The sequence below is a fragment of the Fringilla coelebs genome (genome assembly GCF_963513975.1).
Source record: "Fringilla coelebs genome assembly, chromosome: 11".
Classification (NCBI taxonomy): Eukaryota; Metazoa; Chordata; class Aves; order Passeriformes; family Fringillidae; genus Fringilla; species Fringilla coelebs.
Genome location: NC_140037.1, coordinates 12,004,058 through 12,076,146, shown reverse-complemented (window position 1 = coordinate 12,076,146; position 72,089 = coordinate 12,004,058). Strand labels below are relative to the sequence as shown.

At 44.2% G+C, this 72,089-nt stretch overlaps 1 protein-coding gene across 1 annotated transcript; it reads right to left on the bottom strand.

Annotated features, from left to right (window-relative positions):
• Positions 1 to 39,387: 39,387 nt before the first annotated feature.
• Positions 39,388 to 44,680, bottom strand: VMA21 (vacuolar ATPase assembly factor VMA21). Its single transcript, XM_084213073.1, has 3 exons — positions 44,599 to 44,680; positions 42,847 to 42,956; positions 39,388 to 41,363 (listed from the first exon to the last, which is right to left on the bottom strand). Exons 1-3 carry the CDS (start codon positions 44,652 to 44,654, stop codon positions 41,221 to 41,223), a joined length of 309 nt encoding a protein of 102 aa, XP_084069199.1. The 5' UTR covers positions 44,655 to 44,680; the 3' UTR covers positions 39,388 to 41,220.
• Positions 44,681 to 72,089: the final 27,409 nt, after the last annotated feature.

Genomic DNA, 72,089 nt, shown 5'->3' with positions numbered 1-72,089 from the left:
GTACAGAGGACAGCTCTGGTTAGTGAGAGCCAAAACCCTTCTGCATCTGGCCCAGCATGATGGTGTTCTCTGCTCAAACAGAATGGAAAATTAATCAGATGTTAAAAATTACTATTCAAAAGATATTCTGTGACATAAATACCCAGACTGACGGCAGAGCATTCAGCAACATGTCCGAATCATTTTCCTCTTCAGGAGAGGAACAGAAACCACTTCTCAAACAAATGAGAAAAGGACTTTTGTTTTGCTTTGTTGCAAAGGAGAATCAACTGATGATAGCAGACATTTAAAAAACAACCCCATGCTTAATTATAATCTTTCTGGAGCAACCAGGATGGCTTCAGATTATTTTACATAACTGTGTTAAATCCCCCCTGAGAATTATTCGCCTCCTACACTCCAGGGTGCCTGAGCTTAAAAGATGGCCAGTTATTTAACAGGCTTGTCAGTAGCTTAAAAAATGTACCAGCACTTGCTGCAAAACAACAATTGCAAGTGGGTTTATTTCATTATCTTCACAGACCCTCCACAATGGGCAGGAAATTGTTCTTTGACGGTGGATTTTATTTTGAAATGCGTATTGCACTTGTGTGTTTAAATGGTAATTAACATAAAACATATATATAAAATATATATGTGTGTGTGTATATATATATACACACACATACACACATATATATTATACATCTATATATATATTATATACATATCAAGGGTACTCCCAAAGCTGGGAGTACCCTTTTTGAGCAGTAGCAGCCTTGCAAAACTTTATACAAGCTGACTAGTAAAGACAGCATGTTTTTTTTCTGTAATTTGGAAAAGGAAGAAACATCTTATTTTCCTGCATTGCCTTCCTAGAAAAAGAGAAGCCACCTGACTAATGAATAGCCTAGTATTTTGTTGGTGACTTAAAAATGCACCTGGGAAAGGGAAAGGGGACATGATTCAGCCCCAGCTGAATGCTGTGATCTTTCCTTCTTGGGTTACATTTATTTGATTTTTGGTTTTTAAGATATGTTCTTAACCACAATTCTCTATGTTCACATAACACAAATTATCAAGTGAGGAAAAGAGAGCATAAATAACAAAGTGAGGAAAGAACTGAATTCCTGTTCATGAACTTTTAAGCCCAGTAATTTCAAAGGAGTCTGCATGCAGACCTTTGTACCTCTCAAACGTACAAAGAGGACAAGACTGTTGCTTGGCTTCAGTGGCAGAAGGACAATTTGTGTCCCTCTTCTGGGCTGTCTTTTCAGAGTGGAGACAGGTCTTCAGGCAGGCAGGAAAAGAATTAAGCAGTGTGTGGGCTTCAGCATAGCCCAGGTACTCACTGTCATAGAGACAAGAAATGAGTACCCTGGTAATATCTTAATTCTTCCCTCTAATAGTCTGGCAGCAAAGTATGTCTTCCCTTAATCAAATCCTCAGTGAGACTCTCAGGGACAAAAGTGCATATTAGCTGCAACTATGAAGATGAAAGAAGTCTCAAGTGAGATTCACCAGATTTTTCTCAGTTGGTAATAACCAACCCAAATGTCTCATGGAGTTGTAAATGGGAGCAGAATCCATTCCTGAGCATCCCTGTGCCCATCCAGCACCCTTGGAACTGCACCTGTGAAGGCTCTAGAACCTTTGCCATTATTATTTTTGGTGGTTAATCCATCTGAGGGCTGGAGGAGTGGCATCATGCTGACAGCAGGCAGCCAGCCCCGAGAGCAGCCTTTGGAGGGACACCTGAACTCCGCCAGCATTGACTCCAAGGTCAGGAGCCTTTTAGTGATAACCATAACTCTGCCTTCTTCTGGCAATGGGAGAGCTGTAAGGACTGGAGTTTTATCACTGCTGGGCTCAGGGTTAAATCTCATGCTGGGAAACTCAGTGAATGTCCCCCCGTGCCTCACGGATCTGCCAGCCCCTTGCACCCAGTAAATCCTGCTCTGCTCTTGCACAGAGTAGCTGGGACAGGTCAGGGAATGGGAGGAGGATGCACTTTGTGGATTCAGTGTTCTCTGTGCCCTGGCAGTGCATTTTCTGTGCTCATGGCAGGGCAGAAGGGAAAATAGAGCCCTGAGCCTGTTTACTCTCATCCTTATAACCAGGGAGCGCTGTGAAACCTCCAGCACTGAAACCAAAACCAAACAACAAGCTGGTCACTGAGTGAAAAAAACAACCTCCTGCAAACTGCCAGAAGGGAGTGCAGATCTCAGTGACCAGTTACAAACCAACTAAGAAGGGCAGAAGTTCATCATGTCCCAGGCCAGCCTGTGCTACATGCAGCCAGCACCCCCAGCAGCAGATGGACTCCAGTGCTTGGCAGAAGGGGTTTTGAGCAGCTGATGCAAACCCAGCTGTGTGGGGACCTGCAGGGTCAGAGCTGCTGCCACCAGTCCCTTGGCACTGCAGCCCTGCAGAGCAGCACCATGCCTCCCTTATGCTCGGTCAAAGCTGTTCAAGAGGACGTGCCAAAGCATGGATCTCTGAGCTCAGAAGGGAAAGGGTACAAGCAGAGTTCCTGCTGACTGAGATGAGCACCAGGATGAATGGAAGGTGGGATGGAGGCAGAGCAGCCCTGCAGTGGCCAGAGGAGCAGGCAGTGGCTAAACCAGAGCTGGTTTCTCATGAAACCTCTCTGCAGAGCTGGAGATGGCAGCAGTGGGCAGGACACTGTGCTGGCTTAGACGGATGGATGAGCAGCACAGAGGGACTGATCAAGGCAGCACTGGGACCTCCACTGGCACCTTGGGCCGTGCCCAGTCCCCAAATCTCTCTGCATGCTGCCCCATCCCATGCACTGTGGGCTCTGTCCAACCCTGGGTCCCCACTTGCTCAGTCTCTTGGGGTTATGAGGTAGGAAAGAGGAACTCTCCTTCCCTCTCTCTCTTTTTCTGTATTGGTAAAAAATTTCTTCTGAAACAATGTAAATAACCTCATCTAGAAACAAGAAACTCAAGTTTTCCGAGAACACTTAGGAGAGACTGCTTTTGTGTTTCTGAGGGTGTAAATTTGGGCTTTGTGACTTCAGCAGAACTATTTTGAATTTTTCCCATATAATGAAGCTGGCCATTTTGAATACAAATAGAAAATACAACACTTGATATTAAATGCCTTCATTCCATTTAAATGAGCTCTGTATTTCAGAGCTGGGATAAGTGCCCTGACTCTCTGCAGTTAGTATAAAAGCTACATGACTACCCACTATTATTATATGTCAAAACTGACACAAAAGTACAAAACTTCATCATAATTGGTGTAAAGAAAGTTACAAGTACATAGCTGATGAACTTATCTTATTCAACCTCCGGGTTTGCCACTTATTCTATTCAGGGGAATAAACATACACCATTTACACTTGTGAGTACATTATGTCCTTCCCCATAAGTCAGCCCCAGTAGGGAGCACTGCAATTGAGCTGCCAAAAAGAAAACTTTGGAAAAAGTCAAAACAGACGATTTCAAAGCTTGAGCATATTAAAAATTGACATTGTCAGCGTGACAGATTTGTGTTTTATAAATCAGGCCTCTAACCAGCTTTTTAAAATATAATGGAGCATTCCCAATTGCCAGTGGCAGCACAGTGAGCAGGGCTGGGGGGTACCACACCAGAGCACTGCAAAGAACGGCCCTGAGCAGCTGCCCCCTGCAAGAACATCACTGCCTCACACACCACAGGGAGAAACCTGCAGTGATAAAGTGATAAAGTGCCTGAGGAAATTTAAACTCTGTTCTCTAAGTTCTCACAAGGAGTTCCAGCAGCATTCCCAAACCTGGGTCTGTCTCTGAGACTGTCCCAGCTGGCGAGCAGCATGTGGCCAGGCCGTGTCTTGGGTCTGAAATGGAGGAGACAATCCATCCCTCAGTGGGAAGGTATGGGTGGATGGGTTGTCTCCTCTCTTGTCTGTGGTCACCTGGCAGGGATGACCCAGGGAAGCCTGCAAAGGGATCCTCCCTGGGGCACTGGCCCAGATCCAGAGTGTGGAGAGGCTTTGGGCATCTGCTGTGCCAAGCCTGAGAGGATCATCAGCCCAGGGCTGCATCCTCTTACCTCCCTGCTCAGTAACAAAGACACAAAATCCCCTCAAAGCACATAGTCTGGATGCTAATTTAGGTGTTCACCTATAGATCAGGGGTACCCAAAGTGTCTCCATTGACTGGACACTAAAAGACTGAAACACAAAGTCTGTAGCAGATGCTGAAGTTCATCTCTGGTGGCATGAAAGCTGTTTAAACAAGTGCCAAGGAAAAAGGACTTTCAAAGGATCTCCTAAAATTACCCCCAGGAGAACCAACTGAGGTGAACCAAGCAGCCTGAGGTGGTTTCCATAGCAGAGAAGGAGCCCCATCCCTTCCTCAGCACAACCAACTGCCCACCTTAGGACCCATATTTGGGAGCAGGTGCACAGGAGGCACTGTGGGGCTGCAGGATGCTCAGAGCAGCCCTCACCAGCCTGGAGCAGGAGGGTCCATGTGAATCTCACCCTCTGCAGAGCTGTTTCTCCCTGCATCATCCATGCATTTCTCCCTGTATTAACCATCCAAGGCAAGCCTCTTTATCCACCCTTGAAGAACCTCTCCTTATTCATGGGGCAAATAACAAAAGAACATTTTACTTGAAACTTCAGGTTGAACTCTATGAAACCTTTAGGTTGCATTTCTCACTGAAAAGTAATGAGTCCATTTGCAAATGGCACTGCTGCTCAGTTTAATTTGTCCCCTTTCCCAGGGGAGCTCTGACCTCAAAAATCCCAGAGGCTTTTGGAATCGATCAGGATCTGTATTTTACAGGAGAATGCCTTATTTAAAACACATCTGAAAGGCTGACTCTCAGCTAATTCCTTCACAACAAAAAGGCACCTTCTTTCCACCTTTTCATCTCTCTGCTGTTTTTCTATCTCCCTACCATTTCCTACACTTTTCCTCTCTGTCCCCTTCTCTGTGGTCAGCTCTTAGTTAAAGGATAAGTAAAAGACATGTATTTTTATACTCCTTGGGAAAGGAAGAACTGGGTGAGTGAGCCATGTACCCTCTCTCCATGACCAAGCATCTGAACAGGATGGCACCTCTGATCTCAGAGTACAGAAATACCCTGTCTGGAAAAAGGGAATTTTCCTAAATGCCTGGGCAAACCAAAGGTTTGGAGCTGTTATTAATAGACTGGGATAGCAGGAAGAAAGCTCCCTGTATACACTAATGAAAATGTGTCTAAGTACTGCAGGGCTGTGAATTTCTATTTTGAGAGGATGTGGGTAGTTAAGGAACCCCTGCCTGCCTGTGTCAGAGCACAAGTGGCAAGTGCCCTGCCTGCAAAAAGCCCTAAGCCACAGAGGAATGAAATAAAGTCCTAAAATTCTGAAGCAGAGCCTTTCATCCGAGGGAGACCCAGAGGGCAATGAAAAATCCGGATGGATGGAGAACCACACATCCCTAGGGTAAGCCCAGCCAAGCCTGGGGCAAAAGGCAGCAGGGAAGTAGCAGGACATACTGACCTAGGGCAGGAGGTGCAGGAGAGCCCACCAAAATCACAGGGGGCTCTACAGGTGGGCATTGAGCAATTATTCCTCTTGGGATTCAGATGTGGAGCTGGAATGAGTGCCCCTTCCTCAGCCATCAAAGCCCAAGGCAGTCAGAGAGCCCTGAGCTGCTGCACCCAGAGCTGGGCAGCCCCCCTTGGATGTACCCCCTGCCATGCCAGCCCCATCTCAAACCTTATTATCAGGTAACACAAAGCTGAAAGGCATGAGAACAAGGAGTAGAAATGAAAACAATTTCTGTAATTTCAGGGGAAAAATACATAAAACCGATTTTTTTCTTGCCACACAGCCCAGGGAAGAGGCTGTTCAGGGCTCACCGTGTTCACTTGTCCACTGCTCCTTCACTGTGGTCTTTGGCAAATCCTGGGGCAAAGTGACTAAATGCTGCAACCATGCTCAAACTCTCCCTGAAAATGGCTGATCTTCCCAATTTCCAGTCAACCTACCTAACGTGGTGCTTCATGGGGGACAATTAAATAGCCAGAAGCAACAGGCATGAAGATAGCCTGCTGTGAGCTCTTAAGACTTTTCTGTGAGTCTAGTATTTACAAGGTTAATTACACCCTGTGGTGGCCAAAAAAAAAAAAAATGCAAAAAAGCCTACTCTAGCATTAATTTGCCTTGATCAGTTCCTGTTCATAACAAAAAACAAAAACACAAACCCACCATATTTTGCTGCAATTAAGAAAACGTGGCTAATGCTCAAGCTTGATTATGCCCACTTAATTCACCTGGAGTAGCAGCACTGAGCATCTGGGAAGCCGCTGAGAAGTGAGCATGTCAGGAGCTGATCTGAGGATTTGATCTGTATCACAGCCTTCTCTGACCTTCAGAAGAGCTGAACATTTTATTAAGGGTGTTCAGGAGGATGCTTGTGATCCTGCTGTGTACAGTACATGTGCTTATCTTAATGGCATCTCTGTCCATCATCAGCTCAGACTGCTCAACACAAAAAGGGAAAAACACAAGAACAGTCTAAGAAGAGTATGGATCCATCTGTATGGATGGGTGGATAGCAAACCCACAAAGGAAGAAAATTCAAATCTCGAGTTCATTCAAGTGGAGATTCTCCTTTTCCTCACCTTTGGCAAGTTCCAAAATCTGAAACAAAAACAGTCAATGAGGAATTCCTCCTGAAGATACACTAACCATATCCATAAATTCTGCAAACCACCTCCCACGTCACAGACAGGTATTCCAGGTGTTAGCTGACTTGCATTTCAGACACCAGAGAGGGAATGGACATAGTGGGACTACTGACACCCTTGGGCTCTGAGTCAGGAGCTCCATCAGCACCATTCCTGTCTCCAGGAGCATCACTCAGCCTCCCCCCAGGTCTGGGATTAGCCATGCCATGGTGATGGAGGCAACAGAACCGGGGTCTGCCTGGGATATCTGCATCAGGTTCAACTCAGCTTCTTCAAAGAGTTTGGCTACACCAAATGCAGAGTCCTGGGGAACAGACAGAGAGGGGGAACAGGACCAGTGAGTGGGTGCAGTGCAGAGTGAGGGAGGCACTGGGCACAGAAGCAGCACAGATTTGGTGTGGCCACCATTGAGCTTGATAAGCAAGGCTGGATCCAACCTTGATTTCTGCAAAAGTTTCCAAGTGAGTCCAGGATTCCTTCTGGGAGCCTAATGTAGGGCAGGGTTTCTTCACGTGAGAGCAGCTGACACAGCTCCAGCAGCCCCTGTGCTCTGCACATGAGCTAATCTTTCCACCTGGATCCGGGAGCTCAGGCAGGTGCACCAGGTCAGAACTTACATAAAGAGATGACCTGAAGGAATTTGTTACAAACTTCCTTCTACAAGCTTAGGGAGATTGTACTGCCAACCTTCTCTTGGTATAACAGGGGTCCTCCTTACCAAAACAGAAAGAAAACACTTGCCTATTTTTGGAACATCACAATGTATTATAAATGTGATGGGAATGTATGGGAATGGGAGAAATCCCCAGTTCTGCTTCTGTTTTCATGAAACTAAAGGTTCTGGGCCAAAATTTTAGATCCTGGGATAACTAAAAGGTAACACCTAAACAATTGTGGAGCTTTCTGGACCACTGCAGGGACTGCTGTGCCATGATTTCAACTGGTGTGAAGCACCAGCAGCAGACCAACAGCAAGGCACATCAGCTCCCTGAGTCTGCATTTGCCTCCCATGAGATAAAGGCTGGGCTGATGGATATGGCAGTGGCTGTCCAAGAAGGGTAAACTCTGAGGAAAGAATTCAAAGCTCTCAGAGACACTGAGAAAAGGGAAGTGGGAGATCCCTACCCCTGCAGTTCTGGCATGCCATTTGGCAAGTGTCCCTTAGGACCTACATTTGGGAGTAGGAGCCCTTTTCAGATCAGAGGAAAGAGGAGCAATGTCCCATCACTGCAATATTTCCCATTAGAGGGAATCTTCCAGGGCTCAGATCTCCACCAAGACATGGCTCAAGAGCAGCTTGGAAGTGGCAGTCTGCTAAAATATTCCAGTCAATTCGGGTTCAGTTGTGTCCTCTCCTCTGCTTTCCATTTTCCTCCAAAAGTGGTGATGCTTCACAAGAGTCTGAAGGTGGGGGGGACCATGGCAGAGGCTGGTGTGGTCTGGGGAGGTCAGTGCCAGGCTCTGAGTCCTGCAGGGAAGGGCAGCCAAGGATCCTCCCTGGTGCTCCCAGCAGGGTGAAGGAGGTGCCAGAGGAACCAGCCAGTGTCACACAGGGGCACCACGGTGGGGCTGCCCAGCCCCTGAGAAGCCCCAGCTCCCATCACTTGGAGGGCACTGCTCAAACCCCAGCTGGAAATCACAGACCTGGCTTCAGCTCACAGAGAGTTTGAATTCTGTGCTTGGCCAGCCATTGTAACAATGGTCCCTCCTGCTATAAAACTCTCTCAAACACAAACACCTGGGTATGAACATTAGCATGGCCTTGTTTCGAGGACAGAAAAAGAAAATATCTCCTTTCCCACAACACTTGTTACTATGAATGGTAACTATGGAATCTTTCATGCTTATTGTTGGTTTTCAGATGGAAAAATAAATCTTAGCAGGTATACATAAATGGGAAAGATATAAATATGTAATATAAAGTCTCACCATAAATTAATGGAATACAAGCATGTCTGTGTCTGAATCAAAATGCAGCAATAAGTAAATGTTTTCATCTTTCTTTTCCATTTTTCAAATACTCTTGAAAATAAATATTTGGTGTATTTTTCATATAGACAGAAAGAGAGGAAACCCATTAATCTTACTTTATGAGCTATTATTTTTATATGTCTAAATAGCTGCTGCATTAAGATGTCAAGAAAAAGCAGCTGTGTGTTTAGTCCCAAAACAAACTCAGTATGAGTAGAGCCAGTGCTGGCTGCTTTCCCAAGGGTCTTGGTCTAACATACTTCAGCTTTGGTTTGGAAAACTATCTTTAGGGAGGGAAAACACCACAGCCCCATGTCTGCCTGGCTCCTGTCCTGCCTACAAACAGCTGGTCATGGTGCTAAAGAAGGCAGGGATGGGATTGAAAAAGACAATTTTTTTCCTCCTTCAAAAGAAAAAAAGAAAAGAGAGAAAAAACTCCAGCAATCTAAAACCTGAAGAGTTTATGCACTGACTGCTGAGCTGAGGCTCCTTTTGCACAGGGCACTGGACAGATATCAGATGGTAAGACCTTTTAATTGCTAATGGACTGGTCTGGATTTCAGCACATGAATCAGAGATAAAGGACTCTGTATCCTATTATCAGTCTCCTGAGCAACTGTTACATCTCATTAAGTGTAACTATATATTCACAGATCAGAACCCTGTTCAAGGAGGGTATCATGGTACCATGGAACAGTTTGGGTTGGAAGGAACCTTAGAGATCATCTAGCTCCATCAGATCTTTGACTGGAAGCAGAGTGTTACTGGGGCATTCCTTTGCTGTAGTAATGGTTTGTGAGATCCAAAGCAGAAGCCCAATGTCAGGCTTTATTTTTGCTTTAATGCTTCAGCTGTTGAGTGACAAAGCTGGGCTGGAAAGCTATTTGTGTAGCAGGGAATGAAGAGCAGACACAGATTTCAGGTCTTTTGTGTCACTTTACACCAAAACAAATGAAAAGGGATAGGTAAAAGCCTTCCCATAGCACTGTGGTCATTGTTTTTCAGAGAGAGAAATCAAGGCCAGGCACAGCTGCAGGCTTTGCATCAGATCACACCCCAAAGCAGGGCAAGGGCAGAAGCAGAAGTGAGCACATGTGATGTGGCAGCTCTCTCTAACCAAGAGACCATCACTTCCTCTGCTAACCAGGGAGGGAAAGGCAGGATGGAGCAGTGCAGTGCCTGCAAACCCACCAAGGATGGCACCCCAGGGAAAGATGTGGATTTTCATACAGGTCAGCTTCCAGGACAATTTAATACCCACACAATCCCCTAAGAAACAAGGCCAGCAAGGACTTAATTTGTGTTTTAAATGTGCACCTCTCCTTAAATCTGTAGCTTCTAAACAGACACCTGGCCAAATTCTGCACCAGCACACATCAGCACAGCCCCACTGAGGGCAAACAAAGCCATATTTACTTTTATCAGCTGAGTCTGATCCAGCCTTCTAAGAAGAGGGGGCACACAGAGGGGGAGATGTTCATCTCCTTCCTGCCTCTTGTGATGCTGCTTCCCACACCAAACACTTGGCACCTCGCAGGACTGGGGTCTTTGGGGCGAGGCTGAACATCTATTCTCTGCCAGTGGCTGAACTGATTGCCAGCAGAGAGGGAACTGTAAGTCAGCAGTGATAACCAGGGTCCTGCTGAGCCATCACCAGTGGGGAACCTTTGCTGCTTTGAGAGGTTGATAGTCTCATAAATAACAGGTCTTCTGTGAGATACTGCAGTCTGAGTGCATTTCATTAAAAACTAAGGAGATGGGCTGATCCTTGCTTTAAAATATGGAGGTTTGTGTGTTTATTGGCAGCATTGCCCACCTCACCCACATTTGAGCAACAGTTTTCCTCCAGTAGCAGATATTTTCAAGTCAAAGACAAGGAACATTAAGGGGTATGAGCAAACCAGAGCGCTGAGGGTGGCCTTTGCAGGCTGCATGGGCCATTTTCTGGGAGAGCTGCTGATGCATAGTGATTAGATGCCATTTTAACTCAGCAATGAGCATTAATCGATGCTGTTCTCTGTTTCTCTGTCCTGCTACATCTGGTCTAGCAGCAGAAACCTCTCTGTGATTTAAGGCAGAGATTTTGTGAGGTGCAATCTCTCTTTGAATTCCTGCTTTTTTTCTTTTTTCCCCTTAACTTTAATTCCTTCTAGAAGAGTTTTCAGAAGCATTGAAAGCTTGACAAATCACTTGACTGAATGGCCCACATAGTTTCCTCTTAAGTCAGCTTTGGTAATGAGCCACTAAACACATCTTGTGGCTTTGCTTTGAGTAATGTTTTAATTGGTGAGATTATTCAAATATTTGAAGCCAGGCCACCCATTTCTTGTGTACCCTACTCTTTGCACTTAACCATGGGGAGGAGAGCTGGAGTATCATGCTCTAGAAATCTGGGCACAAAGGCACTGAGCAAGAGGAAAGTCTGTCTCCAACCCAAAGGAATTTCCCTTGGGATATAACATTGTAGTCCAGCTGCAAGGCTGGGGCAGTGCAGCTGTGTGCAGCTGGAGTGAATGGCAGCTGGGTGTGACCAGGACCAGAAAGGGCTTGTGCCAGCCCTGCAAAGGAAGGAACCACTGCTGCTGCCTTCATGCTCCACTCGTGGAGTGATGGAGCTTATGGCAGCAGTGGGATGAGCGATCTGCCCCAGGCTGCCATCACCCAGCACAGGAGGGGCCCTGGGGTCCAATGCCTGGGACAGGCACACACCCCCATGCAGCCTGAGTCAGCTTCCCCTTGGCAATCAGAGAAATACAAAATCATAGCAGTGCTTGGGATGCTGCTCTAGATCACTGAGTGCCACCGTGATCCTCCTGCCCCTGTGCTCTGTCTGGGGAGGAGGTGAATTCTCTGCCAGGTTTCCCACCCTCAGCCTGGCAGCAGCTGCCCTCTGTCCCCATGGCCTGCAGCAGGTCTTGAGCTCTGGCTTTGTGGAAGCTCAAAAGGACAGAGCAGGGAGTGGGGGTGGAGGTGGAGAGGGGCAGGGTGAGTGTCTGGGTCGGCTGTTGTCTGTCTCTGCCCGGACACGCGTGAGATGGGTTCGTTCTGACTGGGCTCCAAAAGACGAGACTGGAGACTCTGATTTTCGGTCTTCAAGGTTGTTTATTATTTCTCATCTACAAAGTTTTCTCTCTGCCCAGCCAGGATCTGACCAGCTAGGCAGCCAAAGGCACTCTGACCACCCATGGGGTGGTCGTGTCTTTTTATAGTAAAACCTACGTAAATCATATTTACCTTTTATCCCCAATACCTTTCACCCTTGTTAACAAGTGCACCTTCACCAAGAACCAATCCACAAGTGCCTACATCACACAGAAAATGGATGACAAGAAGAAGAAAGAAGAACCATGAGACAGGCCCTGATTCCTCCATCTTGTCTCCACAACCCCCCAGTACCAAAACCTTAAAACCTGTGTTTCACCTTGCAAATATACTGTTTTTACACCATTTAAACCCCAGTGATTCTCATATCTTCATATGCAGGTGGCACATCCCTAGAGGGATCAAAGTCAAGCCACCAAGTGCTTTTGGCAACATTCCAAGACCTCTGAGCCCCCCAAGGGTTCTCTCGGTAGCTCTGGACATCCGGAGCGATGTGCTGAATTCCCACAGGTGAGGGAGGGAGTAACCAGATTTGGACAAAGCAGCACAAACAGCCAGAGGTATTTCAAACTGATCACATCTGGAATCAAAACTCAGTTATCCCAAGATTCACTTTTGTGAGCTAGATTCATATTTTCCAGATGTCCCAAGGGATCTTCTCTAACATAATCCTGGATTTAGGAGTAAATTCTCAAGTACTGAATTTATGAGCCTGCATCTCTTCACTCTTCAATGAGTTTTGAAATTTTTTTGGCTTCAAGCTAATAATTTAAAAATGACTGTCTTTTTTCCTAGCCACTGGATTCCAATTAGCTTTACTTTTCCCTTCAAAAAGGGAGCCCCCATACAGCAAGCATCCTGCAGACTGATAATGGGATGCAGGTACAGGAGTACGAGTTCAATCAAGCCCATCTCGCCGCTCTGGAGCGCTGCTCCTGCTCATTTTAGACTCATTTCAGCGTGGCAGGTCACAGCAGTATAAACATCACAGGAAAAAAAAAAAGGGCCGAGCTGGCAAACAGTCAGAACTTGCTGTTCCTGACCCAGTAACCTACTTTTGAGCACCACGTAACACCAAAGCCATCCCTGGCTCAGACTGCGACGTCACCTCTTACTTAACTTCTGAGAGGCAAACAGTGGGTCTGGTTGGAAAGAGTGAGACGAGATGTGGTCATCATTTACTTCATGCTGACCACAAAGATCTGTTTAGTTTAGACAGGAAGGCACAGAGTGAGTGGTTTCCAACCTCAAGTGATTCACAGCCACCACCTGAGCGCACAAGTTCCGTGCAGCAGTTTGGACATTGGAGTCCATCATGCTGACACACAGAGCAACCCTGAATTTTGTCTACAGCACTGGTGCCACCATCAGCTGCACAGGCAAAGAAACTGTGCACGGGAACCCTTCATGAAGGACCCCTGTTTTACCTCTGCAGTGCTGCTTTGGCTGTTTTCATTCCAGCTCCCCCAGTCTGACTGATGAGAGCACAGACAGCACACAGCTTGGTTTTTAAATGCAGAAAAGACTTAAGGACCACTGTGAATAGCCAAAACTGCTCTCTATACCTGTTCTCCCTTCTACAGGGCAACAACAGCAGCAATCAAAACCCACCACCTGTGGAATGGCATCTGTCTTCCCCTTCCCAGATTTCTCCCCCACCACAGTCTTCTCTTCAATCAGCAAAGCTGACCCCATGCTCGCATATTTTTTTACCTCTGATGAGGTTAGCAAAGGATTTTGGGAATACTGAATATGGCAGAAAAAGATATGTTCTCAAGGATGTGCAGCATCCCTTTTCTCCAGGACAACTCATGGGCTACTGGGGATTTTCTCCTGCAACTTATACACAGTTCATCTTCTTTCTTTTTAGTGACAGGAGTGGCATCACTGGTTGAAATGCACCTGGACAGCACTGCCAGCCTGTAGAGAAGAAACCTGAGGCGCTTGTCATCCTCAGACAGTCCCTGCTTAAGAAATGGTTAAGCTTAAGAGTTAAGCTTAACGTTGCTTAAGTTCAGCAAAACATCTTCATCTTCAAAGCATTTTGTTTTCCTAAAGCCATCAGGAGTTTTCATCAAAACACAAATGGAGATAGACTAGGAATAAAGTTTTCAGGCAGTTTTCTACTACAAAGAAAAACTGAAATCATGCTTATCTAGTGTTCTTTTCAACTCTAGCTGCCACTGTGAACATCCTTAGAAATCAGTATTTAATACTTGCCACTAAGAAGTAAAACATAAACCAAGACTAAACTCAGGCTTAACACTTGAAAGGATTAATGCTTAACTGCACATCAGGGAAAAGAAATAAATGTGTTAAGACAGAGTGAGAGACATTACAAAGGGAGCTCTTTAGGGAAATGATGGGAAATGATTCTTTACCAAAATATGCCCATTTTTGCAGGCAATTGCTTCCACTGCATCTCTCAGCGGAAACACACAGACAAAAAATAGGAAGGGGTAGAAATGAAATTACTTTTGGTTGAATATTCCAGCTGCATGCAAAGAGAAGTGGTTGAAGTAATCAGAACAAAGTGTCTTGAAGTTATTCCACCTTCCAGCTGCTCAAAATGACTATGCTTTTATTTCTGTTGACACTTGGACTTCCCATTGCAGAGCCAGAGGGGACAGGGCGCTGCAGTATCTTAAAAATTCTAGCTACATTTCCTTGCATCATCACAATCCATTTTCCCACCATCTCTTCTACCAGCAGTTTTATCTTAAACTAAGATTAAAAACATGGAACTATTTTACTCTGGCTGGCATAAGCACAACACAAACGTAAATGTTCTAATAGACATAAGAAGTAATTTTTCTTTACTACAATGCCTAATTTAGATCTCTGAAATTGTAAAATTAAAATCTATTCTAACCCATACTTACACAAAAAAGGCATTTCTAGCAAATTATAGTATCTAACTGCTTATTACACAAAAATCTCAGAATGACTGTATTGTAAAAAAAATAATTGCTTAATTATGAAATCCTGATGATAAAGACACCATTGTCATGAAAACATCTGGACTGCCAGCCTCCCAGAATACATGAAATTTCAATAGACAGAGCAAAATCAGGAAGCAAATGAAAGAAGAGTTTTAAAGAGGTCCAGGGAAAAAACTATCACCCACTGCAATTTCTCTGTCAAAGTGCAGGGGATGGCTACAAACAAACCAACCAGTAACAGCCTAGTCACAGCAGCAGAGCAAAAAAGACATATGGGGAGATGAGAGACAATTAACAAACACTGTGCCTATTCTTGCACAACCTTGGAAAAAATATACTTCTACTCTTCTACAATGTCAACCTGGAAAAATAGCCATTGCCTCAGGGTGCTGTAAACTTGTTTATCAATCTGATGCCTTAGAATAGCAGAGTGGACAAATCCAAAGAGAAGAGCAGCCAGTCACATTTCTGTAGAATTTAACTTGCATCAAACATCATTTAAATGATATTTGAAGAACAAAACAGGAAGAGGAATAGGAATGAAGCAGGGGGAAAGGTCAGTGACACACTAAGAGAAGCACTGAGAAAAGTAAGAGAAGTTTGCTTTAATAGAAGCATTGAGAAAAGTAAGAGAAGTTTGACTGCTGTGCTCAGTTCAGCCAAACAGGGCTGACCATGAACAAGAAATCTGTTCCTTGTCAAGCCTGTTGTAAATGCTATGTTAATGGTGAAGTTAGTGCCTATGCACATTTTAGCTGCTTATGAAATGATGAAAGTTGTCTTGGAAAAACGGAAGTTCAAAGACATCATCATCCCAGAGGTGAGATGTGACATCAAAAGGACCAGAAGAAGCATGAGAATATTTCCAGTGGACTGGGGGATGCAGTCTCGTAAGAAGAGACCTTGTCTGTGAGCCCAGGATGTGATCATCTTGGAGAGAACTCTCCAGGACAGGACTTTTCTCCTTCCCAGCTGAGCCCAAGTCCTGAAGACAAGCACACCTATAACTGGCCCTGAGCATGCAGGCAGTTCCAGGGAATCTCATGAGGGTTCCTTGGTCAGACAGCTAGAAGTTCACAGAGCAGGGTTCACAGGGCTGACAGTTACAGTGAGGTGTGATTTCTTACCTCTAACCAGAGCTCCCAGTGCTGGCAGTGACTTTTCACCACTGATCAGCCTGCACCTTGGAATCCCCAATGGAAACCTCACAAATAATCTGCAAGGCCCTGGAACCAGGCAATGGGTGAGACATCAGAGAATGATGATATAGGATAGGACACATCAGTTATGGGGGTGATTGCAGGGCAGGCAGCATCACAAGCACAGTAACTTCCTCACATGGTTGCCATCTGTGGTTCTCTGCTAAAGGTTACATCAGGACTCTATTGTAAAATGTTGCTGGCTGGGATTCGTAATTCAGTGGACAGCCAAGTTCTCAGCCAAGAATCCTTCCAAATGAAAACAGCTCAGTTGTGGGGATTCTGCTTATGTTGGATATTTCTGATCACCAACATGATAAAATCTGCAAAGTAGCATCAGCCTGTGTATCTGATATGTTTTCCATTAACAGATCTGCACAACAGGCATACTGGTGGAGTTGACCATCTTCTTCAGTCTCAGGTCTCACTGCTTGCTTGCATGGTGCTCAGATAGTGGGACAAAACTCATTCCCTGTGCAAAGGCTCCCTGTGAGAACTGTACAGCCCTTTAGTCTCCCCTAAGCCTGATACACAGGGGATTTAAGAAGTGTGTGCCCTGAGGAATGGCCTGCACGGTACCAGTGAACAGAGTTGCACGCACTAGGAAAAGCTTTCATAACTTTCTCTAAAGAAGCATTACTCTTCTGCCAAGTAAATGTGCCTGTTATTTACTTTCCAGCACATATTGCAAAGCCCATGTTAATTAAACCTCTAAAACACACAACAGAATAAATCTTTATTGACGTAATGGCAACAAATTGTATACGAACACTCCCCCGCTGTTTACTCAGTAAATATTTGCTTGGAAAGAATAATTTGCACTATCCTAGACAAAGGACAAGCCAGTTAGGGCACTGGAGCCAAGAGCATCCTTTCTGCTCTCCTGGACTCCAGAGCTGAAACTCCAGGATCCTCTGAGTCAACTTACACGGAGTTCAAACATCAGGCAAACACACCAGGAAGGAAAGAGCTGGGGTAAAACCCACAGGTCTGATGCCAGGCTCTGTGGCAGCAGAGCTCTATGGCACAGAGAACTTTGGTACAACATCAAAGACCTCATGCTTTTCCCTGGGTGATTTAGCACAGGGCTATGTCAGTGGTTGAAAGGATGGTCCAAATACAAAACCATCTCCAAAGCTCAATGTACATCACAGCAATGATTCTTCTCTTTGCAGACTCCAACCCCTTAACAGACTGCAGCTCTCAAAATCCAGGCACTGGAAATCAAGGAATACCAGGTCTGTTAGTCATTTATCTTTAGGTGAATTTCTTAGGTATTCCACACATGGATAGATTTCTAAAAACTAGTTTCTAAACCCTAATAACTCACAAAATAAAGCACAAGGAACCCTCAGTCAAACACTGTATGACATTTACAGGATGCCTTTGGATAACTCTAGTCTATAAAGGCAACTGCACAGTTAGTCTAGGCAGCAACCAAACACTTGTTAATGGAAAAGTTGCCTTTGACTTTAGCAGACAGAGGTTCATCCCTAAAATCCCATGAAATGTCAATCTGTTAAGACCCCTCTCATTATTAATATATATTTATCTTTAGAGCAGATGGATTGCACAAGGCTGAAAGTTGTCCAAAAGAGAAGTGTCTTCTACTGGGGAACAGCCTATGAAGTACAAACACTCCCAAAAGACATGACTCATGCTGGCAGGCTGTCACAGCACTTTTCTGAATTTGAATCAACATAATCTGAAATCCTTTTCTCAATGGCCAGTTTAGACACATTTCAAGAAAATTGCAACTATACTAGCAAAGCCTCTTAACCTTCACATCAACTTCCTACTAAACCACATGCAGAATGTACCAGTAAAAAAAAAAAAAAAAAAGGAAGATCATGTTAAACTGACAGGTTATTCACACTCTCATAGCTGTCTTTCAAATACAGACTTGATAGCATTACCATCCTGGATTAGAGGGTCTGGGACTCTGTTCAAGTTTCCAAGTAATGGCCATGGGGAATTGCTTTTAGTTGGTTTCTTTTCTTCTGTGATCCACGGGGATAATGGACATATAATGCTACTTATCTATACTCCATACCTCCCTCTGAAAGACAGAGGCATCACCATCGCTTCCTCTATAAGAATGAATTTATAAGAAGGCATATTTACATAAGTTTTGATTACTCATGCAACACATAAAGAAGACTTAATGCCCATTTTTCTTCTCCTACACACTGCTGTGTGCTCAGTGCTTTGTCTGAAGCTATTTCACAGAAGAATATCTCAATAGCATATTTCTCCCTTCCATACAAGAGCTGTTTCCAAACACCAATGGTAGCTTCTGTTCCAAAGCACTGCCACCCAGTGCATTGTTACTGCAAAGCAGATCCATCACAACCACCAAATTTCAGCTTTGGTGAATGCAAACTGAATTTTTCCTCTTGGCATTGCAGTGCAATGCGCTTGTGTGTTTGAAAAATATAGCCTTGAATTTCCTGCATAGCTGAAGGCAGTTCTGGCACCAGCTATTACTTGATTTTATTAACTTAGGCCTTATTCAGGAAGTGCTGAAGTAGTGAAACTAAACTCATGCTTAGGTTCATCCCTGTTCAACAAAGTGCTGCTGCACAACTGAGAAATTCAATCACAGGTTTTGTGTTCCAGTACTTACCCCTCACCAGAAGCAAGACTGCAAATGGTACCTGTGTTATTTCTAACATGGCTCAGTTTCCTTGGTTAGCACCTTTGGAAGAAGCCTTAGCCCCAGTGTCCAGCTCAAAAAGATCAAGCCCACCCCAGATCTCCTCCCCAAAACCACCCAAACAAAACCAGCACAAATAAATTTAACAGCTTTAGCCTGACATGGAGGATGTCAGAGTGTCAGAACTGCAGAAACGCCCTCTGGTAGAGCCCAGTGAGAACTCACAGGTAAGAGAGCAGGATGGAGCCAGGCTGCAGAGGTGTCCCCAAAACGTGCCTGGGGGAGCAATGCCATTCTTTCCACCTTCCAGGAAAAAATCCTGACTTGTGTAAAACAGCCATGCCTGTGAGAGCCAGCAGTAACACACATGCAGAGTGAGATACCTTCTAACAATGATACAGATCTAGACTGGGGAAATGTTATTTAAAACTAAATTCCTCAAAAAACCCAACACCAGATGAACTTGAGATGAATGCTAATAAACTTCTGACAAGTGGCTCAGGACATCCAAACTGAAATGCCTGAAAAGGATCCAGTCTCCAAGATATCACCTGTTTGGGGGGCTCTCCAGCACTTTCCATGGGTCCCCAACAATGCCTTCAAGGTGGAACCCCTGTCTGGTAGGTGAGCTAATTTCAGGAGGGTTTTTTCAGGCATAAATGCTTCATTTTATCTTTCCATATCAGTGCAGCATTCTCATCCTCATAGACCTCATACCAAAGTATCATCTAAAGATTGTTCAAAACCTTAGACTTTCCATGACCTCCTAAGTAATTGTTAAAACCATCTGAAACCCCTATCCCAATTCTGTGGTGGTGAAGACTGCAGAGAACACACACACCAAATGTATAACCCTACCAGAAAATATTTCTCTATCCTCAAAAAAAAAGTTACATGTACTGATAGATACCATTCCAGCTAGAAACATCTTCATCTTTGGGAAATAAAGCTTAATTTCAACAAATACTTCCTCCTGAATGTAAAATTAAATAAAAGTACTGTGATGGTAACAGAGCTGTGCTTTTCAACAGCTTCTGGATTACATCTGATTAAGGCCACAGTGATGTGCTCTTCAGCAAGGCACCACAAACTTTTTGACATTCAATAGAACAGTACTGCAGCTCCAGCTTTGCTATGTTTAGCAGCTGGTAACCAAAACACATCCCCAGGTAAGCACCAGAGGAGCCAGGCAGGCACTCTCCCAGGGCTCCTCTCTGTGACCCCGTTTCCCTGATGTTATCACTCCAGCCTCATTATAACACTTCAAGAGGAACATAAATATCTTGTATATCAAAATGCTCTTGACTTTTACAAGCAACCTGATTCAGCAGCCCTCAGGGTGCAGTTTCATGACCAGCTCAAGCAAAACTCACCCTTGAAAAGGCACTTCTGCTACTCCCAACCTCCTCTGCGCGAAAAATCAGGTTTGCATGGTTGAAAGCTAATGCTTGGAGAGACATTTTATACAGATCAGCTTTCAACTACTTTGCCACTACTGTGCCAACACAGAAGAGATTGCAGGGAGCAGAAGACAGAACTGCCTTCTTTAGTCTCAAACCAGCTACTCAGGAATTTGTCTCGGTTTGAGACAAGTTAGGAGGAAAGGTCCTGAAATGAACATCTCCTCTAAAAAAGGCAGGTTTCAGAGTCCCTCCCCCCACCAAACAAAGGAATTTCTTGAGGAAAATGAAAGAACCTATTTATTTAACACACAGAGTACATGCAGGCATAGGAAAACAAATTAATAATGTTAGATATTAAAACCTTCTCTCTGTGGAGAAAGCTGGTGGACATTAGGGTCCTGCTCGGCTTCTCCCAAGGTTCGGGATGGGGAGCCCCTGCAGCCCCCCCACCAGAACCCCTGTGAAGGTCTGCTGTTTTAGGCTGAACAGCTCCAGAGGAAGCCACAGAAATTACTGGAGAAGCTGTGTGCAGTCCCAGGAAACCCCCTGCTCAGCTAACAAACAAGAGCCAGCTAAAAGCCAAGCTCACCCTCCCTCCCTGCAGGGCCAAGAACAGGAGCTGTGTGAAATCCTGCCCAAAGAAGGGGCTCCCCCCTGCCCCAGGCCTAGCCTAAAGTTACAGGAGCCATGTCTGGGCATAAAACAGATGATAGGGGATGCAGTATCATACAGTCACCCCAAGGCAATTGTTATCCTTGGTGGCACAACCTATTGCCTGTGACAGCCATCAATGAGTCACACGTGCTCCCTGGTACCTGCAGGAAACAGAGGGACCTCAGCTCTGTGCCTTGGGATCATTGTCAGCATTGGTGGCACCTCAGCTCTGTGCCTTGGGGTCATTGTCAGCATTGGTGGCACCTCAGCTCTGTGCCTTGGGGTCATTGTCAGCATTGGTGGGACCTCAGCTCTGTGCCTTGGGATCATTGCCAGCATTGGTGGGCTGACAGCCAGGAATTCTACACTGAACCTAGAGCCCTGTCACTGAATGATTTTAATAAGCCATTTAGCTTATGTCCCACCTCCTTTTTCTGACAGCATTTAAACCTACTGTCCTGCCTTGCTTTCCTAAACTGTAATTTCTTAAACTGTAAATGACACAGGCATCTCTCTACCTCTGACTATTGTGGATTCCCTTGTGGGGAGTCACAAAGTTGGGGATCTGCTGAAGCTCACTGCAAGCATATTTTGTCCAGCCTCATCATTGCAAAATGCATGTTGTAATTGACAGCCTTCAAATCCTATGCATGATCTACTGTCCCAGATTAACACAGTATTCCAACCTGATGTGAAACTCCTGCAGGAGAGACAATAATCAATAATACCAGCAAACACCTTCTGCCTGTGGAGCACTGCATAGGTGACAGGACAATTTAAGGGGAACAAAGGTACTCTTAAGAACTACTAAATGCCATGGAGGAACAGTTGTTAAAAGAGGATACAAAGGCCTGTGAAGAGGAAACAATTCCCAGTGTTTAGCATTGAGCTTTATTGCCCCATAAAATTCAGCCCTGTGCCCCATATGCTGCAGTGTTATCTGAAGAAAGTGCATCTACAATTTAATGTTTACACATATAAATACTTTTGTAGCACAAAGGTTGCCAAAGATCAAGGACCTGATTCAGCAACAGACTTAGTTTAATATTAAGCAGCACCTCCATCAACATGATTATTTATCTACTCCAATTCAAGGAACTGCTATGCACTTTGGCCAAATGAGGCCAAAATGGGGGATTGTTTCTGAAAAACATGTTGTGCACGGGTGAAGTCTCACTTGTAAAAAGAGAGAGAGAAAACCTGGGAGAAATACACTGCTTTCCTACACAGAGCCATGAAGAGACAGTCATGTCTGATGCAGCACCAGGGATGAACCACCTAGGGCTGAACATCAGCAGGAGGTGGTGCAGGAAGGAGTTGGCACAAGTGGGTGCCTGCACCTCCTTCCTGCCTCTGCAAACCCATCACAGAACCATCCCAGAGCCCATGGACTGCACCCACACTGCTGCAGGCGAGGTCCCAGTGGGGTCCCTAGGTTGGGAACTGGCATCTGGCTGCACTGGAAACACAGAGAGAACCAAGAGCCTCTTTGTGTGCCACTTCCACAGCTCCCATCCATGGAAGCTTTGCTGAGAGTCCAGTACTGATGACCAAGTCTTGTTCTCCTTTTCTGTAAAAGAAAATCCTCAGATTTGCTTCCAAATCTGTGCTGCATTTTTAAGTGATGTGCAAGGACATATTTTCTGACAAATTCTATGTCACTTCTGTTCCTCAGAAGTCCTATTTTATCAGTGCTCAGGAATGAGGGTCTAGAAGACCTGGAGTAGACACACAGATGGAGTTTATTCAGCTAAATTGATGCCTGTTTAGGTTTTTAGCTTTCTCTGTGTTTCTGAGACAACAGTTTCCAAGGGATAACTGTGCTCTTGAGAAAAGCAGACTCCAAATTTCACTTTGGGTAGGGCCCCAAGGTGGATTAGCCTGTCTTTCTGCCCACCCTCACTGCATGCTGTAAGCAGATTACTTGCAATATGACAGATTTAGCAAAAGTGACAGTTGCTTGCTGTCCAGTATCATTAGCCTGCCTGCCACAAGAGCTCAGACATGGCGCTCCATTCTCTAGCAAAATCAGCTTATTAATAACCATACAGCCTGGCACAGTATTTTCCATACAGCTGAAGCAGGGCTTTGAGCTGGGGAGTTCCCAATTCACAATCTACAAAGATTCAAAATCGAATTCTAACTAAGATGAGGTGCAAACAGGTTCAATGGACTGGCATGTCGGAGGGATGAGGATAGATAAGCATCTGTGCTTGCCTTTATTACTCATCCTTCATTACCTTTATTACTCTGGTCCCTGAGTCTGTGAAGGGAATGGTAATCTAATAAAAAGGTTACCTGAGTCAATGAAAACCATGCAATTCATTGGTGTTCCTTGGGCTCAGCTCCCCAAGGAATCAGCATCTCCTCTTCCCTGACAGGGCAGGGAAGGACCACCCTGCTCCTCCAGGTAGACAGAAAAGGATGCAAAGGAAGAGGAAGAGTTCTGCTTCCTGTGTACAGGTGTTTGTGTTATAATGTTAAAACAAGTTTGGAAGTAATTCTCTCTTGATTCCTGCAACAAAATACTTCAGCTAGAAAAAAAACTGGCACAGTCCGTGAGGTTGTTGCAAAACATAGTATTTGTAGTAAGGCCTCCCTTTTTATCCTAAAAAGTTAAAGAACAGAACCAATTTCAGTGCTGAAAAAGAACCCCTACAATTTCCCATTTAAAGCCAGGCAGGCAAGATCATGTTCTGAACCTCTGGCTCCCCTCTGCACAAACCATGGACCTGCAAGGCAGCAACACATCCCACATAACACAGCCCAGGTGAATGATTTCCCAAAGCTCCTCACACTAATCCCAAGACCAGGTAATTCTGTAATAATTCCAAGTGAAATGTTTTTGTTTTAACATACACCTGTGGGAAAAGAACATCCCACTATTTTACAATGAGCTCTTTAAAGACATCCTGGGAAATTTTCCAAGAGCTACACTGAAATGGAAGAACATTTAGATATTTACTTTAGAGGCTTATTAGAGTGTTTGAAATAATTCTTGTCCTCTCCTGCCCACAGAATAAAAGCCTTTATTTTCCTTGTCAATTTGAGAAACGTGGCTCTGATCCTGCTGCTGAGGTTTGCATGTGGACACTGTCACTGGCTGCAGCTTGGAGCTAAACTCTCAGGGCTCAGCCTGCACCAAGGGCAGCAGGGGAACAGGACTGGGAGAGGGCAGAGATCCATCACCCCATCCCAAGGAACTTGCACTGCAAGCAGGGACTGAGTTGCCAGCCAAACCCAGCTCTGGGCCAGCTCCAAGCTAAAGCAAGAAACACAACAGGGTTTAAGGGCCGTCTTGATACCCTGAAAGGCTTATAAGCACCAGGGAGTGATTTTACTGCACAGTGCATTGAAAGGCTTTAGTTTGGTGCGGTGGGATCAGCACCCATTCTCAGAACAGGCACCAGCATCAGGGAGCCAGGGCAGTGCTAATGACCTTGTCTACACAAAACAACTCTCCTTCAAGAGGAAGTTACTCCTTGGGCAAAGCACCGAGCACTGCTCTTGCTGAGCCACCTGGCTGGGAGGATCTTTAACCAGGCAGAATTTCCACCATAGGAAAGACTCAGGAGAGGTGCTGACACCAACATATCCTGGCAAGCCAGTGACAAACACAACAAGCCACATCAGAGAGAGCTTGGAGAGCAGCTCCCAGAGGGCAACAACTGTCCAGCATTCAGACAAACTTGGAGCAGTTTTGCCAGCAGGAGGCTTGCAGTTAGACTGCAAATCCCAGCCCCATTCCATGTTGTAATGACATTTTAGATTTCTTTATTACCATTTCATAGTGGTAATTAAACACAGGCGTGTGCACAGAGAAGTCTGCTTGATATACAGGGCAAGGCTTACCATCTGTAGGCAGCAACCCTGCAGGCTCAGCTGTGGGGCTACAGAAGGTACAAAGCCACCAGCACCCCAGTGATCCTGTAAGAACAGCTATGCAGCTATGTGATATTTCTCTACCTGTGATCACTTAGGGCAATCTGCCTGTCCTCACTGACGTACACAGTGCTTGGGAGCTCACAGCACTGGATGGCCTCACCCCATTGCTGTCTGTGCCATGCTGGGATCTTCTCCTGATCCTCTCCCAGGTGAGAAACAGGGTGTTTCTGCAGCACAGAGAAGCCACCTTCCCTGGTGCAAAGATGGTTACATGTCACACCTGCCACCAAGATGAGATTTCATCAGTTCATTTCTCCTCCTGAGGTCCCAGTCCTGGACACTGTGGCCAACAGCCCTGGCTGCCCCTGCCACAGCCCTCCCAGGTGCCTGGGTGGGGGTACAAAACATCGGGGAGCTGCTCCCTGCCAAACTTTAGCTACACACCAGAAGCCCTAGAAATGAGGAGATGCAGAAGAAGTGGCCACCAGACGTCTGAGTGCCCGTGACCCCAGAGCTGCAGCGTGGCAACCACCAGTCCTTGGGCAGCTCCCTTGAGTCTGGAGTGAGAAACTGCCCTCAGGTTTAGCCCCTGTGTTTACACTCATCTCCTCACACAAAGGCCACACAACCAGTCAGGGGCCAGCCAGATCTGTGGAACCACTGGACTCAAGCACAGCAAGAGAAAGAGAACAAAGATGCAATGGGATATAGGCTGTGGGCCCTGGCAGGCTGCTATTCCAGCTGAATATTGCAAGGAACAAATGCAAAAGCCAAAGTGACAGGAATTGTGACATCAAGGGCCTTTTAGACAGTAACAAAAAGAGTCTAAAAATTGAGTACAAGAGATTCTCAGTCCCAGGGGAATACGAGCCTGTATCTCATACCAACTGATTTTTCTGTTGCACAGTTCATTTTAGGACAACGCTCACCCTGACAATGCCAGTCCCATGGCCTGAGGCTGCTCTGGATTCAGACACCTGACTGCTCAGGAACAAGCATTTCTGTTTGTGAATAATTCAGATCCCTTGCTTATTTAGGTTCATTTGGGCTCCATTTCTTGCTGTTGGAACCTTTTGAGTTCACAGCTGCCTGTGCTGTGGATGCACAGCCCCTCCTCACAGCCCTTCTGTCTCTGTAAGGGAACCAGTTCCCCCAGTAGCTCTCAGGTTCTTGAAGCACATACAGTACTTACAGTGCAAACATAGCTTCCACAATATAACCCTGAAAAGCTCAGGCATTCCTTTTGTTCATCTTGCTGCAAACCAAGATTACTTTCGCTCTGAGACGCACATTTTACAGTAGCTCCATGAGCGTGCTACACATACGAGTAACTCTTCCATGACAGTGGAAAGCACATCCAGACTTACAGTCCCAATCCTAAAACAGACAGGGACATTCAGCATTCATGGACACAATTATCCAGCATGCACTCATCAGTCAATGTGAACATTTGCACTCGGACAAGCAAACACAGCAGCTGTGCTGCAAACAGGTACAAGTCTGCAAGCGCAAGAAACAATTGCAAGTGCAAAGAACAACAGCAAAGCCCCAGCAAGTTACATTCTGAATAGTAAAAGCAGCCTGGATCATTTGACATAAAGCATTTCACTGCCTGAGCACAGCCTTCTCTCACAAAATATTATTACCACTATTAAAGGAAAGCCATTGTGGCTTTAGCACAGCTTATTTTTAATTGTGTTTGAGACACGTTAGACAAAAACAGACAAACAGCACAGACAAACTACAGAGCTGTCTCACACAGCAGCAATACCCCAAAATGATCTATTTCAGGTGAGGTGCTGAGTGGCAGTGTTTGCTCGAGGTACCATTGCCTGCACCCACATCTCAGTCACTGATGCTGCACCGCACACACCGACACCTGCCTGTGCACCCCAACACACAGACCCCCGAGGAGCACAGCCCTGACTTACCCTTCCGCCAGCAGCAGCCCCAAACCCTCTGAAAGCTCCTGCAGAAGAGTTGACAGAGTTTCACCTCGTTAGCCAGCGAGGGCGTTACATAACCAGCACCGTTTCTGCCGGCAGCGAGGATGCACCCCGCGCACATCCCGCTCCTCCCCATCCCGCACGGACACAGCTCCCCACAACAGCCGGGCCACCACAGCCACAGCGGGGGCAAGGTGGGCTAGGGGCACGCGTGGGAAGCAAAACCAACGGTCCCAAAGAAAGTTCAAAAGGTGCCTGATGTTTATGAAGAGGCATTGCTACTATGAAAGGAAGTGGTGCAATGGTAAAATGTTCCTTAGCCCGCTGAAAGCAGCTTGGCCTAGATTTCCCTGTACTGTTTGATGTGACCATTCATGCAAACAGGAGTAAAACTTTCTCTTTGCTTTTAATTAAGCAATAACATCACAACAACAAAAAAGAACTAAAAAGTGACATATACAAAACACCTTTTTCTGCTCTCATCTGGGTCTTCTGGGCTACCATCAGACAGAGAATATACAGGAATCAGCCCCATTGATTAAACTATTATTAGCAGCAAACAAACAGATGTGTTCAGCCAAAGACAGGACAAACCCCATGCCCTGTACTTCAGGACTACAAACAGAAAAAAAACCATTTTTTTACCAAAGACTTACTCATTTTTTTTTAGCAAAGGATTCTCCAGAACAATGCGCAGAAGCAAAGTATAAACCATTTCAACATGCAGGGATGAATATAAAGAAATACAACATTATTGCCTCTGCTCTCTTCCCACAGACTAAACCTCATCAGCTTTCGTAAGACTGGGAGCAGGTCCTGTATCTGTAATAATCCTAAAAAAAATGTGGCTCGTAGTCATTCTGGTGTCCATGAATCACTGGCAGACACCCTATGCAGCGGACAAATGCATAGGGGCTGTAGCTTTAGGACAGACATAAAACTCTTATGTAAGCCATAATCCTCTCACAGACTCCTTATTCAGTGATTTTAAGAACGGCGCCGCAGAAGCCTGCTGGCATTCCAGTGGCTTTTAAGCAATTTGAAAATGGGGAGACTCCTGTCCCACCCCCTCCCTGCCACCAGTGCTGCTGCTGGTGCCCAGACCTACCTTGCAGGGTGTGGGGGCACAGAGCATTGCTGCTCACCAATACTTTGGTCCTCCGTAGAGCTGCTGCTGCTGCTGTCTGTGCTGAGTGAATCACTGGGATTAATCTCCTGCAGAGTTCACTGAGGCTAATGATAATCAAGTTAAATTTACACTATATGATCAGAGTTTAATTAGGTACTGTTATACAAGTCCTATTAATTACAGTGGTAATACCCTTATGAAATGCAGATGAGAGGGTGGGGCTGTGGTCAGAGGGGGCTTGGCTTCAGATGAACAGGAAAAAGCCCCATTAAAATGCTCTGTGTGCCCCTTCAGTTACCTGCTTGTCGCTGTCAGTGCTCAAGATGAAACAAAAAGTTTTAAAAAAATTATAATCCTACAAAATGTAATAAATCTAGAAGATTAAAGACCTCCTACACGCTACACTATCACTTCCTATTTACACCGAGAAGCAAGAATTCAATTTAAACCCCAATGAGACTCAGTCATTATTAGCTTGCTCTGCTCAAAATCCTACACAGAGAAGTCCCAGGTGATAGAAGTCATCTATTTTGCATGGAGATAAAGATAGGCAGGTCTTCCTAATGGTAAAAAAGTAAGTTTCTCTTTTCCTTCCCTAGTTTCCTCCTCTGGATGCTTGTTGGGTCAGAGCAGATACCAGCTCGTGCTTGGCATTTGCTTTGTACAATCACAGCCTCCCCTGGGACACAGACCCATATGTCCAGGTGCCTCCTCTCCGTGCCCCTGCAGGGCATCAGAAGGGTGTGGGGAGAGGGAGCTGGTCTGAACCTCCCTGTCAGCTACATCACCTGCAAACTGGGATGTCTCTGCCAAGGTGCAGCCAGGGAAACTCTGCACCTCAAGTGCAAGAGCAGAGTCCAGGTTTCAGCAGGCAGTAGTAGCTCCATTAGGAGACATTGCACAGCGTGACATTCCAAGCCCCAGGACAGGTCTTCACTTCTGCTAAATCTTCTCTGAGGCATTCCATAGAAAGAACAAAGCTTGTGCCATGTGGCTTCCATTAGCCTTTGCTACATGTGCTGTTGCATGGCTTTAGTGAAACCTGACAGAGACCCTGTGCTGCTACTGCTACTCACTGGAAACATCAAATCCTTGCACACACGTGGTCACAGGTGAAGGTCTTTTCTTCATTAAGTAAATCAGCTACACAGAGTGAGGCTTGTTAGCCAGAACAGATGCTGTTCTTGAACACAGACACCTGTGTGAGCCTCCTGTGCCCAGGTTGTCTCTGTAAAGTGCTTGCTCACTCACAGGAGAAGCCCTGGCACCTTGCCATTTCTGCCACTGCAGTTAATCTAATTAAAAAACCCAAAAGATGGGAGGCACATTTCCTTCTTCCTGTAGGATTTGTCACCCTCTCCCCATCAGACAGCAGCAAACAAGCACGCCTCAGCACTCACTTTGCACAAAATACATGTAAGCTGCAGTATGTTACAGTAGGTTGTACTAGACATTAATTACCAAGCCCTCCAGCTATAATTATCTTGTTGAGTTTTGGCTATGACACTATATTGGCCCTTTACAAAAAAGCCTGGATGATACAGCCACATGGGATCCAGGAGGAGAGTCCTAATCTGGAGTGTACTCTGGGTCCCACCCCACCACTGCAGACAGCCAAACTGTACATGGAGTTATTCTGACAAAATGGCAATTTCAAAGCAGCCTGCGTGGTCCTGTGTGTGTATTTAAATGCCCCTCTGTGTCCCATGATGGACAGCTCTTCTGGGGACACACAGGAGCTGAGGCAGGAGAGGGAGATGATGGTTTCTGGACAGCTCCTTGCTCTGCAGGCAGACTGAGGTAGGCTGCTGGCCCACATGTTTCCCTCACAGTCCAGATGTGTAACCTCTGGAAGACCCTTAGTCTTTCCCACACCTGGGAGTTTGCCCAACACTATGAAAGGACCTCTGGAAGGACAGGGCTGGCAGAACACCTCAGATCCCTTGCTGGGATTTTTGCTTGATTTAAGCACCAAGGACTCGTTACTCCCCCTCATTCCTTGTGCATTCCTGGCTATGAAGTATAGCTGGGACCAGGACATCCCCCAAAAGCCATGCCTTGAGCACCTCCCCATCCTCATTCCAGCACAGCAGCACTCTGAGGAGAGAGGCACCAGGCTTTGGCCAAAGCCTTCAGCCTTTTTTCTGCAGGTGTGACACTTTTTGGTCCCTCACTGCTGAGAATGGCATTTGTGACACACTAATGGGAGCACAGCAGTGCTCCTGCAGCAAGGCTTTGATTTGGGAAGCAGAGCTGCTCAGCCCACTCTGCTCTTGCTGATGTAGTGACCTGGTTTTGTCAAGACTGTTTTTCTCCTTTTGTCTTTGATGTCATTTTGGAAAGCAAGTCATGAGAATTTCATGGAAGCATTGACTCAAAAGTTGGACTAAAACAAAGCCAATCACAATACCATTATAAATGAATGAGGTGCAATTTCCCCTTAGAGGATTATTACACTATTTAGGGTTCTAACACATTTATTTCCACAGTTTAGTAATCACTTTCATGCTTCGCATCGAAATATAATCCATTTATATTTTAATGTAACAAGTTACAAGGATTATCAGCTCATAATAAATATACTCATCCCCTAAAGCATTTAAACAGCCCCTATACTTTCAGAAGAAGATCTTACTTAATGAGCAGACACCTACAAATGAACAAGGAAACTAATACTGTGTTGTATGGAAACCATCAAACTGCTAAATACATGCTGCCTAAATTACTTTTCTGTGAAATTAAATATTTTTCAGCACACAGATTTTTACTTTGAAATTACTTTTATCATGAGAAGGCTTTGGAAGTCTTTGAGACTGCCTTTTGCATTGGGAATTTGTTTACCTTGCAGTCTTAAATTTGGAATATTACATTCAGCTCATGCATAGGACTATGTCAAATCAACACATCACTTATGAAAATCAAATTAAGGAAAGCTGTCAATAACAACCAAGAGAAATCCACCCAAAAGAAAACCCTGCCTGACTTGAATTTAGGTCAGTCCTACTGCTGAAGTGCCCATGAAACCACATCCATCAAAGCCAACTGAAATCCACTCTGTCAGAGAAATGTAAAAATCTCTCTTGGCCTACTGGCCTGCAGTGAGTCACAGTAGTTTTCTCTTGCAGTTGTCTGGAGATAGGATGGGAGAAAGTAAATATTACCTGTCAAACTAAAGACATTCCTTGCCTATTCACAGAGCTGGCCAGCATATTTCTGGCAGAATTCTCATGAAAGTTTCTGGTGCTCACTGCACATGCAACCATAATTCTGACTGAGCTGTAAGGCAGGAGTATGAATTACCCTCTGGAGCCTTCAATCTCTGAGCTTCAACACATAGTTCAACTCCCCAGTTCTGCCAGTGGGGGTGTTTTTCTTCCTTCCACATGCTGTATGTGCTCTAAGTGTTTTTCTCTGTAAGAAAATGTGAAATTAAAGGTCTAGGTCGCTTTCATCTTTCAGTTTTGCAGATGTATGTTTTCTTAACCCTTTGCTGTACAGATCATGGTCACTTGCACTTCTGCAGGTTCACCTATCAAGAACTCCATTCACAGAAGCACACTTGCTTTGGAGAGTTCCAGGAAAACAGAAGTGCTGCAAAATCTCAAAAATCCTTTTAACAGGAATCCATAGACAGCCTGGCCTTAGGGTTCTACAGAAAGAGGCTTTTAGCTCTGGCTGGCAAAGAGAATAGACATGTCTATTGTGCAGCCTCTGCAGATACAGGCTATCCCTAGGGAAAGGTGAAGGGAGGAGATAATTATGTGTGAAGTTATTATTGTTCCTAGAAAATCAATCTCATGAGTCTTTTCTTAGTTAAGTACCAGTTATCCCAATATCTGCAAGGCACTGTTTTGTGAGCAGTGTCCAAACAGGAACAAGTTGATGTACAGGATAGAAATTTCTTTTTGGAAAGCTTTTTTTGCAATCCTGTCTGGATTTCACCAAAAAAGTACTTGGATACCCAGAAGACTTTGCTCAGTTAAAAAAGCCCAATGCAAAATCCTCAGCTTTGCAGAGAAATTCACTATTTTTCATGCAGTGAACTGTACAGATCAGGGTCTATTTCCTCCCAGCTAAACCTTGTGGTCCATCCACACTGTGGAGCTGCAAGCCCATACCTCATTTCAGCTTTAAAAAGCTTCTCTGCATTAATGTGGAGTCAGCTCCAGCTAAGGGTGTCTCCTCACCAAATGGGGTCCAGCAGGTACGCTGACTACAGATGCCTGCCATCCTTCACACTCCCTTCCTTCTTAGACCAGCACAGTCATTGCAGGACTGTTTCAGAATGAAAACAGAGGGTGTTTCTATCCTAGATCAACGTAGAATCTTATACATCCTGATGCTCTCCATCTGCAGGATTAAAAGACAAAGCATTACAGACCTCTGCCTTCTGTAGTCTCTTCATGTATCAGAATCACAAACCTTCTGGCATCCTGGTGAAGTGCACACCAGACCAGGATCACTGGAAGTGTGAGCAATGAATTAAATCTAATGCTGTTTCTTCACTTAAGGAGCAAACTCTGCAAAGCTCCTTAATGCCCAATGAAGCAGTTTTTCTGTGGCAAGGGATTTTCCTCTTGTGAACTCCATGTTCAAACAAGCTCCTTGCTGAGGTACACACAGGCTGGCTTTTAATACAAACACAAAACTCACATTTAACTTATTAGTTGGGGGAGGAATACTGATGAGGGTTGGATGAATCTCATGAGTCATTGTTTCTGTAGGATAAAAAGCAAGCTTGTCTCAAACAAAATAAATTCGTTTCTATTGTGTACTGCAGATAGAAGTGCTTAAATAATAGAAAGATTAATAGAAACACTTCAACCAATTGTTCTAGAAAAATGAAAAATAGCTTTTGCATTATGAAAGAATATTCTTTAAATACAGAGAAATAAAACATTTCAAATGAAACAATGTTTTGGGAGAGGGAGACAAACGCAGATTAGTCATGCTTGGATGTACTTTCCCAAACAATGCACTGCTTAGAGCTAAGACTAAGACATGCACAAACCCCAAGGCACACATGATAAAATAGGGAATGTATATTAGTTTAATTCCTTTATCATTTGCTCACTGCTGCGTTTTCCTGTCTCATGCTCAGCCTTGCCCTGGATAGCACCATATGCATATTCTGCATCCTGACCACTGAACTCATTCCCAGCTGAACCCTGTGGCTAAATGAAGGGACATGCTCAAGTGTGAAGCAGGGCAAAAGCCCAGCACTAGCACCACTGAAAAGAGAATGGAATGGCACTGTTCAAGTGCAGCACCATCCTCCAGATGTGTGCAAATTTCAATGAGCCTTTTTTGTTACTTTAAGTTTTTAGATATGGAAGGAAATGATGAGACAGGGAAAAGGTATACCTGAAGGAAACCCAGAAAAGTCTAAAGCTAGCTGAACAAGGGCAAAAAAGTACTGAAACAAGGATTTAATGGAATATTCAGAACTGACAAGAAAGGAAAGCATGGCCTACAATGTCTGCAGACCTTGAAGACAGCATTAAGCTGTACAAAATTAGGTAAAAGTCCAGGTATCCACTGATTCAAGTTCTCACCAGAAAAAAACCCTAGAAAACCCCTGTGGATGGGTGGTAGTGAATAGCAGATATTGCTGGCAGTGGGTAAAAAATTCAAGTTCCAGTCCCTTCCGCCACCTGCCCTCCAGTTCTGACCCTATGATCTGCCACAGCCAGCAAAGTCAATCTCTTTACCTCTCCAAGGGTAGATGTGCCATAGCTCCCAGGCCAGGTCCAACAACTCCAGGAGCTATCCTGTGCTAACTGCACTAACACTTCCACCTGGACACATTTGCTGTGTTTGTTGGCAATCCCTTTAGCCACACTGATCTTGCTGTGTGGTGACTTCAGGACAGAGATCAGCTCTCCTGTGTGTTCATACAGAGGGAGTGCAGCTGGATCCTCCTTTGTTTGGAAATAGTTGCAAGAAGAGCAGGCAGCACATGCAAGGCAAGTGGTACCTGGATACTGTACAATGTCAGTTATAGTATTGTGTGATATTCACCTTTGTTTTTAGCACAAAAGGAATATGCAGTGTATTCTGAGAAGGAAAATCAATCAACAACAACACCAGTTTTGTCCAAAAGCTCTTTTTTTGGCTAAAGCAGCTTAAATTTGTACCAAGTCTCAAAAGCCTCATTTAAAACACAATTTTTTCCTGAGGAAATGTTACAGACAGATTGTGTTTTTCAAAGACTGTTAAGAGTAAATGATGGCTTTATACTGATTACCCAGTGCTGGGAATGCAAATGAGAAAAAGAAGAGTCAGTTGACATTCTGTAACTGATGGATAAGTCTTCTTACCCACCCAAACCCAAGCAGTCCTGGCACAGTTACTTCCAATACCTCATTTTCTGCATTTCAATTATCATCTGATTCAGGACCAGTCCTTGTTAATTCTCCAAAAGCCAGGATTACAGGCAAGGGGACTTCCTTTACAATGCAAAACCTCTCCTGCTTTTCACAGCAATCTGGAGCACACTGGCTTTTACAAACACCCCAATTCCTCTTGCTGGTCAATCAGTCTGTATATGAATCTCTGAGATGAGCAAACAGCCAAGTTTGAACTGAAGGAAAACTGTCTTGTCACAAATCAAGGAGACAACACAAAATAAATTACTCTGATCTGCTTTACTGGTCAATCAGTTCATGTATTATATCCACACACAGATATGATCAACTGAGCTCATGCTTATGTAATCAGACACGTTACTCCATTGCTTCATCTGTAACTGAATAGAACTGCAGCAAATTAGTTCTGGTGCTCTGCAGAATTACCTGCTGAGATTAATTACTTGTTCACTTTTTGAACAAAGTCCATAAAAAGCACACAAAAATAATTTATCCCATCAAATAGCAATTTGGACCATGCAGTTAGAGCACAGCTGAGCTGAGGTAGAAAGTTCACAAGCCACTCAGCTCTCCTTCCAAATGAATCCTTGCATAAGCTTGATGTAAAGCAAACACAGCATTTTGGCATGGGCAGGCATCTTGAAGAGCTGCATCCATCACATATTCCTGAGGGGATCTCTAAGATTTCTTGACCTAAAGGCTCAATGTAATTTTCTTTTAGGGCTGGAGAAAGGAAAGCAGCCTGGATACCACTGCCAATGCTACTCAGTGTACTTACATGTTCTTGAGTCCTGTAATATGCTAAAATAAAACTACATTTGACCCCAGAGTTCAAACCACTGTTTGACCACTGTTCTGAACCTAGTAAGTATCTGACAACACAGAAAAATGCTGCTATTTTGGTGTTGTTAATTACTCCTCCCAAAGGCCCATGACAAAAAGATAACTGATACAGGAAATGCCAATAAAACTGGATTTTTATCCTCTGAAATCACTGTTTTCATGCCTTAAGTAGCAGAGCTGATAGAACAAACAATTCTGAAAATACACAGGTAGGAAGCAAAATACCTACCAAGTGTTATAAAAGCCTCATCTTTCCCTACGAAGTTCAACCTTAACTGGGATCACAAGAGAGATCTCACTACAGGCAATATCTGCTTCCATGGAAAGCACTTACTAAGGAAAGAGGAAGAGGGAGAAGTACTAAAAGGAGTGAGTGACTTGCTGCTGTTTGCAGAACTGTAACAGGTTAAAAAGAAATGCTAGATAGGAAAAAAGGAACTGGCTTAATGATCAGTCATTATCATATAGAAAGAGGCCATTATCATTCAAATATAAACCCCAAGGCCCAGTTTTCACTAAGTAAAACTGAGAGCTGGGTTGAAGCCCCTAAGCATTAAGGCCAGCAGAGGAATCTCTATCAAACACAGGATTTGGTGTCTACTCAAGTCTCAGGGATAATGGGCAAAACCTGCAGATGATGAGCTACAGCCACTCCACATTTGAAGAGGTAGCTGCACCTAACACAAACAGCCAACAAAAGCACCTGTGGTTTCAATTTTTTGGTGAGGGCATACTTGACTCTGAAGAAAAAAGCATTGCATTGCAGACATAACACAAGTTTGCAAAGGGAACTCAATGCTCTATCATAATGCTTCACATTAAGAATCACCCAACACTTGCTAATTCTATAGGAATTATTCTAGGAATGGGCTCAAAGTGTGATGTGGTTTTAGAGCAAAGTAGGTTCTTCTGTCTTCTCAGTCAGACACAAAACCACCTACACATCAAAGACTCATTCCCAGAAATGAGCAGCATTCCAGCTGTGAAGCCAAACTTCCAGTTGATCTCTAACATTAGGAGAGCCACATTAATGACTTAAGCACAGTAAGAAAAACTGCATCTTGGGGATGAAGAACTGCAAAGGTATTAAACATCTCCTCCATGGTGCCTGCAGCATGGCCCCACACCCACAGAAATGTTTGTTCTTAATCTCTGACTGCTATTACTCTCACTCATAAATCCTTCTTCAATTACAAACAGTTTTAATTAATAACATACCCCCTGTGCTTATGCCCTGGGCCATTTCCACTTAAACTATTAAACCACAGTGTCTCATGTGGCAACTAAAAGCAGGAACAGCTTTTTCTGCAGGCCTGTGAGCAGTTTGTACTGTGTTAGGAGCACAGCTGCAGGTAAGCACCTGATCACCCCTCCAAACAGTGGGCTGGCAGGGGAATCATCTCAGCAAGAACCATCCAAAGCTGGTAGGACAAAAGGGTTGTGAAGCATGACAGCAAACCTGCACTAAAACAATCTCCATCCCAGGCATTCAGCCAGGCACTCACCAAATTAACTACTCAGCTTTCCTAGCTCTTCACCCTGGGCATTCTTCCCCACAAAACTTCCCAGTCTGTATCTCTGCCTTTTTAAATAGGACCTCGATTGGCTCTGTCTCATGGTTTCACAACTGGGACACCAGCACCTAAAAAAGTTGCTTTCTACATGCATTTTCTCCATCCCTTTTCTTACTGCCTTAGGTTCAAACAGAGCTCAAGTCCCAAGAGTTTACCTGCATTTCCTCTTTTACAACTACAGCTCAGCATTGTTACACAACACTGTGTTTGTCCTAACAATGAGAATCAAGCTCTACGCCAACAGCTCAGAAATTCAGACACTGGTGCATCTTCAGATAAGAGAATGACTGTGGGGGCCCTGAATCACACAGCAATTTCTTCTTGCACGACCCATTCAAGCACCTAAAGGCCTCCTCTTACAGGGACACAACAAGCTCTGCTTTCTGTCACCTTCAAACAAGCAGCTTCAGTATTACTCTTAAAAGTGACAGTTGATTGGAGCTAATGAAACATTAGAGCAGTTGCCCTTTTGTATTTTTAAAGAAATATTTACACTCCAAGGGCTTGACCATGCCCTCTGAGATGACTCAGAGCCAGTAACAATGCTGGTTTGTGCAAGACAAAGTCAATAAATGTGTCCCAGATCTCACACAGCAAAGCTGTCAACCTCTGAACAACTTTAGTTGGAAGTTTAAAATGGAATTAGCTTACTATTATTTACATTCAGTATTACAGTCCAATGGTTCTGCACAATCCCTTGAATAACAGTGCAATAAACACTTCCAAACAAAACATATGGTGCCTCTGCCATCACATATCCATGCTAGCACATTCCAGCCCTCACCCCATCTCCCCAAGTCACTCCTTTGCTTCACAGGACCCTTCTCCTCTTGCCCCATGGGCTGCACCCTACCTACATCTGCCATACCCAAAATATGGTATTTTGGAATACCACAAAGTATGGCTCAGTTGGTTATTTAAGGACCCTTTGCTTTTTCATCTCTTACTCACCTGAACTAGTACAACCACACCCCTGCCAGATGCTCTCAGTACACCCTGTCCAGCTGCAAGGGCTGTCAGAAGTCTAAGCACATTTTGTTGAACTACAGTAGTCACAGCAGGCTAAACCCCACCAAACTGGAGTAACATCAAACATTTTATTGCTCAGCAATGCTCTAGGTGAGAACATTTCTTAGTGAGCACCACACCTTCTCCCTGCCCATGAGAGTGATCAGGTAGCACAGCCTGCCCTCTGCCTGAGGGTGAAAATAGCACAGGAGCTTGGGCCTTCTGGAGGGTAGGGCTGTTTCTGTGTTTGGCTGTTTTCTTCAGGTTTTGTTTTGTTTCAAATATACTGTAAAGACTGTTCCAAGTTCATACACCTTAATCAGTGATAATTCTTGTTAGCACCATTTGCTCTGAACACTTCTTACTCAGTGCTGGCAGTTAATAATGAGTTTAGTCAGGCACAAACTAAAGCTGCTCTCTCACCTGCACAGTTACAGGCTGGGTACTCACCACCACAGTGCCCTGCAGGCATCTGAAAAAAGAGCTAATAAGTACAGAAGACAAAAACGAATGAAAAGTCACTAATTTCCCACTTCCCAATTCACTGTCTATTCACTCTTGGAAAATTTCTGCTAAAATCTGTCTCAAGGTATTTGCTCACAGTGGGATACAATTGCTGGCTTTAGCTAAAATAATTGCCAACCTATGCAAACACATGATAGACCATAAAGTGAGAGGCAACTGTGAAGTACTGAAGGACTTCTGCAGACAGTCTTCCCAGTTGTCTTTTTAAGAGTTGTCTCAAATCCATTCCTAGTAGTAAAATTAACAAGCTTACAGTACCACTTTAGAATACCACACTGTTAAAAAATTTACATCACCATTCTATAGAAAATAAAAAAATCAAACCAACAAGAATTCTGATCTCCACAACTTTTAGCAGGTTAAATGTAGTGGCCTTGACCTTGGCTGGGCACGAAATGCCCATCAAAATCGTGCTAACACTCCCCTTTCTAGCTGGATGGGGACAGAAATTGTAACAAAAGGCTCCCGGGTTGAGAAAAGCACAGGGAAGTAATTTACTAATTACAATCATGGGAAAGCCAGACCCAGTTCGAGGAAATTAATTTATTACCCATCAAATCAGAGTAGGATGATGGAAAATAAAACCCCTTTCCCCCAGCACTTCCTTCTTCCCAGGCTCAACTTTATTCCCAAGTTCTCCACCTCCCCGACAGTGGCAGAGAGGGACAAGGAATGGGTGTTGTGGTCAGTTCTTCACACAGTTCCTGCCCTCCTTCCTCCCCAGGACAGTCCCTCACAACCTGCTCTAGTGTGGGTTCCTTCCACAGGAGCAGACTGCTCCAGTGTGGATCCCCACTGCTGGCAAGGAGGGAGGGAGAGAATGCTCCCCATGGACCTCCCCAGGCCTGCAAGGCAACAACCCTTCACGGGCTGTTTTCACTGCAGCCTTTACCTGAGGGAGTGTTCCCACTCAGAAACACAGGCAGCATCAAACCAGCACCTGGCTCTGGCTGTGCAGACTCAGGCAATGCCTCTTTTCTCACCAGGAATATTGTGGTGGATCAAAGCATTACCTTCAAAGATCTTCCAATGGATGGATTAATGCTCAGCTCATTACCCCCAACTGCTGAGACATTACAGTGCCTGCATGTACAGCAGAGGCCAAACTTGTCAGATTTTTTTAACTCAACAGTTATAATAAGGAATTATTTTCCTGTTATCCCCAGGAAATTAACTTTGTGTCTAGGGATTCTGCTACATGAAACATAAAATAGACACAGCACAGGATTCAGCTAATAGAGCATAGCAGGTGTGTTCCCCTTGAAGTCAACATCTTAGACTTCTGTAACATTCATTTTTTCTGCCACTGTCTTCTAGTACCAAATAAATTTATTTCATAAGTGTAACTCTTCATTTATTCTCCACTGTGAATAAATTAAAAAAAAAAAAAAGCTAAGCTATTGAGCAGGGCTATATATTTGCTCTAAGCTGTACTCTACACGTGGAATATTAAAGACATTATTCAAAAAGTGTTCAGCACATATTGTTTACTGGATCTTGTATTGCAGGGTAGGTCTTTATTAAAAGGCAGTGTTTGTTCCACAACGTACACGTCAGACACTGGAGAACAGGAAGCCAATACGCCCATGTACAAACTAACTTTGCACTTCAAGTACACTGAGAAGATTCTCCAGTTTGCCAGCAGCAACCTGACAAGGGGGCTCTGGATGAGAAAAGGTAACACGGCAGAAACAAAGAGTAAAAACTGATTTGCGTTAGTGTGCCATGGTGCACATGCTTGTGCACACCTAGGACTGGGGTGGACAAGACAGGAATGAGGCTTGGGGACATAATTCTCAAGCCACTGGGCACAGATAACCAATTTTTGCCTCATTTATATGCAAGTTTTACCACAGACACATGCAGCATCAAAACCATGCCAAGCCCTGTATTAAGCAAGAAACTTCCAAGAAAGGCTAAACTAATACAATAAACTGGAAAATTCAAATTAACAGAATGACCTCAAGCACAACAGCTTAACAGCCATCATCAGGGTTAAGAAAGTTTGGTTTGTTGGAACTTTAGGAAAAATGTTTTAGGCAGAGATTAAAAAGCTTGCTAATAACAGCACAACAGTGGAATGAAATTCATGTTATCTTACAGCACAAAAATCTCACAGAGGTTTGACCACAGAACTTCTACGCACAACCAAGGAAAGAAGAAAACAATCAACGTATTGTATAATTTCACAGTGTACAAATAAGTAGTTATGAAGAGAAGTCAATTTTCCATGTGGTCATTTTTGTGTCCTCTGCCTTAAAAAGAACACCATTTGCAGACAACTACAGCTTGTTTTCTCTTGCTCCTTCCCCTACCAGCCATTAAAGCAGCTTATAAGTGTTACTGACACTGCTTTACCATAGGAAATCCAAGTGCACACTTTAGCAAATATCAAGGAGATACATACCTGTCTAAAGACATACAAAAAAATATGCTATGCCCTTTGCTTTGCACTATCAGGATAAACTGTAGAGAAGGAGAAAGATGAGCAATGCGTAATACCAGTCCTCCCAAAAGGAAATTAAAGATTGAATTTTACACTGCAATAAAAATATATTTGAAAAAAAAAAATGTACTTCACATTAGAAAGACATCACCTGAGTTTCTAAACAATTCTGGTTTTGAAATGACTTCTAAATATTAATTATGCCTATCCCACTGTGTTGGTTTGGGCTGGGATAGAGGTAGTTTTCTTCATAATAGCTACCATGGGGCTATGGTTTGAATTTGTACTGAAAATCAGCACACTTGCAGCTTTTGTTTTACCTATTAAAAAAACTATCTTGACCCATGAATTTTCTGACTTTGCTTTCCTGATTCCCCCACTCATCCCACTGAGGGGTCACAGTTAGTGAGCAGTTGCATGGTGCTCAGTTGCTGGCTGGAGTTAAACCATAACACATATAAATCAAGAAACTATTCACAGCAAAGTGAAATTTCATCTTTTACACTGTAGCTGTGCAGTAAGTAATGTAGCTTTCTCAAACAGCAATTTAATTCCTTGAAAATGTAATGCTTGCTTCATGCCAATATTATTTTCAGAGCAAGCCAGAAAAATAGCTACAGGAGTTTTCAAAAGTATATAATTATTCCACTTTAATTGCAAGTTAAGGCCTCCTCTGCTCAACATAGTAGAAGCTGGCTAAAGAACAACTTCCATCACCATTACAGAAAACACCAGCACACAGTCAAGATGAGCACAAGTCTTATTTTAACCACAACTGAGGCACCAGCCTCCTCTTTGTGCATGTGTATTACACATTTGGAAGAATGCTTTTCCTTCAGCTCACAAAAAATCTGATTTACAGTCTGTGGACATCAGACACCGAGGATCTTCACTTCAGTCCTGTTTGCCTTCGCGCCACTGCCGCGAGCCCTCGTTCCAGGCTACATAAACAAAGAGAGCAAGCACCACATGGACAGTGACCACAGCAACTATGGCAGCATAGAAATAGCTGTCTCTGTCAGACATTCCCAAGGAACCTGAGAAAACAAAGAAAGTACAGAATATTAGTTATGAGCCAGGAACTCTGACGTGGCAAGTCACAGTTCTCCCTAAAGACCAAAGTTACATTTACTCCTGTTTCAAAAGTCTGAGCTCAAAACGACTCACAGGAAACAGTTCACCGGGGCAGTTAAAGGCCTTGAAATCATTTCTGGAGCAAAGCAACACTTTCAATATTTAAGATAACAGTATTCAGTATTTAAGATAAAATTACCTAGATTTGATGTCAACAGCTTAGAATTCTACAACATTCACTTTTTCTGATAGTACCTTCCAGCACCAAACAAACCTCAACATTCTTTTTTCCTAAATGTAACTCTCTTTGTGGGGGAATAAAATGGGGGGGGCAGGTGGGAGGAAGAAGGTGGAGAATTCTGTGATAATTTGCCACTAAAACAGGAGAAAACAGTAGAAGAACAATTAAATTTAGAAGACTATTACCTTCTGGATTTAGACTATAAAACAATAATGCCCCACCAGTTAAGATACATGATGCATCTCATATGAAATAAGCTTTCAAATATTGAAAGACCAAACACTGAAATATTGTTTCCCTTAATTAATTTAAAAAACCCAACAAAGTCTCCCCAAAAGCAAACAAAACCTGCACATTACAGCACTCCAAAACCATCATCCTTTCAGTGCCAACAGATCTTGTCATTAACTGACACAGAGAAGTTAAAGCTCAGCTTGCTACACCTCAAATTAAAAAAAAAAGCTGAAAAGGCTCTTGAAAGTTACTTAATGAGCTTTGAGCCTTCATGTACTACATACAGCAGTACACACCAAAGGAGAATCATCTCAGAACAACTTGGTTACACACTCATAAACTGCTCATAAAGCAGCTGCTTTCTCCCTTCCTCCTCCCCACTTCTGAAGGAGATAACTTCCTAGAACTGCAGGAGGTAAGTATCAAAGCCTTGCAGAATCAGGACTACAACAAGGCTGCTTGTTCAAACAAACAGCCATAATCTCTTTTCCTTTTTAATTGAAAGAAAGCTCCAGAAGCAACCACATTCAATATTTGAAATTGCATATAACTTGTTTAAATGCACATATGTTTCAAAAAGCAAAATATAAACCTCAGAAACAACATTATTCTGTCTTAAACACATGATTTGCTTGCAATACCTGCAGGAAATATAACTCTGATAATTCTCACAAAAGTCTTCTGCAGGGTAGTGTTAAAAACCCTTTAGGTAAGGGGAACAATGCACCTCTATGCAATATAAACCATTGTAAAATAGACAGCAAATTTTGGATTGCAGACCACAATGCAGGGAAAGATACATTGACCATTTATATAATTTTCTGTTATAATTAAGACATTACAGGACCCTTTTGTCTATATATGGAAACAAATATTTGAAACAGGAAGACCAAAGATGCTATTAGAGGATTGTGCTTCTCCTCTACTTTTGTAATAATAATAATAATGCTAATTGGCAGTAACAAAATTACCTTCAAATACATAAGCCTTTGATGAAAAATATAGCCCAACGGGTAATGTAATCATTAGAGCTGTGAAGAATAGAAGTGTTCTTAAAGTTGATGTTAATGAACCCTCATTTCTGAAATAAATAAGAGAAGTTACACACAAAAGAAAGTCACAATATATATGCCTGAAACAACAAGAACTTGCTCCTAACAGAAGCTGATTACTTTTCAAGAATTGAGTAAGTGTACTGTTTGGAAGCAATAAAGACTTGAAGTATGCATTTGTTTGCTACAATAAAAATGAGAGTATTCTAAACAATATAATGATTCTGCCAGTCTAAGCTCACTAACAAAATTAAAAACTAAAATTAAAAATTAAAATTAAAAATTGAAAATTGAATCTTTAGGCTTTTCCCTGTTACTGCTTTGCAAGCATTATAACATAAGGGGGGTTATGTTAATATGTTTATCAGTGCATTACTGCATATTATTAAATATCTAATATTAATTACACATGCACATGTCATATGACAGTATCCTGCATTAAAACTTGCCAAGTTCCCTTTTTGTTTTTAAGTAACTACAAGTCCAGGAAAATGACAAATCCTACAGGCTGGGGTAGAAAGGGAAGTACACCGAATGAATTTAACAGCTTACTACTCCAAGTTCCTTTTTATTAGGTCTTCTTCCTCTATTTAAAAATAATTTCTCAGTTTTTAACTAAGAAAGCTGGAATAAGTGTAGTAACAGTCACAAGATAGACCCACTACACCAAAACTTTGCCTTCATAGACCTAAACCTACAAAACCTTTGACAAGAGAGGGCTTATGAAATTTTATGTACTTGGTAGGGTCTCCTTGAACTTGACCTGCTAGAACAGGTGTTGTGTTTACAAAACACCACACACAGCCTGGTTCTGTGTGTTTCCACCAGTTCTCACTCACTCTGCCTGGCTGACTACATTATTTTATGATTAAGTAAACATGTAAGCCAAGCAATACCCTTCTGACTTTCAAAGATTGCCTCATTCAAAGACATGAGTCCTTAGGGTGTTGAAACACAAATATATGTGTTTTTCTTTAGAAAAAAAAAAGTGGAAATGGGGAAAAAAATGGTTTCATCCTCTAACAGTTATGTGCAGCCATGCACAGCTTCTACACTGCAGCCATCAGCCCTGCTGGCTGCTCATGTTCTGCCATACATTTAGGCAGCTTTAAAAAAAGAAAAACATCCGAATTCTTTTCCTTTATCAGCGTTTGCCTGAAGGACTGTCAGGGTGGAGGACAAAACTGCATTCGAAATTTCCCTGGGGAAATTAGAAACCATTCTGTCAACACTTACCCACAGAAGAGTAAGATGACCTCCAGCTTATTACCAAAGTTAAAAACTCCACTGCTGACAAATACTTTTCTTACACTGACATACTCTCATCGCTTCCCTACGCGGCAAAAACAAACATTCGTGTATAAGCTCAGCCTAGCTCGGCACGTTTCCCCACGGCCGGCAGCCTCCACGCTCGGCATTCGGGGCGGCCCAGGGTTACACAGCGTGACCACGGCAAACCGGGGCCCTCCTCCTCCTCCTCCTCCCGCTCCGGCTCCTCCGGGCCCGAGCCGCCGCTCCCTCCCGCTCCTCCCCGGCTGCCCGGGGCTGCAGCCCCAGCGCGGGCTGATGGTGTCGGGCGCGCTGCCCGCGGCCCGGCGCGCAGCCTTCCCCGCGCCCCACCGCCGCGCCCTCCCGTCCCCGGGCCCTTCTCCCGCCCGCCCCGGGACTCACGGCCTGAACTCGGCCACCGGCACGGCGCTCACGGGGCCCGGCCCGCACCGCTCCATCGCCGCCTCGGCCCGCCGGAAGCCGCCGCTACAGGCGCGCATGCGCGCGGAGCGGCGGCGCCGTCGCCATAGCAACCACTGGGCTGGCGCGGCCTAGCGGTGGGCGGTGAGTACTGCAGAGGGCCGGCCCCCGCTGAGGGAGCGGCATGGACGGACAGAGGGACAGAGCGGGGGAGGGACAAGACGGACGGAGGGATGGAGGGATGGAGAGACGGAGGGATGGAGGGAAAGAGAAACGGAGAGACTGAGGGATGGAGGGAAGTAGAAATGGAGAGACTGAGGGATGGAGGGAATGAGGAATGAAGGGACAAAAGGATGGAGGGTTGGAAGGATGAAGGGATGGAGAGTCTGAGGGATGAAAGGAGAGAGGCATAGAAGGATGGAGGGATGCAGGGATGGAAAGATGGAGGGACCGAGGGAAGGAGAGACAGAGGGACTGAGGGGTGGAGGGACAGAGGGATGGAGTGAGAGAGGGCCAGAGAGATGTGAGATGGAGGGCAGCCTGGGACCTGGAGCACAGCAGAGGCTTCAGCTGGGCTTGAGCAAAGTCATCATCTCTACAGGGAAAACTACCCTGAGCAGGCTCCCTGCCAGCTTGGAACATCTGTGCTGCTTACAGGTGCTTTCCTGGAGGGATACGGGGAGTGTTTGTGTATGGCTAAACTGCTGTCAGATGGCTGGGTGAAGGCTGAGGCTTTCCAGGAAATGGCTGTGGTCTCGGGGCAAACAAATCCTATGGTATTGATGTTTTGGTGAACTCATCAGTACAAAACACTTCAAATGAAATAACACAAGGCCAGGGCATTCTCTGAAAGGGAGACAGCAAATTGTCTCTATGTCATCCTGTTAGGAGGGAGGCTTGTTCACTTAAAGGTTTTCTGCTCTCCTGCCACTAAATTGAAATTCCTTTGCCAGCCAAAGAAAAAAATTCTGGTCAAAATTCTGAAAGAAAGCATCCCCATCATAACTAACAGGTTCTGCAAATGAGAGTCCAAGGACTCCTGCAGAGTTCACTCCCGTCCAGCCTGATGAGCATTAAGCATTTCCAAGGTTATACTCTGTTCAAGCTATTCACTCACATTCCTGCTGCAGCTACTCCACTTAGATACTCACCAAAGGAAGGACTTGAACCCAGCTTTCCAACAGAAGCCCAGAATATTACAGTCTCTGCTGTGCAATCAGTCTCATTTGCAGGGGAAATAATTGTTGACACTCAATGAACAGCTTTTGCAGGAAATAAAGCCTTGCAAGCTTCCAAACAAAAGCTCTGGAAGCTGTTTAATTGATGCTGCCATTTAATTGAATCTCATATACCACAGTAATTACATATTTGCCCCTTTTATGGTAAAATCATGTTGTTATCTTGCCATTCAGCCACACCAAACCTGAACTGTGAGTCACTAACTCCACACAACTCCTTCCTCATCTTTTCCTGCAGGGTGCAGCCATCCAGCATTCCTGCAACCCCTGCCCTGCTCCTTGCTGCAGAGCAAACAGCACATGGCATGGCACAGTGGCCTCTTCTTTCCCTTCTGAGGCATCCTGCCACCCTGGAAGAGAAGAAATATGAGATGGTTCCTTTCCTTGCAATCAGTAAGACGAGGAAATAAGCACTTTGTTAGTTCCTGCTGTGCTCTTGCCTCTCAGAGTTTACTCAGAGTGAGTTTCCTTCACCAGGGCTGGAGGACATAAATGGGCACCAGCAGCTGTAGTGGAAGGCAAGGAGCAGCACTGTCTGCAGCATTGATTTTCTACACTCTGATTACAAATACTGAGGCGTTTTATTTTGTTTTCTCCAACGTGTGTGAGAAAGAAAGTGAATTTTGTTAAAAGCACTTTTTTTCCCCAGCAATGAACACAGCTCAGCTGGCAGCTCCCTTGTGTTTGTTAAGATGCAGCACAGTTCAAGCTGTTCAGCACTTACAGGGTCAGGTCTGGCTCTTGGGGTCATGCTTTCACTGTAAACCAACCAATTTTATGTGCTTTTAAAACAGAAGAGCCCTCCTCATCTTTGAATCCACTGCTACCTGAGCCAGCAAAGTGACAGCTTGCATGAGGGGGGCAGGAGGGGCTGGCATGGGCCAGGGAGGGCCTTTGTAGCCCTACACAGCAAGGAAGGTTTGCTGTGTAACTCAAGCTTAAAACTTCCAAATAGTTCCTCAAAACACCTCATAAAATTTCAGCTAGCCAATCCCAACCTTCAACCTCAATGTGGGAACAGGTTTTGTTTACTTATAAACAATTAAAGCAATTACAAATCATTTTAGAAAATCAATGAAGTTAATTTAGAGTTGTTAATTTAAGATAGAAAGTTAATTTAAGATAGAAATTGGATTGCTGAAAAATTATGAATGTGGGTACAGAGAACATCTAATCACTGGAGGATGTTCTTTCCACTTTTGGTTTGACTTTCTTGATAGTTTCCCCAGTAGGGAAAGCAATGAATTCAGAAAGTTTAATAACAGAACAACAAAACAAGGAAATATAAAAGTGGAATAAGCCTCACATCATATAAATTTACCCTAAAGATGCATATCAAGGATTAGGAAGTAACAAATAATGTAAGGCTGAACAGTCCAAGGCATTAACTTTTAATATAAAGTTACTTCATATCTCACAAGGCTGATGTTTTTATCTCCTTGAATAATAACAATTTTGCTGAATGACTTCCTTCATATTAGCTGCTTTTCTTTTGTGAGCACATAAAGGAAGTACACAACTGTTGGAAAAATTTTACAATTGTGAAAGAAAAAGAAGCCTTTTATTTGCATTTTTGTATTAGCTAAAAGACCTGGAGGATACAAAGTTTTGTCTGCTTGCTTCAGATTTTATACATCAGGTATTCTGAAATTTCAGGCAGACCACAGACCTGCCTTACCTTCTGGATTACAGAGCAAATATAAAACTTGTCCTTAAGCAGAAACCGTGCTGGAAGCACAGCTGTGGACTAGATATCTGCTATTCTAAGACTGTGTCCTCAACATTTGCCAGGAGATGTTTGAAGAATATTAAAAACACAGGCAGCCCCTGCTTTTCTGGGGCCTGGGTCTCAAGGGTGCAGAAGAGGCAGGAAGGTGCCTGTTAAAGCAATACCATCTAGTGGCAGATGCAGAAAGAGAATCCAATCCCCCAACAGAAGCAAAGCTGGAAAGGTAAAAGTTGAAAAGACATTATTTAAAAACAAAACCACCTTCTTGAGAGCAATTTTTTTCATTACTTGTTTCCATGGTCATGTATCAAAAAAGATGATATACAAATAAATATTTATCTGATCTGTGAACCTCTACACCCCAGAAAAGATGTTTCATGGAAGATGAGATGATGGATTGGCTAACTCTGGAATGCTCCAGGTTGAAGGCCCAACAACCACAGAGGATGTTACACAGTTGGCCACCCATCTTCTGTGGGAATGGAACCACAGTGACATTAATGCTTGGGTTGGCAAAGAGAGCATTTTTCTGGGCATTATAGGGCTATACTCCCTGTTACTGCATATCCTAAGATAAGTTAGAGCAAATAGCTCAGACACCTCTATTAGCTAATGGAACTTGGAAGTCTCACAGTGTAATTTTCACCTCTCTCTAGTATTGCTGTCATTTTGCAATGAAAACATAGGGCTGCCTTCGACATGCATTGCGTAACACCTGTGGCACCTACATAAACAGAGTGGAAAGGCTTCATTCCCACAGCTGATATAAGCCAACCGATACTCACCAATTCAGGTGAAACTACCTGCTGAAGGAAACAGATGATTTTTCTGTAGAGGCAAACATAAAGAAAGTCTTACAAGTCATATACAGTTTAACCAGTATGTGACATTCTATACCCCTGCCCAGACAAACAGTGATGACTACAAAGTGGGTAATGTAAAATTTTTTTGCAGGTTTGGAGGAGTACTTTTCCAAAAACTAGTGTGTGTTAGCACAAATGCACAAAAAACATATCCCCTTCCCACTGCTATTTGGGCTATAGCTAGCTGCAAAAAATGCAGAAGGTTTTTGTGAGGATGGAGAGTTATAGCAGTGGTGTTTCTGACGGCCTCATCCTCAACCAGTGATGGATGGATGGATCTGAAAACCATGAAAACCTGGGGGATGCTTCTACTTTTATACACCAACACAGAAGCCCTAAACTGTTCATCTAGGGTTATGTGGTGTCTTCTGCATTTATTCTGTGTTTGGTGTTTATCTTCCTTATCTGACTCTCTAAGGAATACTACCTGAACCTATATTAGAAACCCACTTAGGGTTCAGGCACAGACATGACCTCTCCCTGCCACCATGCCCATTCCCCCTTTTCTGGCTTGCTTCTGGAGTGGGTTTGTCCTGTGGCAGCCAGGGCTCTGCAGGCTCTGAGTGGGGACAGCTGGACAGCACCAGGCCACAGCAGGAGACAAAGCCCTGTTCTCTTTCTGAGCTCACAGGCACCACTGGAAGCAAGAGAGTGGCTAGAGGAAATGCAACTAGACAATAACTTGGATCAGCAGACCAGGTTTTGGGGTTGGCACATTAACCTCTAGACCAGGGCTCAGTGCACTGGGAGTAGCAGGGGAAGAGCAATCCCTCAGTCACAATAGCAGGGGATTGTGCAACAAACACTGAATGCATTCCTCAACTCCTCCCATACAAATAAACCGGAAAAGCCGTTGTTCCCTGGACAGATCTAAAGACACATTTTACAGAGTACAGAAACATCCATGGATTTTATGGCTTGCATTCTGTCAGCTCATAAAAGGATGCTGTTCAATGCAATGGGAAATGTAATACTTTATGCCTACTAGCTCTGGGCTGACAGCCCTTTTCCTTCAAAAGATGCCCTCAGCAGTAGAATTGCTCTCAGCTGTTCCTTGCTTGCAGGTGAGAAGAAGCACAAAGAAACTTGGGTGTCCACTAAGTCCTTCAGTAGGGCCTGGTGTGAAGCATTCCCTTTTGGCTTTCAGATCAACATTCAGGGAGAATAAGACGGAAAGGGTCTTAGCCATGCCCATGTGGCTTTCCTTTTGTTGTAGAGGAAAATTCCTGGCAGTCAGGTTGACCAAGTGGTTGCATTACCACCTTCCTCAGCACTTGGGGTCCGATGAAAATAGGATGATGCTGTTTGCAGACAGAAAGCAGAAAGTTTTGGTTTAGAAAGAAGATTGATAGATATGAACATGTACGTACACTTGTACTTTAAACTAGCAATAAGAAAGATGGTGCTTGGGAGTAAATAATACTATAGTACAACAATTAGTGATACTACTTTATGACTGCATTATGTGGGAGGATTAAAAAACCTGTCATTTCATTGTTGAAACAGCCCTAAAATGAAGAATCTCTGACGAGCTTCACAACATCAGTTACATGAAAATTGCTTCCCCTTCCCACTGCTCCTGAAAATCTCTATTTTATTTTCATTGCAGCTGACACAAAAAATAGTCCCTGTTCATCCTGTGTCCTGGAAAGCCTTGTAGAGATCCAGCACACTGGGCCATGCACACAACAAAATTTATACTTTTATAAAATTACCAGCTTTTCCACCATCTTGTTACATATGAAGCCATCCATCAGTATTACAGTGATGTTATTTGCCTTCTCCAGTAAAATGAATGGTAATATGCTTATAGCCATACAGGATACCAGCAGCTAAGGATGTAAGCCAGACTTAATTAATAGAGTAGCTAAATTTTAACTGACGCTGTGGCTTCAGTTCTGTTCTTTGCATTTGGCATCTTCACTAACTAATAAAATTCTCCAAGGTCAGCTACAGTGACAGGAGTTATTTGTTTGGATCCAGTACTCACCCAAAAGACATCTGAATCCAGCCAGAGCCTTAGTTTGGCTTTCAGGTGAATGAACACTGCTCAAAGGACACTATGAATATATAGATTTAATTTACTGAGTAGCATGCTTCATATTTTCTCCACCAAGAAGGATGGAGAGCTGCAAGTCAGGCTTTTCTCTTTGCCCAGCTTTCCCACTAGGCACAAGGAGGAGAAAGTCACCAGGAGATGCTGCAGAGTGAATCAACAGAGCATCCTCACTCAGGGAAGGCTCTCAGTAAAGAGCTTTGCTTTATCCAAAGCACCCATGGCAGCTTTGCTCTGGGAAAATGGGCAGTGCAGCATGTGTCACTGAGCAGCAGTTGCTGTACAACTGTGTAATCAAATATCTATGAGATGGTTCATTTCTACACCTTAAAAATGCAAGTAGAGATCTGTTTTGTCTTTACCCACAGGAAGGATATGGAATATGAAAATCTGGAGCTTTGGAGATTTTTATATCCGAAGATATCAAAAAGATTGGAGAAAGTTACCAGTTCCTCTGCAGACCAGAACTGGTGATCCTCTTCTTAGGCACGTGGAAACCCTGCCTGAAGCTCCTCTGAGGCCTCACCAGGACCACAAGTTACAGCCTTTAAAACTCACATGGGTAAACAGCTGAGGCTTTTGAAGGTTTTCAGGACTTAGGCTTTAATTTTTTTCTGACTTTTTACATAAACTAGCAATGAAGAGACAAAAACCTCAAGCCTGCTACTGAAGACCCCTTGGTGAACATAGGGACAGACAGGGATTCTTGGAGTGGCCCTCTGGCAGGCAGTGAAGGACCCTGCTTCACAGACCCTGGCTGGATGGGATGCAGTGTGCAAAGCGCCTTGTGAACTGCAGAGACCAGTGTTTCTCAGCCTTTCCTTTTGACAGGGTGGCCCCTCCTTTCAGACTTCTTATTACCTCTAGTCTTTTCAGGAAAACACATCAGTGCTCCTCTAATTAGTCTGCATGTAGGTGCTTGTGTGTTGTGAGAAGCTGCTGAAGAACGGAGAGCCTTGGAAGATCTGAAGGTGCAGAAGTCTGGGCAGGGCTCTACTTCTTTCCATTGTCATAACTTTCCATTACCTCATGTCTCTGCCCCATGACTGCTCTCCCCACACATGCACACATTCCTGTTCTCTTTGTGAAAATGAGAAAACACCACTTTCCCTCTGTCAGGCTTTTCACCATTACACCAGAGGATTACATCCCCTTCTTCTCCCTCACCCAGAACTGCTTCAGCAGCAGTGGCAGGCACACAGTAGTTATCCATTTGGTGCTGTGTGAAAGGTCTCTGCTCTATCATCCCCTCTTGGTGAAATTTATAGACAATTACTAAAGTTGCTAATTAAGCATGTTGGAAAATATAAACCACTAAAAGCTCTGCTTCAAGACTGCAGCAATTGTCATGCACTGATTACATGGAGGACAGGACATGGGCATGGGAGTATTAGCTCCAGGCCAGGTGACAGATGTTCCTGTTTTACTGGCATCCACCAATAAAATGGCAATCACTCTTTAAATAAATAATATTCACATCTCATTGAATCTTGCTGCGTCTTTCTTGCCAGAAGATGTTTCATTTGCTGGTCTTTCCTTTGCTTGTTACTGTTTCTGCTGTGGTTAGTAGGAATTTGGCTTTTAATGAAACGTCATGATAAGACATGTTGACTGTTGCGTACAGAGCAGGAAAGGTCTGTTTTTGTGGCCAGTTCTTCTTCAGCTGAGAAGAACCCCCTCAAAATGATTCTCTTATATTGGAAAATGGCTAAGTATGATGTGACTGTGATTACCTGTAAACTCAGTTAATGATTACGGTGTTCTTTTCACTGCTGTGGCAAAACTGTGATCTTTCCCCTGGGATCATTAACTAGCAAATACTTATGAGTCTTGACTTTACGTGCTGACTCTCTCTGCTGCTGATATGCTTCTGAATATGCATCAGACACAGCCAGCAGGTTCCCTGTCAGCTGGCCTGGAGCTGGTTTTCCTCTTATTTGAAGGCAATTAGTGTTTGATCATATATTACCACTCATCAGCTCCCCAGCAAGCCTGGAGCAGAGCACCTTCACTCACAGTTTGAGTTCCCCAGCTCTTTGTCTATGTTAGGCATTCAGAATCTGCATGCTTTTACGTCTTCTATAAAGGATAATGCATAGTGCCACAGGGTCAGCCTTTTTTTTACACCCCTTCATGCCACATGTGAAGGCTGCAATGCCCCACTCCTTCCCAGAGCACCACACTGGTCATGTGTTTTCCTCCCAGCTGAGAGGCTTCATGGGACATGAATGATACAGAGCCTCCTGAGGAGCTGGAAAACAAGGTCCTCCTCAGAGAACCTCACCAAAGTCCTTTCTATGTAGTTCAATACAGAAAACCATACCAGAAGCTTGCCCTGTCAGCATCCCAAGCCTTACCCTGATTAACTGTAGGTCACTATGGCCTGCAAAGAAGTGGCCCAGAAGACAGCAGAGCTCTCATCCTGAGCTCGGAGAGGCATGGTGGTGCCTGGCTGCTCTGCTCCCCAAGCCCAGCTGCTGCACTTCCATTCCTCCCTGTAAGCAATGCCTCCACTGAGGGGGAACTGCAAGTGCCCTGAGCCTGCCTCCCAGCCCTGGAGTTCACAGCACCTCTCACCACAGGGATGAGGATCAGTGAACCAGAGTGAATCACACCAAATGGAGCTTAAATTGAGGTAAGCCTGAGTTAATTTAGAATTGCAGAATCATTACGGTTGAAAAAACCCTCTAAGACCAGCAAGTCCAACCATTAAGCCAACACTTCCAGATCCTTGAGTAAACCATGTCCCCACACACCATCTCTGCACATTTTTCAACTTCCAAGCATGGTGATTCCATCACTTTCCTGGACAGCCTCTTCCAGTGTTTGACCACCCTTTCACTGAAGAAATTTAATCAGATTAAGCTTAAGAAGACACCTGATGAAAAGTGGATATTTTTAAGAGCTACGTGTCCAGTGCCATCACAAAGAGGAGTCACCTCTGCCTGCCCAAAGCACCAAATCCTTTTTGCACTGACCAGGCTCAGTCCCTGGTGGTGCCAGGACTTCTCTCCCCACCGCTGCCCAGCAGGGCTGGGGGGTAGCTCCGGAGACGGCACGGGCTGGGGCTCCTGCATCCACGGCATGTCCCTGCTCAGAGCAGCCCATTTCCCGGAATCCTGCCGGGAGATGCCAGGCTCCGGCTGCTCCCGGGCAGGAGCAGCCCCTAGATGGAGCTGCACAGCAGGGAATGGGCACCCTGCACCATCCCACCCACCCTCCCACCCTGCCCGCGACCCCCGGCTGTGGGCTCCGTGTTCAGCCTCTCTGTGCTGAGCCCCCAGATCTGGCTTGGGGTGCCGGGAAAGCTCAGTTGATCCGACAGCCCTGGAAGGATGGCTGGGTCTGAAGGTTTATTTAACTTTGTTACATTAAATCCCATGTTTTAAGCCTTTTCCAGAAGCTGGCTGCACTTTTCTGAAATTATTTCAGTATAGAAGGAATCATAGCTGAGCCCTCATTAAAGAAGTTTATTTCTGGCTGTTAAAGGGGGCTGTTAGTTTACTTGCATAATATTTTATAACCCAGCATCTATTTCTCATTTCCAGACTGCAGCTTTGTAGTCTTCACTTGCTCTGCTCATCAGTGAGCTGTGAGATACCTGAACAGAGGCTCAAACCACACCAGCACCTGCGAGGACCCAGCAGCAGCAGAGTCCCCAGCACATGGCTGTCCTTGCACTGAGACCACTGGTGCACATCACAGCCCTTTCTGCAGCACACCTGGGGCAGGCCCATGAGTACAACAAAAGGCTGGACATGAGTTCAGAAAGAGCAGGAGCTGGTGATGCTCACACCAATCCAGACTTCACAATAGGTAATTGCCCTAAAATTCTATCTAAATTATAACTTTTATTATGTGTTTTGCTGGCATACAAATACTTTTCTATCTTTAAGAAGTCAGTGCTATATAGCAGAAATCACAGACTGAGCTCTAAAGAATCTACATTAGCACTTTTTGTCAGGCCAGAGTCTGGCCTAAAGGCTATGAAAGCAGAGAAAACTGCTGTTGCCTTGGGTGAACACTGGCAGGTTGCTACAACTACACTGTGGGAGAAAATTGTGCACTGCATTAGCTGTGTGAGAGCAGCCATCCTGAAAGTGACAATTTCCCAAGACAGAATATCTCATATACCCAGAGACTGGGTCAGGTGTAAACTCCCTTCTCCTTTGATACACAAAAGCATAATTACAGTTCCTGAAACTGCTCTGGGAAGAACACTGGTAACTCTTCCCTGCTAAGAAAATGAAACTCACAGGAATGCCTTTTTCTTCTCCCTTTCATCCATAAAATGATGGCCAGGAACTCCCTCAGATATGTATTTTTTCACTCAGCACATGCCACTTCTGATCAGTTGGGCTAGATCCATGCACAAAAGATGCTGAACAGTTGGTGTTTAGCCCACACAAAATCCCATCCACATCCACAAAACAAGGTTTTCCTTTACTTTTCTCACCTACAGACTTGATTCAGCTGATATTTTCAGAGCATGCAAAAGCCAGAGAAGCAACTATTGTCCTCAGCTCATTTACCCAGCTTCAGTGGTTGTGTGGTCATCCCAGACTGAGGAGAAATGCCCTTTACTTCTGGGATGCACCTTTAAAGTTTACTTGAATTAAATTAAAGTTTGATTCAGGTCTGCCTCCCAGGGGACTGCCCCCAACTATCTAGCATCAAATGAGTCTGGGATGGCTACTTTCTTAGTCTGTTGACTTTACACAATGAAAAGTCTTTATTGCTTTCAAACTTTTAACATTTCACACAACCCAAACTAATCTCCAACACACTCAAAGATTTTTGGAGAAATTCATCTTACAAGTGTGAGTGTCTAAACATCACCCAGAGTGCAGAAACATCTTCTCAGCCCTGCTTGGTGTCACAGGCACCCCATCCCTCTGTAGCTAGCTCCAGGATGAGAACAAAGCAAGGAGTTGTAGGGGATGGTTGCACATCTGGATGGAACACAGTGGAAACCACTCCTGAAAATACAAAAAAGCAGGATGTGTTATCTGCTAGTGATGGAAATGAACCCTTACTTTTTCCCCCCACTATATGGTGACTGTGAAATTTTTGATAATCACAAATAAACAAGGTGTTGTCATGCCTTGCTCAACACATCATGCCCCAAAATACCTCAGCTTGCTCCTCTCACAACGGGCAAAAAAACCACAGTGTTCTGTAACTTGGGTTTTAATTTTGCAGCCTCGTATCCCTGTACAAGTCTGGGCTGGTTTTATAAATTCTGATGTGTTGCAGCCTAACGTGGCAGCCTGATAGATGCAGACTGAAGGAAGGGAAGGGGGATTTAATAACCCTGGCCTGGGCACTGAGCTGGTAATGAAGAAGGGTTGTTATTAGTCATTTGCATAACATAAAAGGAGATTCAGATTGAGGCTTAATAAATTCTTCCTCGTATAGAATAACACAGTTATAGCCATTTCTATAAAAATGTCAAAGCCTTTATGTGAAGTAAGTGTTCCTTCAGAGCATAAAATACAATCCTACAACTCAATAAAATCACTTCTATCACTACACTGATTTCTTTGAAGTGTCTCAAAAAAGGGCAGAGTTATGAACTGAAGCATCATTCTTCTTCTCAGCTGGGATGTGAGACAGCACAATGATAAGAACAGCTCATGTTAGGGTGCAAGAACTAAACTGGGGACACTAAGGAGTAAGCATAGGGAAGCAAGGCCCTGGGTGTGCATCTACTCTAAAATTACACTGTCTTTTCTGTTTAGGTGATGTTTAGGCCCTGAGAAACTCATCACCCCAAGTTAGGAGGTAATAATTGGCTCAGAGGGGGGTCAAACCCCCAGGCAATGGGAGGTGGATGGACTGGGCAGCAAACAGCAACCCAGCACCGTGCTTGGTACCAGGCACAACTTGCAGAAAGCAGATTCAGGTTCTCAAAGACAACTGGTGATACTCCATGTGGAAAAGATTACTGCAGCAGTGGGGAAGGTGCAGCTGTGAGCAGCCTGACTGTGGGGAGATGGAGGTGGTGTTGCAGGAGCCTCAGGCACTTGCTCCATGTATTTTCCTGACTGGCATTGTCTCCTTGGAGAACTGCACATGCCCCATGCCTGGATCAGTGCCTGAGTTGGTACACAGCACTCTGATCCCTCCAAGCACTGCAATATGGAACACTGTTTATGGATGTGCAGAGAAATGCAGTAAAACACACATTTACTGCTCCACTTTGTCCTGAGTGGAGAACAAGCCTTTCATCCTTACAATGTAGGCACCCCTCAAAGCATTGATCCTTCCACAGAGCAGTGCCTCAGGGCTGTTTGCTTGAAAGCCCTAAACTGGGACTGGTCTAAGAGAGACAGGCTTATTGAAAAGCAGTGAGCTAGTAAAGTCCTTTCACAAGCTGTGTGTTAGATTTGTGTTCCAGGCAGCCTAAAAAGCATCTGTGCACCTTCCTTTTAAAAATTAAGTTGTGACAACTCACACCAAGCAAAGGAGTTTTTCAGGGCTCACACTGACCATGCTGCACCTCTACAGCCTGGAAGCACTCTGAACTCAACATGTCTGGAGAGAAACATTTGAGGAATCAACTTCACACCCTCGGCTTTTCCAGTCAGCATTTTCCTCTGAGGGCATCTTCTAAAACCCATAGAGCTTCTGGGCAATAAGCATCCATGTTCATTAAAGCAATCTTTTATTAACTTCACTGGAAAAAACTTTTACCAAGGGGAAAAATAGATTACCTGTAATTTTAAAAGTCATTTTCTCAATCAGTTATTCTCAGAGGTATTAATACTCCAATAGCAACAAGATTCTCCTGCAGTACTACAGTCTCTTTCCCCCCCAAGTGCTTTTAAACCTGCTTCACTCTTCTCTGTCCCCCAGATTTCCAGCAAACTTTTGGGCCACACAAAGGGAACATGGTTATCTCATCCAGCTCACAGCTAAAACCATAGCTAGGATGTGACCAAATGGAAAGCAAGTATGATTTTGTTTGGGAAGGGGCAGACTGAGCCCAGCTGTCTGCCATGCACATAGGCTTGTTACTACATTCACAAATATTCAGACATCATGAGGGATTTGGGTTGTAGTTCTGCAAGATGTGAGAAATTTCTTTGTAGGCTCAGAGCACTCGATCAAAAACATCAATCACAGTCACACAACAGAGCCCAGCAGTCAGGTACCAACCCAACCCAACCCAACCAACACAGATCTGCTCTGATCAAGCTTTCCAAGGAGTGACTTTGGGGCAGAAATTTCCACCCCAGGTGGAACACCTGATGTGCTCCTGTAGCCAGCATACTCTAGCATGGCTATGCCTGTGTGCAGACATTTGACCCTGGATAATGTTCAGGCAGATGGAATCACATGGATCCAATACTTAATCAACTGAAATTGTCCAACATTCTCAGTTCTGCTCCCATGTACCACGCAGAGTATCATGCATTGCTGTCTGCTCATCTGGTTGAATTTAGGCAACCTGAGGAGTAACAGTCCTCAGGTCATTTGACACAAGTGATCCCATTCTACAAAATGCTCTGAGTCAATGTGAAGATTTTTCAGGCTATCCCAAAGATTGGAAAAATTTCATAGGCAAATTGCATGGCTCTGCTGAGATACACAATTCTGATTTGACTGAAGGATGGTGAACCAGTAATCCTCTCTCTTGCTTTTTTAGAAAGAATATACTTAAAACCACACAAACACATGCATGTAACATACAGCTGTGATTAGCAGAGATTCTCTGCAAGAAACAGCCAGTTACATACACACCAACTTCCACATGCATATAAGACATTCTCCTTGAAGGGGAAATTATGGTACATGGGGTGAATAAATCATCCCAGGCATATTTGGGGATGTCCCACACTCCCTCACCACTCCCTCAGGAAACAGAATGTGGAGAAGCTAAAATAAATTGGAGAGATGAGCAGTAATTTATTTTCCCGTCTGGAAAAGATAATTTAACTACTCAATTAAACATTGCCTAAAGCCATACTATTAGAGTTGCATATCCCATCTGTAATACAGATGGATTTTGCTCTCTTATTACTGGTCTTCATGCTGTCTGGTACTTAAAATTCTGGTTTAATTAGATGACACCTTCCACAAATGCTGAGCTATTGGCACATAATTCAAGCAGTATCTAGGAATTTTTGCCATCCAAGAAACCTTCTGTAGGAATCTTATGTTCTCATATCTCTGGTACAAAAGAGCAGGTGGAAAGCAATGCTGAATGAACTGATGATATATTATTTCTTACTTTGTGTTATTTTGGAGCACAGGGGTTCAGTCTGGGCTCTTTTCTTTCATTTTTCAGTAGTTGTCACCCAAGACCATCCACAAATCAGATGGTTTTACAATCTATTTTTCATTGATTTTTCTTAAATGTTGATTCAATATTGAAACAGATCATTTTAATACTGAATTAAGAAGTGACTAACCCCATTATGAGGAGATTTCATTCACTGCTTCCCTCTGGGCACTGCTACAAGTGGAGCATTTCAGCATTTCTGGAAATGCCTCCAATCTCCTCGTCACCCCCTCACCCCATCTGAGCCCACAGGCAGTTTCCCTGCAGCAAATGCAAAACCTGCAAGTTTAAGGGGCTCAAAGACACAAAGGTGCTCAGTGGTTCCAGTCAAGAGGTGGAAAAAACAAAGATCCACAGACTTGTGCAAGGGAAACTGAGGGACAGGGGGTGTTGGTGAGCAAGGCAGTGCTGGGTTATCAGCTGAGTTTGATCATCTTAGAGCTCTTTTCCAGCCTAAATGATTCTGTGATTCTATGACTTCTGCCTTAAAAGTTCTGGGGAATTTACACGTGATTGAGAATTTTGCATCACAAGTTCAACTGAATGAGCTGGAATGTTTTGCTTTCTCATGAAGAGCTCTCTGTCTCTCCATCCAGAAGCACTTTGTGTCTCAGACCCCTATGGCATCCTTCTAGCTCAGTGGGGAACTAGACAAATACCACTTTATTTCCTCATATATGGTATTTTCCATAATCCTTTTTGTCTAACAGCTTTTTCCAGGATGGGAGATTCCTTCATCTACTTCACTCCTCTGCTTGGTAGCAGTGGTTGGTAGCTTGCTTGCTTGGTAGCAGTGGTTAATGGAAAAGTTTGGTACAACTCACTCAGCCTTCACATGTCCCTGGGAGTGGAAGGAGTACTGGTAACTCTTCAACAAACAACTCAAAGTATCTTCTATGTTCACTGCACCCTGCAGGTTCCATGAAATCCCATCAAGACAAAGCCACGAGGCTGACTCCCTTCAAAGAGCCTTAGAGATAGTTTTAAAAAATGAATTTTAAAAAACCCAAAAGATAATTTCTTCACTGTTAGATTTGTAACAGAAGCTCATCACATATATCAGATCCCTGGGTACACATGCAGATGTTTCAGCCATATGCAACAGCATATGGCACATTTCTCTCAATAACTAGTCTTTTTTTCCTGTGTTAGGCTATGAAAACAAACATGAAGTGTCTCAGCCAGCTTAGGACAGAGGAGGTGCCTCTGATGGCTTCATCTCCCCCTGTCAGGCCATCTTCCCTCCAGCCAAACACTGGTTCAACTTCCTCTTGCTCTCCAGTCCACTTTCCAGTTACCCTGGTACAAGTCAAGCTCTGCAGGTCACCCCCAACCTGTACTGCTGGGTGGAGTTATTCCTCCCCAGGCACAGAACCTGCATTTCCCTTTGTGGAACTTGTGGAACTTTGGTTCTCTGCCATCTCTCCAGCCTGTTCAGGTCCCTCTGAAGGGCTGCACAGCCCTTTTGGGCTGCTGGCCACTCCTCCCAGCTTTGTGTTGTCAGCAGAGCTGCCGAGGAGGCATCTACCCTTCATCCAATGTTTATTCACTGATAAATGAGTTAAACAACACCCCAGGCACAGTACTGAACCTTGGGGGACACCACCAGTGACAGGCCCCCAGCCAGATCCTGTGCCACTGACCCTCTGGGATCTGCCATTCAGTCTGTTCTCATTCCATCTCACTGTCCCCCCACCCTGAAAACCAAGGGATTCTCCTTTGCCTTCCTCCCACGTGGTGGTGTGGGGTGGGTTTCTCCACCACAATGAGCCCAGCCATGTTGTTAGCAAAGGAAATTAGAAGTAGGTACCTTTTCTCTTGGTCTTGGAACAGAGTATCTGTTGCCTCTGGTGGAAGATCAATAACAGCAAATTAAGTGCTGCTTAAGCTCTGCTGATCAATCCCCTCCCTGCCCCAGATGTTCCAGCAGCAGAGGCTGGTTACAAATACCACCTCACCTCCTTCCCTGATGCCCTTTAACAGAAGTGCACATGTTGAGAGCCACCAGCTTAACGAGTCTCACCAAATGCCAGACGTTTCTCCTGACTGATTAGCAATGAGTTTTTGCATTTGTGAAAGTTATTTGTAGGGTGAAGAGTTTTTTTTTCTGGGTGCTGGAGGAAAAATTGCTAACTCAAATGGAATTCAGTGCAAGCACTTGAGATTGAAAAGGTCATGGCTGTTAGAGTGAGCAAAATTTATTTCTTCGTGGTTATAACAGCCACAAACAGGGAAGGAGAAGCTTGGCAGTTCCAGCCTGACTTGCAATGAAATAAAAACACCCACCTGCAGGATATATTAAGATAATAAGCAGAAAACCAGATCAGTGTGCCTGATGATATAGGATTACAGAGAGATTCTTCAAATAGTCACAAAATCCCCAAAACACAGAAATTCAGAGCAGCTGCTGGCATAGGGAAGGGCTTCATTCAACATAACCTAAGTGGTGCACACATGCCATGTATCAGAGAGGATATATGGAATGTGTGCACCTTACAGCCAAAAGCCTCAACCAGAAAGGTTCCTCCTTACCTCAACAAAAACCTGTGGTGACTGCAGGAAGCTGCAGTTCCAGAAGGATCTGGAACACAAGCCTGAGAAGGAGCAGCTAAGGGAGATGAGTAGCTCAGAGGAACCTTATTTCTCTACACAATTACCTGAAAGGAGGTTGTAGCCACGTGATGGTTGGCCTCATCTTCCAAGTGACAAGCAATAGGACAAGAGGAAATGGCCTCTGGTTGTGCCATTGGGGGTTTAGATTGGATGTTAAGAAAAATTTCTTCACCAAAAGGGTTGTAGAACATTGGAACAGACTGCCCAGGGCAGTGGTGGAGTCACCATCCCTGGAGGGATTTAAAAGATGTGTACATGTGGCACTTGGGGATGAGTTAGTGGTGGGCTTGGCAGTGCTGGATCAGTGGTTGGACTCAACAGTTTTAAAGGTATTTTTTGACCTAAATGATTCTACAATTCTGAGCATGTGGCTTCAGTCAGGTAATAGTGGGTGGTTTTGATGGATGTGCCAATCAAAAAGTGGACTCCTTTTAAACTAGAACGTTTCTGGATATTTTGCTTCCCAAAACAGGTAAGTAATTTTACACTCTTCCCACCCCAAAACACATATCAAAACTCTGCCAATTATCCTGTGGTTTAGAGCTTCATTTCCTATTTTCCCTATTGCAACTTGCAACATCAAAATTTCTCTTGCTACAAACAGCCTGCCAACCCCTTAAGCACAGAATTGCCATTTCCAGTAGAAATATGAATGCAGCATAAGTTCAGCAGTAAAAACACATGAATCTTTGAGAGTCTTAATCTTTGAAGTACTGTTTCTTTGACTGTGAGAAGAAGGGGTGCTTTACTCAGAGACATTTTTGTTTCCTAAATGCCTGTCTGAAGCAGGAATTAGTCTAATAATGTGACTTTCTGGAGAGACATGGCTATTTCAGACCTCTGCTGGAAGTTTATTGAAGAAAATATTGGTGTTTACATGTAAAAGAGAACGTTTGTGAGGGAAAGGACAATATTCAGATATGAAAGGATAAAACCTGTATATTTTCAGGTTCTAAGTTCCTTGTCTGAATGGAAATTCTGCAGCTCTAAAGGAATATGATTGTGAAGTCCTGGCCCTCTGCCTGCTTTCTCTCTCTGACCCTGGGGGAGAAGGAACTGTGGAGGTCATGGAACTGTGAACAGTGCTCTGCTCATCTGAGAGCTAAGGAGGAACACACTGGGAACCTGGGTATGTCCAGCTGTTCCCAACCCACCTGCCCCATCTCCTCACAGGATTCAGCCTGGAAGGAGCCCATCCTGCTTGCCTGAGCCTGCCAGCTCCAGCCCTGTTTTCCAGCACTCTTTTCAAGGGCCAGTTCCTGCTCTGAGTGCTGGCTCCAGGGCACACACTGAGCTTGCAGAAGCAGGGCTGCAATGCCAACTTCGTGCCTGCTCTAAAAGGATCATTTTATTATTTAAACTTTTTATTTTGTTTATGAGCTAGAAGCTTAGCAATTTACTGTGCTAGATGAATAATGCCTTCTTCTATTAGAAAACAGAAAAAAACAAACCCCAAACCCATATATTTCACTTTTCTCCCGAGTTCCTCTTGGCAGCTCTGCAGCTGCTGCCTTACTGAACATATGTACTAGGGAAAATCGAGTTGATCTTTTTTCTCCTCAGAAAAAAACCCCTCAATTCTCGGCCCAAAGTCTGGCCACCTTGTGGGTACCTAACTTGAGGCAGGTCACCAAACCACTACCACCCCTCAGCCTGGGAGCCAGCATGCCATGGGAAAGAAGGTAATGAGAAGGGCAAAAGAGGCTGACTGGCATTCAGTCCTCCAGAAGAGGATGATGGCAAACAGAGCAACAGCTGGCAAGAACAGACCAATAAAAATGTGGTGTTGGGGGATGAGACAGGAAAAGATGGATATAACAGTCTGTGTTTTCACAAGTTTGGCAACTGAACCACATATTTTGGAAAAGATAAGAATACATCCAGGCTTAAAATGTCTCTCTGGGGATCTTATACCTGATGGAATGACAGCAAAGAACTCTCCATCATAGACTCTTCTGAGCAAAGTGACAGTAAAAAAATTTGAAATACAGGCAAAAAGTAAAAGCTTTTTGTTTCCTTTTTTACTGTGAGGGTAGTCAAACGCAAGAATGAGGTTGCCCAGAGAAGCTGTGGACTCTCTGTTCAAAACACAAGCAGGGCTAGCACTGGACAGCCTGTTCTGCTGCCAGCAGGGCTGGACTGTGTGATCTCCAGAGGTGCCTGCTACCCCTGCTGTCCCCTGCTGATAAATTAGGCAGGAACAGCCAGCCTAAGAACAATCTGGTGTGTGTGTGCTGCACCACCTGTGTCAGAGCATGGAGGGCACCCTTCACCTCAAAGAATAAGACAAAGAATAAACTTAGTGAAGGACATTATTTGCATACTGAAAAAGAAACCTTCCACATCTTCTGGGCATACTTTGTTCCTCTCAGTGAGAAAGGCTTCAGAATAACCAGTGCAATCAGGGACCTGATTTCTTCAAACAAAACAGCTCAAATGAGTCATCCCATATTCCTGGCACAAACTGCTGCTAGCTCTTGGGTGTTAAGTGAGATGGGCAGGATATACTAGGCAGTAGCCTGACTGTACATGAATTGAGAGCTAGATTTGATCATGCCAATTACTTGCAGAGATTAGCCTTTGCAAACACACTTTCTACACAAATCAATCCCTAGCTCTGTTCAGGCACCCTTGTTCTCTCACCTTGCCTGTCACCTCCCACCCTGCAGCAAAGCAAGGAGCCCCTCTGCATGCTGAGCTAGTTCAGCTCTTCTCTCACCTGCATTCTGGTTTCCACCTGTGTCTCTTTGCAAAACCCATGCACAGCTAATGCAGAGCTCCTATTTGCCTTTTCATGCTGCTTGATGTATTTCAATAAACTGAACCCAGAGCACACAAGGGTGAAATCTTCATTCCAGGCAGGACAGAGAAATGACACATTTCTGTGCTTACCATCAACCTTGGCACACTGTTGGTATAATAATTTGTCATTCTTGAACAGGAATAAAACAAGTCAATGACCCCTGTTTGACTCCAAGTTGTTTTCTACATTGTCAAAACACACAGATTTAGAAAGATAATTACCTCAATACCTCTGGGTGACAATCTCAAATTAAACTACAAGAGCTCCATGCTCCATCTATCTCTTTGCAGCTGAATTCACTCCAGATGAACACAAACCAGAAAGGAAGATTAGGAGAAAGGCTTTACAGGCCTTGTGCCTCTGCCTCTCACTGCAGAGAGAAAGGGCCCAGCAGTGCCCCATTCTCACAGGAGGGTGGGTGTGGGAGCCACAGAGCCAACACAGCCTGCCCCAGCTCCGCACAGCCCACCCACCAAAACCAACCTGGCTGCCCTGTGACAGAGCAGGGAGAGCAAAGCTAACAAGCAAACCCCTACTAAGGCCACCTCCATCTGAGTGGAGCTAATTTAACTAGGAGCAATGGGGAATTGGCTGGGTCCCAATTGGGCTGATTTGGGCAGGGGTGTGAGTCATGGAGGCAGTGAGAAACAGGCTGGCCAGTGGGAGTCATTTGGGAGCCTGTCAGAGGTTAACAATGATGTTGTAATTGAGCATTTGCTTGAAAATCTGTGTGTCTCACCAGTTCTGTCTTTCCCACAGGGATTTGGGCTGCCCAGAGAACCCAGCCCTTCTCCTCTAAGAACACAGCACAGCTCTTACCATGCCTCTGGCAACACTTGCTGACTTGATCTTGCAGTGTCTGTCGAGCAATGCCTCTGCAGAGTGGTTTCCACAGTGGGTTTTCACTGAAAACTGTTCATCCAATCATCCTTTTATCAGTGAGAAAACTTCATGTGCCCTTGTACTGTCACCTGTGGAACCCAGCCTGCACACACTCTGCCACAGGGCGAGTGCAGGTCCCTGCAAGCCTTAGATCCAGCTCAGCAGGCACAAAACCATGCCCAGGTTCCCACCTCTGTGATTCCTACACTGCCATGCCTGCTGCCCCACTGAAAAGTGCTGAAATTCTAGGTGATACCCCTCCCATGGAACAACTATCAGCCCCAAAAGCTGCACTTCTAGTCTGCCACCTGCTCGTGTTGCCTGACCTGGATTTCACAGGTGTTCAGCATCATGGTACACATTTAGTATGGGAATATAGTTCTCTTTATTTTTTTCCTACCACAATTACAGAATAACTAGAAAATAATCCAAATATGTTTTATTACAGGTAAAAGCCAACAGTTATTAATATAAGCAGGTATGATATGCCTTTCAAGGCAAAGCTGATCTTAATTCAGTTTTTTTCCAAATCCAAAAACGTATTTCATTTTTTCTGGATTAATTTGGAAACCAATGTGATGTAGTCCTTCCTATTTATGTTCCTTGGTTTAGCTTACACTATTATAATATTAATGTAGGTTGCTACTTAGCCAGGGCCAAGATTTAAGATGTTATTGTGCTCTCCTCAGGATGCTAATTCTTCCCTGAGTGCTCTTGCTGAGTACTGCACAAATCAGGTGGTTAATCACACCTCAGTTAACGGGTCTCAGAGCTCCTAAGGATGTAGCCACTTTTTTGTTGTTGATGTTGTCATTCCTGTGCTCTTGTTTTATGGTTTAATGTAATATAGCAGAGTTGGAATGTGGGTTACTGCAGAGATAAACTAGGCAATTCACTGTTGGGCATGCAGCTAGGGGGAGAACTATTGAAAACCAACATAATTAACCAGTGGTAATCTCTGGCATAAGACCTGAGACCAAAAGCCAATTCAGGATTTCAGAGAAGGAAGAAATATTTCTCTGACTAATGGGCACAACATTTATTTAGGTTCTGAAAACATCTGAAGCCCTGTAAGCTTTATATTCCAAAAGAAGTATCTGCTCCCAAGTTGTGGAGCAGAAGAGGCCAGAAGGTGAGTCTGTCCCTCTGGTGAGCTGGGCTGGCAGGGGCAGGCCATGGGGCAGAGGGGTGACTCCCAGCAGGGCTGGTGGCCAGCAGCTCGCTGACCCTTCACAGCCTGCACCCTGTTTTGTAGTCAGAACATCAGTGACATCAGTATTTCCCTGCTGCCCTTAGATAGATAAATAAAGCTGTACCTTGCATTATTTTTCTTTGGGTTTTTTGGCATCTCTTAGCTCAATTTTTTTTTCTTTTCTTTTTCGTTGCTGTACAGTGAAATTTTCTGCTTCCTTTCAGTTGCCTTAAAATTTAATTACTGCAATCAGGGAAATGTTTTTTACTTCTCTGTTAAATAATCAGCTTTCTTTGAACCATGAGGCAATGCAGGAATGTCCTGTGGGGAGAGGATAGATCAGATGAATGCAACAGGGGGTAGTTTTGGGATTTTTTTTTCTGGGATTTATGCACCATCCTTATCAAAGAGATAAGGACACTGCAGAGACCATAGCTCCAGTGTCACATGGGGTTGAGGGACCTTAATGTCACTACCCCTGGAAGTGTTCAAAAAACATTTGGATTTGGCACTTTAGGACATGGTTTCATGGTAAACATGGTGGTGGTGCTGGGTTTATGGTTGGACTTGATGAATTTAAAAATCTTTTCCAACTTCACTGTATCTATGATTCTGTGATTAGAAATGAGACCCACTTGCTCCTCTAGTAGTACCTACTGTGCATGCCTTTGTTTTATTACTAGTTATCTGCTTTGGTTTTACCAGTTGTGCTGGTGATGAGTGAAATAAATGTGTGATCATCACGTTCAAATAAGCTGTCAGCAATTTAGCCCCGATTTTAAAATGTCTGCATTGCAAAACCAGGCTATCACTGAACCAGCATCTCCTTCAGCTCTCAGAAACACAACCAGAAAGTGTCCAAACACCACTGCCCACAGAGAGCCCCTTGCCAGCCCAGGAAGGATGAGCATCACCCCCTTGCCCTAGAGCCAGGCATTTAAGCAGTTACTGAACTGCAAATAAAATCCATAACGGCTTTTAAAACGTGGCTCCAATTAGTGCTCAATTATCTGCCCTCCTCTGGGAGGTCAGATCTTGTGTTTATTTAACTCATTCCTTTTGCAAGTCTTTGAATGGGCTGGCAGTCTGAGGTCAGTGGGAATTTTGATTTGAGAAAGGGAGGGAGCTGGAAGTTGAGGCAGGAACCAGGGGTCCCTGGGAGGGGGTGTCCCACCAACCTCCTCACCTGGGAAGGCCTGGCCAGGTCTGTCAGCTCCAGCCCCATCCAGGCACCACAGGCAGGGTGGGGAGAGGGAAATCCTCTTGCCTTTGCATCCCTGAGCTGCCTTTTCTGAGAGCTGCGCAGGGCAGCCTCCCTCAGGACAGGCGCTGGCCGTGTCCCCTTCCCCAGGGTGTGGGAAGAGGGTTCTCATGGTTTGCACTTACCCATGGCTGTTCTCACACCTCCTGATCCTCAGCCAGACTCTTCCCCTCCTGGCACATCTGTGATTCACAGCAAAAGGCAGCAGCTCATCTCCTGGGGTGTCAGCAGAGCAGCCCGTGCCTGGGGGACATTCCTTTTGAAGAATATTCTTGAATTCACAACAGAAGTGAAGGAGCTGCAATGCTGTATTAAGCTTCTTGCATCTACCATCAATTCACATTAGATGTAGTCAAGCTATTGACTTAAAACCTCAATTCCCCTCTTATGAAAGAATGAAGCTGGAATTGGAAGAGGAAAAGAAATTTGCATTTTCATGAGTCAGTGCCTGTGATTTTTTGGTGTGCAGATGAAAACTGAGAGGAATGCAGTGCAATAAACCAGGAGAGGAAAGAGCCCAGTCGTGTCATCAGGAAAACCTCAGGCACAAGTTGTACAGCTTCTGCAAATCTGCTGTTACCTCTCCAGTGAGAGGCAGTGAAAAACAACCCATGAAAAGACATCAAGGTGATGACACAGAAGTAAAAAAGAGTCAGAAAGGCTGAGCTAGCTGAGGAAAGAGACCTCAGCTGTTCCTGCTGTTGGTGTGTGCCCAGCACCCTGCTCCTGGCAGGGACTCTGCCTGCTCTTTGCCTGGCCTGGGTCTGCTGGGATCCTCAGAGCTCTGGGATGAAGTTTCCATGGATGCCAGTAACTGAATCCTTACTCCTCTTTCCTCCAGAAAGTGGGTGGAAAGTTTCAGTAGTTGTGACAGCATCTGGAGAATTAATCTTTGGGAAATTATTACCCTGTAGCATTTGCAAAGTCCCCCAGAGCTACCCATTCACTTCAATAGATTACTCCTTAAAAAAACCCTTTAACCTGTATTCCTGTTTTATGTTACACCTCTATTGATGTAGCTAAAGTGTCTGCAGAATAACTGCCATCATTATTCCACATACTGGTTATAGAACTTTATATTTGCTTAATATAAAACTAAAAAAGGTTCCAAGAAGACCTAAGTGGAGATGTCTCCTAGCAAACTGAGGTGTGACTAAGATTTATTCAAATGGTAAAAATAAATAAAGTCAAGAAAGTAATCAAAAGCCTATTTAGTGGACTATCAGATGATTAACCAACACGTTCACAGAGCCAAACCTCTGTATCTGTCTTTTTACTGGTTCATTAATTTCTCTTGGCATGAACTAATTTGAAAACATCTAGCTGACCTTGACATTTGAGAAAAGTGGATTCTGACAATTCCTTCATTTATATCAGGAAAAACTTATTTGTCAGGAAGTAGCTTGAAACAGGGATTCAAATATTGTTGCTCTCCCCCATCTTGAACTAGAATTACAGAATAAAAGCATTACTGTTCTCTTACAGCACATGCTGTACCAAGAAAAATTAAATTGCTGTGAATTAAAAGAACACTTAATTCAAGGGATTCAGATGGATTTATTTTATTTACTTGCAATGACTTGTTAATTCAGAATTACTTCAATATGACACTTCACAGTCAGACACAGCACTGACTAAGGAACTCTGAAAGTGCATGAGTAACTACTGCACACTTACAAGCAGGCTCAGAACTTCTCACCTGCATTAATAAAAATGTTGATTGTACCCTGTGCTTGTAACTTACTGAAGTGGTATAATACTCATTCTTTTCCCTGGCTGAATGACACTTGCTGCTGTTACAACTTGATCCACAAACTGAGCTCTCTTTTCACCCACAGTGGTATAAAAACCCACCAGAAATTAGGAACTTGAATTAAACCAATTTAATCCAGTCTTGCTCACCTCATTCTTGACATGCATAATCTGCAAACACTCAGCAGATAAAGCTTCATGAGAATGGACCCAAGCAAAAATTGTGCTTGAATCCATCTCGTATATAATTTTGCCCTAGATCAAATCCTACTTCACAGAAAACAGAATATTAGGAAGCCTTGAGAAATGCTGAGTAACATTCTTCATGCTTAGGACTTAATGCAGGACAACCTCCCTAACAACAAAAGTGAGTTTTAAAGTGTTTTGCCAAATTAGGATCTAAACCCTTCAGTTGTTCAATTTCTGCTCTCATCAGTTCACAGACCTGTCTGATGATCATTCCTTAAATCATCTTGGATTAGTTATATTACTTTGATAATATAAAATTATCTTCTATTAGTTTCTCATAAATATAAATTGCATTAAAAAGCCAACCTCTTCATTTCACTTAAGGTTCCCCTGTGATAGCATTACGCTTCCCTATCTCATAATTTACAAAAATCCAGACACTTACGAGCAAGAAAATTAATAATTAAGGACATAATAAATCATATATGCCAACTTAATAAACACATTAAAAACTAGAAAGCACATTTCATCTCGGTGTAACAACCCAATTAAAATTTCAAGGGCAGTTTATGGTGGGAGGAGGCATTATTTCCACTTCAGAGTCTGAGTGACCCATGGCTGGGCAGCTGCCTGGCCCCATCCAGCCTGGAGATCAGGGGCTGCTCCCCCTGCCCCGAGGGGTGCAGAGAAAACCGGGGAGATGTGCAGGGAGTGAGAGGGGACAGCAGGGCTGTCCTGCTGGCAGCATCTCCCCAGGGCCTGGGCAGGGTCCTCAGCTGCCTGTGGTGGGTCCTGGAGCAGGTCTGGGCACAGAGGACCAGGCAGGGATGGAGCAGAGCAGGCTGGGCTGGGGCACAGAGCTCCTTTCACCTTCCAGGGGCACACAGCAGTGGGAGGTAAAAGGCTGCCTGGCAAGCATACAAAAGGTCTGGGGTGTTGTGAAGAGAAGAAGTGTCTTGGTTTTGAGACAAATTAGGAGGAAACTTCCTGAAAGGGTGTCTCTTCTAAAGAAAGGGAGGTTTCAGCAGCCTGTCCCCCACAGTTTCAAAAGGAATTTCTTGGAGGAAAGTAAAAAAACAGGGATTATTTAAAAAGCAGAGTGCACACAGGAACAGAAAAAAAAAATAATGTTAGATAACAAGTCTTCTCATTGTGGAGAAAACTGGAGGATTTTTGGAGTGCTGCTGGGCTTCTCCTGAGGTCCAGAGCTGGGATGCAGCGTGGGGCTCCTGGTGATGGTCTGGTGTTCTGGACCAGAGCAAACCTGAACAGCTCCAGAAGAAGAAGCCACAGTCCTGGGAAAAGCTTCTTGCCTCAGCTAACAAACAAGAAGCTAACCAAAAGCAAAGATTTACTCTGTCTGTGCTAGACAACCCAGCTCAGAGAGAAGCAGAGGAGTCTGTGAGAACTGAACACAAATCTGGCACTGAGGAATTCCCCTGGCTGCCCCCTCTTTGAGCTTAAAATTACAGGACCCATGTCTGGGTATAAGGCAGACAGTGGGGGATACAGTATGATAAAGTCACCCCAATACAAGATGGAATATCACATTTGAAAGGCAACCAGAAACTGTTTTGAATGTACTTCAGTCCCTTATAAAGCTCATTGCTATTTTTGGACAAAAAAAATATGTTTCAGACCCTTAGAAGCAAAAATAGTGGCTAAAGAAGCTCCATTTTTTATTTGAGCTATTCCTAGAACTGCAAAATATATAAACTTACGCAGACAAAGCTTTAAGAACTATCATTGACTAACACTTCTCAGGTTTAGCTGAGTTTAATGAAGTCAGATGACTGGTCATGCTCTGAGAGCAGTGAAGCAGGAACACACAGGAGACCCCTCTGTTCTGAACACACTGTATGAGTTACAGGATTGCAGCTACACACTCAGCCCAGAGGCAAATGGGAACACCAGGGCACACTGTGACACCAGCTGTGCTGCAATGAATGCACAGTCCCTCTCACTTCTCTGGGAGAGATCTGCACTTGAACGAGGTGCTCAGGGCAGAAACAGCTCCCTCAGGGCAGCTCTGCATCCCCAGCTGGGATTCATCCTGACTGCTGAGCACTCCTGGACACTCAGAGGCAGCTGCCATAAATATGGGTAAAAAGAAGCTGGCTGGTTTTCTCTCTGAGCCAAAACCAGCTCCTGTTGGTCCCTGTGGGATCTGGATCTGGAGGACAGAGCCAACATCTCTGTAAGAGTCTAAGGTCCTGCAAGAAGGAGGAGAACAGGCTGCAGGAAATCTCTACTGGCTCCAAAAGTTAGATTCATGCCATAGACTTCTTTGTCACTGCCATTATAAATTACAGACTACATTCTCCTTGCGCTGATGAAGAGGATTTCTTTTTTAATTTATTACTTTGGGACATTTTTATTTTACTGTAACAGATCACTCCAAGGCAGGCATGGTGAGGACAATCTGCTGGGCAATTTCTGCCTTTCACAGGACTCCTTGGGAAAGGTTTGCACAAGAGTTTCCAGCTTAGCATGATCAAGCATTCGGATCAAATTGGTTTGATATCACACTTCAGCCTTTTGAAGAAACCTTGCTGTAAGAAGATTGACTGATGTGATCACACCTAGGCAGCACCACCGTGTTTCCACT

Excerpts from the sequence above, each read along its gene's own strand:
- VMA21 (XM_084213073.1), bottom strand. The coding sequence starts at position 44,654 with ATGGAGCGGTGCGGGCCGGGCCCCGTGAGCGCCGTGCCGGTGGCCGAG. Across the intron at positions 42,957-44,598 it reads CCGGTGGCCGAGTTCAGGCC|AAATGAGGGTTCATTAACAT; the intron begins GTGAGTCCCGGG and ends TATTTATTTCAG. Across the intron at positions 41,364-42,846 it reads AAAGGCTTATGTATTTGAAG|GTTCCTTGGGAATGTCTGAC; the intron begins GTAATTTTGTTA and ends TTGTTTTCTCAG.